The sequence below is a fragment of the Pinus tabuliformis genome, chromosome 2_2, assembly GCF_031772625.1.
Source record: "Pinus tabuliformis cultivar Carrire ecotype Pingquan chromosome 2_2, CPIR1, whole genome shotgun sequence".
Taxonomy (NCBI): domain Eukaryota; kingdom Viridiplantae; phylum Streptophyta; class Pinopsida; order Pinales; family Pinaceae; genus Pinus; species Pinus tabuliformis.
Genome location: NC_142300.1, coordinates 890,786,691 through 890,858,779, shown reverse-complemented (window position 1 = coordinate 890,858,779; position 72,089 = coordinate 890,786,691). Strand labels below are relative to the sequence as shown.

The 72,089-nt window shown below is 37.1% G+C and overlaps 3 pseudogenes; all 3 read left to right on the top strand.

Moving 5' to 3' along the window:
- The first annotated feature begins 17,343 nt into the window (after positions 1–17,343).
- On the top strand, positions 17,344–19,542 carry LOC149195892 (subtilisin-like protease SBT1.7 pseudogene; annotated as a pseudogene).
- Positions 19,543–48,157: 28,615 nt separating this feature from the next.
- On the top strand, positions 48,158–50,281 carry LOC149195891 (subtilisin-like protease SBT1.7 pseudogene; annotated as a pseudogene).
- Positions 50,282–62,201: 11,920 nt separating this feature from the next.
- Positions 62,202–64,629, top strand: LOC149195890 (subtilisin-like protease SBT1.7 pseudogene; annotated as a pseudogene).
- Positions 64,630–72,089: the final 7,460 nt, after the last annotated feature.

Genomic DNA, 72,089 nt, shown 5'->3' with positions numbered 1-72,089 from the left:
AACAAGTCTTTTTTATCTCCCCATTGCTTCAAAAACGCATCATATAATGCTTCAATATCTGTTATTGATCTCTGGGGTAATTCTCTAAACCACTTCCTAGCCTCTCCATCAAGGCTCTGAACAAAAACTCTCATCCACACATCATTTTCACTTATATCTAAATTGTCAGCATAACTGTAAAAAGCTTCTAAGTGTTCTTCTGCTGTTACTCCCTCTGTACCAGTGAATTTAGGCATATATTTCTGATATTCTCCCACAGGCATAGGATTTAAAGGCACAGGCAACACCAATGGTCCATATCTAGTAGCTACAATTCTTTCTATCCTCGTAGGTGCTTGTTGTCCTGCCATGATTGGAATATTTGGAAGAATACTAGCAGATGGCGCAGTATGCAGTAATGTGATGGATGGCAGAGATAAAGGGATGTTTTGGACTGAATGGGATGCTTTCTTTGGACTGAGATTCAGAGGGGAATTAACTGTAGAAGGGGCTGAACTAATCTCAGAAGATTTTTCTTTATTAACATTGCTGATTTCTAAATCTTCAATCTGTAAATTTTCAGCAACAACTTTATCTTTCAGAGATACATGAGACTTCTTAGGCTTACCTGATCCTGATGCCCCTTTCTCTGATGCTTTCTTCGATTTAACAGTCCTCCCAGGTTCAGGCAATGATTCAGTTGGAGATTTCTGAGGATTTCTTCGAGTGTGTCTCACAAACTGAGCCAGAACTTCAATGTGGAGTTGCCAAATGATGGTCTTCCTCCAATGGAGTCACCAGACAGATGATTACAACCAGAAACTTTGTTTAAACCTTGTCTATCATCAAAGATTGAAGCTGTGTCATTCTCCCAGGGAAGTTGAGCTTCGATTCTCCTCTCCCCAGCAACGGCGCCAATTAATGTTATCACCCCAAGAAACTCTCCTAGGTTGTATATCAGAGATGCTCGGGAACATTACAAACTTAACAAAAAGTTGGATAAATTGGTGGATGAATGAAACAAATGCTGCATATTCAAGCTAGATAACCACTCCTACTATGCTTAACCCCAGACATGGGTGAACACCCCCAGACTACAAGGCTTTCAACCACCAATTACTCACAGTTTAAAAGATAATGTGATGATGGAGAATACTAATCACACCAGCAGATGCATAGGACCTTGTGATGGCTAGCTGCAACTAGTTGAAGGTCTGTAAATCTGTTTTCTAATACATAGACAGGATGACAGCTCTCTGGCATTAAAATAACAAAAACCTGCAAACAAATTCAATGATACATGCTAAATCCTAACACAGAGGTGGGATGACATCACCTCTAATGCTAAACATTAATAGCACATGAATAACTGCAAAACATGCACAACTTGGAATAAGAAGAAGAAGTGGAAAGTGAGCAATCAACAACAATATAAGCTTGTATTAGCTGGAAATGAATACCAGAGGCTGCAAGTCTCATAATAGTTACAATCTCCAGAAGTTGAAGTTTACACCAGAATTACATTCATCCAACACTCATCAACCTCATTGCCATCCTTTTTCTATGTATATATAGAGATTGGTTACAAAAATGGCTCTGCTAGGCTATGCGTGGAGGTGTCTTAATTGACCACCAACCACATTTACAATTAGATATGGTCCTCTGTTACTAATCTGAATTTTTTAATGGATAGAATGACATTTACTGGTACTTTGATGTCCTTTCTGAGCATATGGGATGTAATGCTCCATGGCTGATTTATATCTTGATCTGCTTGAAGCTGTCCTTCTTGTCCTTGACCGTGGTGTCTTTGAATGCAGGTAGCTGAGGAATTAATGTGCACAAGGCCGGATTATCACTCACTTCTTTGCGTGCATGAGTCGAGACAAAAACACTAAAAAATGCCTTGAAAATGGTCACAGAGCCGAGAATGAATGATGGTGGTTAGATGGTTAAGACAGATAGCCGAGATTGGACTGCATAGGCCATCGGAAGACATATGCAGATGAAAGAGTTTGGGCCGCTGGATCAAGCGAATTAACGGTGGAGATTTGATTTGCGAAGGCTATTGGGAGGCATGTGAACAGATGAATGATGGTCATTGGATCACGGCAGGAATGATCTAGCGGCTGACGGAAGACAGAGTTGACAATCGGTTAATGGGCGGGGAGCCGGGTATGGTGGCAGGAAGCGGTTTCCCCGCACTGCTTTACGGGGAAGGTGGTTTTCGTATAGAACAATGTGATGCAATCAGATTAAAACACATGGCCGGCGGGAAACCGCTTCCCCGCGGGCTAAAGGACGAGCAGGTTGGCGAAGCGAGGAAAGCGTATGGTGTCGGATCAATAGGCGGGATGATTGGACGGTCATGGTAAAAGGCATGTGCTCCTGGGTTGATATGACAGGTGAGGGGTCCGCCTAGTTATATAATTTAATTATATGTGTGCGGTGTTAAAAGGATTAAGACTTTAGAGACAAGGTTAAAGTGAAAAATAGGTTAAAGTGGGGTTTTATAATATTAAAACAAAAAACGCCCGGGAGCTCAAAAAGGGCTTAAGCGGGGTTTCGTGTAAAACAAAGGAATGGGGTTTATAAAGGTTATTGGGGTCTAACAACATTATAAACAAAATATGCTCCGAGGCAAGTTAAAAATGGGTTTAGGCGGGCTTTTAGGAAAAAATAGGGATAAAGGGGAATAAGGGAATTTAAGCCGAAGGATGAAACAAAGGTGTGGGAGTTATAAGGAGAAAAGGAAAAATAAAGGAGAAAAGCATGAAAGATTGCTACCAGCCTTATAGAACCAAACCAACACTTCTCAATACCTACTTTGATCCATCAACTGTTGCAAACTGAAGCAAAGCTAACAAGCATAGTAAAGATAAAGGATCTAGACAACACCTCTTAGCACTGTTTACACAGCTGCACAGAAGTAGTTGCACAAGCTACGAGGGACAGAAGGCTACGCAGAGCAGTGTAGGCATGCAAGTTCAGTTCGAAAACTTCCTAGATTTCATCAAGACATCCCTAGGGTGCGAACACCTGGTTCTAGCACCCTCCCATACTACCTAGGGTGAGACTTTAGTCTACGGACCGTGGATTGTTGCCGAAAGGTCCAGTAGTTTCGGGATTTGTTTGGCTAAATCACTTCTGAACCTAGGTCAGGCCCCAACAAACCAACAAATGGTTCCGTTGCCAGGACATGGATTTGCCTAAGGGATGTCTAATGTCGTGCCACTAGAACCCAACAAAGAAGGAAATTGAAGAGTGGTTGGACAAGAAGATTCACGAATTCGCGACACAGGAAAATAGAATTCCACAGGTATCCGAGAAAAGGTGGCTGGATCGCTATGTGTATACAGAAATCCATGAGATCTTCTTCGCGTCCTTTCCTTCTGAACTGTATGAGTGGATCGTGAGGTTAGCCGACAACCAAGGAAGGTGTAAGCTCGACCAATTGATAGTGTGGACTCTGGAATTAGTGCATAGACTAGAGGCATCAGAAGATAAGATCACGTGAGATGTGGACCATTGGCTCGACCGGATAATAGGGGGATTTATCACTGAATTTGCAATAGACATGACCGTGAGCTACAGTGAAGCAGAACGACACTTTATCAAGGGACTACGAGGTAAGTACATGAAATCCTTGAATACCTAAATTAATATGTTGTTATGTGAAAAGTGGGTTATGCAAATACATTAATGTTTGGAACGACGTGGAGTGAAAAGATCTACAAAGGTAGCAAAGAATTAGGAAACAATCCCTTAATTTCACCTTCGTGAGAGAGCAAGGAAGAGCTCGCTCGAATCTCTATGAGAAGTGTGATCAGTTTGATAATGCAACGCATTCTACAGTTACCACCTCCACCCACGCCACCACCCACTTCACCTCCTTCACCTCCATCTCCACCCACTCCACCTCCACCAACCTCACAATTCGACATGGCGAGCACAATCAAGCTACTTATATTCAGAGGAATAGGCAATGAGGAACTGGACTAATTCTGGTTCATGGTAAGAGCAGTGTGAGAAGCGCAAGGGGTCACAGATGACAACATTAAGAAGGCTACATTGGTGAGCGCTCTGCAGGATTATGCGTTCACATGGTATATCAAGCACTCTAATGATCACCTAAATTCAGGAATAGCAGAGATCTAGAATGCACTGAACATAGAATTTAGCTAGCCGAAATCAGAGACATAATCAATCATCGGGTTTAAAGAGATCGCGATGATTCCAGGCGAGAACCCCTGGGATTTGGATCAGTGACTGAAGAGTACGATCTGCGAGGCTAATATGACACTCACAAATGCACAACATTGTGCATGGTTTGTGGCCTCTCTGATACCACACCTGAGGATGGAGCTATCCCAACAGAAACTTTATACCCAGGCTAAAGCATTGGAAATGGCGATGAGATTGCATGAGACATCGATACAAGATCTAGGCTGGGAGTTCAACAAATCCATGCACAACTATAGAATATCTGCCTAGAGATGCAGAGCTTGAAGCAGGATAGGGTACCGCGGCCAGAGGCGCATGTGGAAGTATGGTGTGTAAAATGCAAAGGCCAAGGCCATGACAAAGACCATTGTCCAGTATTCGCGAACTTCTTGGCAGGAGGGGGGCTAATGCCGTTGAGACTGAAGGCACAAGCAGGGCCAAGTGCGACACCCACATTATGGTGCACGATCTATCATATAGGAGGAGAACACATGATGGATAATTGTCATTTGTTATAGAAGTATACATAGACTCCCCAACAATTATTTTGTAATTTCTACAGGTCAGTAGGCCACGACAAGTGTACTTGTCGCAGCTACGAGTTAATGATGGATCAGACCCTAGCCTATAGAATGTAGACATAAGCACGATGCCTCGACCCAACTGTGGGGATGGCACATGCTGGATTTCAGGGGCAAGGTCGAGGATGAGGAGGAATGGGACTAGGAAGGGGCTGCAGACAGTTAATTTGTTACAATTGCGGAGGACCAGGGCACTATGCCCACGATTGTACCAACCCAACGAGAATACCCTGTTCATACTATGCTCAGTTCGATCATGAAGTAGTAGATTGTCCTACGTTGATTGCACAGATGCATGAGAAAGGGGTACTCCATCCTCCTTTCACTCATAATATCCAAATGATGAGGTCTGAACCACGCGAAGAAGACCCAAATGTGAACATGATGCTCAAAAGTAGTGCGACCACAGGGGAGGATAAGGGGAAGCAACCCGAGGAAGATACATGGGTTCACAAGGCTCCTAGAACGCACAAAGGAGACGTTCATCGAAGCTAAGAAGAGCTTCGTGGAGGCCTCTACTTCAGGTAGTAAGGATCAACCAGAGTGAGGGATGGATCCTTCTATGCTTACTACATTTCTGGAGACATGCATGAAGCTGCTACGCGATAATAAGGCAGTTAAGGGACAACAGGAATTGATCACTAGGTGTGTAGGGTAAGGAGAACCATGCGTAGTCTGGAAATTGGGGAAGCATACATTGCGCACTAGAAGGGAGATGAGGTTGACTACACAGATTGGTGAGTATGAAATGGATTAGGTCATCCTAGATCTGGGATCAGACGCGAATGTGTTACTGAAGCAAACATGGGAACGCATGGGCAGGCCCACGTTGTAGTGGTCCCATATTCAATTATGAATGGTGAACCAACAAAAGATTTTGCCCATGGGGAGGTTGCAAGGGGTAACAGTCGATATCGAGGGCGCGAGCACACAGACAAACTTTGAAGTGATAGAGATTGTCGATGACAACAATCCTTATCTCACGTTGCTAGGAATAGACTAGGCCACTGATATGAATGGAGTCATTAACCTAAAGAAGCGGAAGATGATATTCGAGGAAAAGTCCTTACGTGTAGTCATTCTGCTAGATCTAGCTGAGGGAGCGCGTTACACCGAACCTGTGTGCGACGATGGAAGTGACAATGAGCTGGATTGTATCTATAAGATAACTGTGTGAGATCAGGATTGGGTGAATCTGACTGCAAATGGAAGGATCTTGTGGGAGCATGCAAGTTCCTACACCTTAGATTCAGATGAAGAAGATGAATGTTGGCACAATCGGTTGAACGAAGTGATAACACTAAATTGCAACATGATGACTAGATCAATGCATTGTGTAACAACCCAGGCCCGAGATCTGCCAACATATGATGGATTGACAGTGGTAGATGAATTCTTGGGAAAGTTTGAAAGTGCAGTACTGGAACAACAGTGGCTCGATGCGTTGAAGTGGGCGTTGCGCGTGACACCTGCACGCTGGTGGGGAACACGTCAAGGAAATTTTGAAAACTGGGGTGGATGTAGAAGGATGATGCACCTACAATTTGGGAAACCGCAACTATGGACAGAAGATAAATACGATGGATGAGATGACCCACGCATGCACCTCACAAAATGGACCAAGGCCTATGGGGAAGAACCTCAGCCTGAATGGGTACACTTATTCTACCATACCCTGGATGTCATACCCATGAATTAGTATACTGAGACAGAACTCTGACATGGTATGGGTGAATGGGATGTCTTGCGCGAGGGATTTTTGTTAACATTCACATTTGAAGACCGATGTTTGGATATTGTTGACGACGCACTACAAGTCGTAAAAGCCGCCATCTTCAAAATACCACAGGAACCACAAAAAGTAGTTCAACCAGCATGGGAAACCCAGTTAAGCAGTGCCCTAGAATGTTATAACATGCAAGTAGATGAGGATGATGATGACCCTCAAAATATTAATATTCCAGAAACTGAAGGGTGTCGCCATATTCGAGGACCATCGATTGAGGATCCAAACATCACTGCACCGCTAAAAACAAAGTAGGTAAACATTGGCATAGATGCAGAGCCAAAGTACGCGATGCTTGGGGACTATTGGGATGATGCTACAGTAGATAAGGTCGCCGAGTTACTCCACGAATATCAATATTTGTTCCCGACCAAAAACACGGACTTAAAGGGGATCATTGGTGACTTAGGGATGATGAAGATCACTCTGAAATCGGATGCGAAGACAATTAAACAATGAACTTACTGGTTGAATCCAAAGTATAAAGAAAAGGTCCGCGATGAATTAGACAAAATGCTTGCAGCCGAAATTATTGAACCAGTGCAAGAATCTGACTAGGTGAGTCCCATGGTAGTACAAGAGAAAAAATAGAAGAGCAAAATTAGAATATGCGTGGACCTCAGGAAGCTTAACGACGCCTGTGTTCACGATCCATTTCTGACACCGTTTACAGATGAAGTATTAGAGAATGTTGGTGGTCAGGAAGCTTACTCATTCATGGATGGCTTCTTAGGGTACCATTAGATCAAGATCGTGCTGGAAGATAGTAGCTAGACAACCTTTGCAACTGAATGGGGTTGTTTTCAATACACTGTTATGCCCTTTGGACTGAAGAATGTGTCAATAATATTTTCACGTGTAGTGGTGGCCGCATTCAAGGAATACATCCACAAGTTCTTAGAGGTCTATCTAGACGATTGGACTATATTTGGGTTAGTTAAACACCATATAGCAAACTTACGTTTGATGCTGGATACTTTTCGACGACACCAGTTTGCGCTGAATCTTAAAAGGTACATCTTCCTCGTCCCCTTTGGAAACTTGCTCGACCATGTGGCCTGCAAACAAGGCCTGATGGTGGATCCTACGAAGATTTTTGTTATTCTCAATCTGGAAGCGTCGCGAAGTGTTAAACAACTATGTGCTATGTTGGAGCACACTAGTTACTATATAAATTTTATCAAGAGCTATGCACAAATAACAGCGCCAATGGAAAAGCTATTGAAAAAGGACGCTACATATTGTTGGAATGATGATTGTAGGAAAAGTTTGGATGTTCTTAAGGAGAAAATTGCATCTGCTCCCATCCTGGTCTTCCCAAAATGGGACGTAGAATTTCATGTACATGTTGATGCGTTGTGTATTGCGTTGGGAGTTGTACTTACGCAGGAAGGCGCAGAAGGTTTGGATCACCCAATCGCGTTTGTGATCTGATGGTTGTCCAAAGCCGAAAAGAACTACTCTAATATTGAGCACGAAGCATTGACAATGGTATACGTGCTCCAGAAATACCAACACTATTTACTTGGCGGACACTTCAAGATGTACACCGATAATTCTACGTTGAAATACCTGGTGAACAAGCCTGTGTTGGGGGGGAACATATGCCAATGGCTATCACTCTTTCAAGAATATGACTTTGAGGCCATCATAAAGCCGGGACGCCTAAATGCAGGACCAGATTACTTATCACGAATTGAGATCGGGGAGGAGCCAAAAAATTTGGAAGAAGTATTGCCTGATGCACAACTCTTTGCAGTGTGCATCACGGATGACCACTTTGAAGATATAATCCATTTTTTAACCACAGGGACTGCAATGAAGGAGTATTCAGTCCAGCAGAAGAAGGAATTGGTGGTGCGTGTGACAGAATTTTTTGTCATCGTGGGGCACCTCTACAAAATGGGAAACGATGAGATATTGCGAAGATATGTACCTGAATTTGAACGAGGATAGATCCTCGTGAAAGCACATGGCGGGGCTACAAGAGGACACTATGCAGTATGCACGACGGCACAAAATATTCTTCACGCTGGGCTATGGTGGCCAACCCTACATCAATATTCAAAAGCACACTGTCGGGCCTGTGACATATGTCAAAGGACTGGGAAACCATCACGAAAGGATGAGATGCCACTCAATCCACAAAAGATGTTGCAACCATTAGAAAAACGGGCAAACAACTTTGTGGGACCAATCAAACCTCAGGGGAAGACGGGTGCGCGCTACATCATCACCGCGACAGAATACCTAACTTGATGGGCGGAAGCACAACCGGTTAAGGACTGCACGACTGCTATAGCTGTGAAATTTTTGTTTGACAACGTGTTGACATGGTTTGGTTGCCCAAAAATTTTAATGAGTGACCGTCGAACACACTTCCTAAATGAAACCATCAGTGCACTCACCAAGGAATTCCAGGTGTATCATCAGCAAAGTACACCGTACCATCCGCAAGCTAATGGGACAGTAGAAGCATTCAACAAAATTCTGGAGATTGCACTGACCAAAGTATGTAATGCACAATGAAATGACTGGGACCTACGCATACCTGCCATATTATGGGCATACAAAACCACGTGCAAAAAATTGATGGGTCAGACACCTTTTAGGTTAGTCTATGGCATGGAAGTAGTCATGCCAATGGAATACATCGTCCCCAATTTACGGATAGCAGCAATTATAGGCATGTTGGATCGCGAAGCCTTGGAAGAGAGACTTGCGTAATTAGAAGAACTTGAGGAAGAACAGTTTCTGGCGGGATTGCATCAGCGAGTACAGAAACAACACGAGAAAGCCTGGCAAGATAACCATATCAAGTTGTGCACATTCAAGGTAAATGATTTAGTGTTGCTGTATGATAGCAAGTTTGGAAAATTTCCTGGGAAATTCAGAATGCATTAGTTAGGACCATATGTGGTAAAAGAAGTCATAGACAGAGGTGCGGTCCAGCTAGTCAAACTTAATGGAGAACCCTTCCTAGGAAGAGTAAATGGAAGTCGCCTGAAGCCCTACATGGGTGGGCCGGTTGTTTGACTAACCAACCAAAGCACAATCTTCGTGACTCGACAAGCCAGACAAAGGTGCGGGACTATAAACAGAGGTACTAGAAACTGACATCAAAGTAGAGAATCAAGTCAGATGCAGATGATCCAGAAGCAAAAATGGAGCAGATCCAGATGACGACAGCATAGTGCGTTACGGACCTCTGCGTCGCACAAGCATAGTTGGATGGACTTCACGCAAAGATCACCGCAGGACGAGTCACGATGATTGTGTTGGGCGCTTGTTGGGTATCGAATCCCCCCATAGCATGTTTTTGGGGCTTGAAGCCTGAATTTTGGTCAAGTGTAATGTAAAGACCCTGCGAAATGTGGGTTGAAGCGCAACAATCTAGGGTTGTCCGCCCTAAGATAATGTAATTTAATGTAAAGTGTGTCAGCCTACCCATGGTCAGCGGACCATGGGATTGTATAAATAGAGTGAGGCTCTAAGTGTAAAAGAAGTCTTAGTTTTTGACAAGTAATAGAGAGTTCCGAAGGCATGATTAGAAGCTAGAAGTGGATATGAAGGTATTGGGTCGTAGTGATAGGTAGAGGCTCCGCAGCTGAGTGCGCGGAGGCCTAGTAGAGTCTGCAGCTGAGTGCGCGGAGGCCTAGTAGAGTCCACAGCTGTGTGCGCGGACCCCTGCATCTGAGTGCACAGGGCCGAGTTGGGATTGTACTTGGACAGAGAATGAATAAAAGATAAGTTGATTCTAAAATATTGTGTGTCTATGCTTCGGTTATATTTATGCATCTCTTTATAGTTTTATGATTGCACGCACTTGTTATGAATGTTGAATGATTAAAGAGAATATTGGGCCCACAAAATTAAGTTAAGATCTATAATAATAGCACAATAAGGATAAAGTATCTAGACAACAACTCTTAGCGTTCTTTACACAACTGTGCGGAAGCAGTTGCACAAGCTACGAAGGACAGAAGGTTGCACGGAGCAGCGCAAGCGCACAGGTTCGGTTCGCGAACTTCCTAGATTTCATCAAGACATCCCTAGGGTGCAGAAACATGGTTCCAACACCCTCCCATACTACCTCGGGTGAGACCTCAGTCCGTGCACCACGGACTATTGCCAAAAGGGCCGGTAGTTTCAGGATTTGTTTGGCTAAATCACTTCTGAACCTGGGTCAGGCCCCAACAAGCCAATGTTTCCCTTGTTGTGAAATAATAAAAAGGCCATTGAGCCTCATTGTAACACAGTTCAGAGGCATGTAGCCCCTACATCTCTTCTCAGAGATAAGCTACTATCACTCGAGCTCGTTTATTTCCATTTATATATGTAAGCATATTTCAATTCTTTTATATTAATGAAATTAAGTTTTATTTCTGCTACATGTTTGTGTTTATGTGTATAACTATATTTTTTTGCGTTCCTACATAAGTTTAGATCATTATCATATATGACTACAAAATGGGTACCTTCATCAATAGACAATAAATCATAGCTCCTTTTCAATCTTCATATAGGTCTTAAACCATCTAGCTTTAAACCCATGCTCGAACAACTATAAACATGTAAGCAAAGGATCATCAAAATTATAAATGAATACCAACCACTAACAAGACTTGAGGGCCATCACTTTTAGTATTCATTCTACCTTAGGGTCAAAGGACAACAAATCAAATTGATCAATGCAGGTTGGAGTGATCGGAAACCAAATCCTCCAAATCATTTTTCCTTGGCATCATATAAGAATCCTCCATGCAGTGCTAATATTCTCAGGTCTTTTTGTTGAAACCTTCATATTTAGCTGCTCTTACATGCAAGAGATCTGATAACCCTACAAGTACGAAAAATGAGAAATCTGGACTTCACAATCCTGGATGAACCTGCATACTAGTTTCCTTATCATGAATGGCATTTCACGTTTTATTTTTCAAAGGAATTTGTCTTCTTTTGAATTTTAGTTCTGCCATAAAAGTAGGGAGTTGAGGCCCTCAAAAAAAATTATTCCAAAACATTATCTATATTTAACATATATGGTGTTTCAAATCATTATCTATACATAAGATGTGTTATCCTATGAGAAAAATCGCCAGTCATCACAGACTTTCCTCTACTAGAAATGCCTTTACAAGTCAATGAATCTAGGAGGGAGATATTCCTTTTCTACACCCCTGCTAACTTTGTTGAGTAATGAACCTAGATCCCTAGAACAAGCTTGCTTGGACAACTGATCAACTTCATGGTTAAATTTTCTAAAAATGTGATCGTTGTAAAATCTTTTGTTAACTTTACCAAATGAAAATTATCATAAGAGATTGAACCCTGTATCTAAGATTTGACCAGCGTAGGATCTTTGTATGCTATCCATTCCAAAGTGTAAGGCACTTAAGGGTAAATAATTATGGCAATGGAGTGGAAATCTAGGTCAATATTACCTATAGAAACATGGACAGAGCCTTAGTTTCAAAGAGGAAAGGACACATCGACTTCACCAATTGAGGCAATGTAATGACACTCAAAGATACAAATGTGCGTTTAATCTGGTGTTTAATCCTTGTGAAAAATACATGAAAATTATTTGAGTGGGTTTGAATGTTTTATTGGAGTGTGATGTATCTGTGTGTCGATCTTTTAGTAGGTGCAGGTCCAAGAAGAATGCTTTACATTCTACGGAAATCTTAATTTGACACATTTGAATGATTAAACGATGGCTATTCTTTACTGTTGAAAATATGGTTTCTTCTTGATAACATTCCTTGACAATTCCTTTTGAATATTGTATTATTTTTCAAGACTATTTTTATGCTTTGGGGCATAAATTTGAAAATGCGGTAATATTAAACCATAATTATCTTAAATTTTCAATCCAAATTACTACTTTTTCCCATAATGACATGAAACTTGGACATGCATTTGAAAATGCACTAAAATCCAAACTTAATTATCTTAATTTTTCCTTCAACACTACTTTTCCCCACCATGGAAAGATATTTGTACAAGCTCCTGAGTATCATAATTTTTATCTGGGATTTTCATAATGACATTTAAATAGCGCTTAGGCTATGGTATTATATATATCATGGTTTTATCAAAGAACTTTGAAATGGTCTCAAGGAACAAATGTCCTAAGAATTTAGGAACGGGTCAACTTGCTAAGAAGATATAATTATAATAAGTTCCTATTAAACTATGCCTTAATGCATTAAATATTTTAATGATACATGCTCAAATTAGCAATAATGACATATCCAATCCTGTAGATTCTGCTTTCAGTTAGCCCTTACTCATAGACTATGCCTTGATGCATGAAATATTTCAACGATACATGATCAAATTAGCAGTAATGACATATCCAACCTTGAAGATTATGTTAACAGTTAGTCCTTACGCATAGAATATGGAGGCCTCTATGAGACATAGTTTACCTATGGGTCAAAATTTTCAGTGAGTAAAATGTTGGATGCTTTGATATCTCTATGACTAATACATCTTTGACAACCCTCATGAAGGTAAAGAAGACCTTGAGTGTGCCCATAGCAACTTCATACCAAATGTTCCAATCTAGTAGATGGGACTTTTTGTCTAGACAAAACAATACAAAACTCATGGATACATAAATATAAAACACAATTCAGGCGAGTAATGAATTATTTTAAGATTTTTTCTCTTTAGATGCCCCTAGCTTGAGAAATTGCAACCCAGGGACATCTAAGTCATCAAAATCAACCCATGGGCATCTAAATCATCAAAATCACCAGGAGATTGCATCTAACATGTGCCACTCATCCTTAACATGCTTGGATTTTTTGCCACGGACTTTTGAACCGGTAACCTTCACATCACACGGTGCCTTAAGAGTACATCCCATCAACTCTCTATTCTATACTCCATGGGCAACATGGATTCAAATTTTAAACTAAATAAAATACCAAAATTATTTTGAAAAACAAGAACAATATTGAAAATATCATTTCCATTCTTTTTTTAATAGAAATGACCATCTTATCCTTTCATATATATATATATATATATATATATATATATATATATATATATATATATAATTTTATAATATTTTTATTTTACTATTTTATTTAATATTTTGGTAATAATATAATATATCTTTACACTTAATTAATTATGTGAAAGTAAAGTACATATTTTTAAATACTTATTCATTAATATTCAATAAAAAAATATTTTAAATAAATTGTGATTTTTAATAATGGTTGGGAAACTATAATTAGAAAATCTCAGATACCATATTACATAATATCAAAATTCTTTTGAGCTAGTAAGATATCAGATTACATAATATCAAAATGTGTTTGGGTTAGTTAGATATCAAATAATATAATATCAAAAATCTTTTTGGGTCAGTTTTCTTATGTAATCAAAATCTCTTTGGGTTAGTTAGATATCAAATAATATAATATCAAAAATCTTTTTGGGTCAGTTTTCTTATGTAATCAAAATCTCTTTGGGTTAGTTAGATATCAATAAATATAATATCAAAAATCTTTTTGGGTCAGTTTTCTTTTTGGATTAATTTGTCAGATTAGAAACCACACCTCCTAGAAAAGTTAATATCATTATGTCATTGGTAAATTCCAAATAAAGTAAAAAAAGTTAACAAAAATGATGAAGAAGATGACATGAAAATATCAATAATGACCGGAATGGTTGGATTGATAGAAGGCACATGATTGGGTTTGATGCAAAGATGTTGATAAATGCTATCTAATCCTTGGTGTTCCTCCACCCAACAAAATTTCAATTCATGGAATATTAAACCAATCAAATATTTATTTATTTTTTAAATATAAAATTCCAAACAATAATTTTCATTCATAATAATTTGAATTTGAATAGTTTATATATATATCTTATAAAAATTATATACTGAATATAATATATATAATAAATATTGATATTAATATTATTTAAAAACTATAAAAATGAAATAAGGAATATAATTGATATAATAAATTTTTTTGTTTTTCTATTTTATTTTTATAAGCTTGGTAGCTCTTTCCATTTTCATTAAAATATAAACAAGTTACATCCACATATGAATAGTTAGGTGGCCTTAACTTGTCCAAAAGAAAACCAAGTCTCTTGGCCACCTCACAGCATGATAAGTCATCCAGTAAGCAAAAAATAATTAGTCTTTCTACCCAACCTATATTAGTTTGTATGTCTTTCCCTTGCACAAATTCTATTTTCCTATGAACATAAAAAACAACATTCTGGAAATTAGAAGCTATCCACATATATAATAATAAAAACTGAAACCATCTAGCACACTACTCCTCTCCCTGGACACACACAAACTCTACTAGCGTTGGATCCTTAACATTGGAACCGACAACACTGTCTATGAGAGAAGGCAGGGGAGGTGATCCTCGATTCAACGAAGGTGTCCATCTTGTTTTTGTAGCGGAAACTATAGTTTCTGGAAGTTTTGCTTGTAGTTGGGGCAGTCCTTCACCGTCGTTTCCATATTCACAAAGATCTGCTCCAGGGAATTTCCTAGGATACTTTTCATGGACCAGTATAGGTACAATGTCTATTTAAACTGGGTAACGCGACAACGGGCGTGCCTAAGATCTGGGACCATAGCCCACCAATCCTCCACCTCAATGTCCATCAAGCCGTCATGTCGGTCCAAATCAGCGTCCCACTCCCCAATTAATTGCTTAATTTCTTCTCTTGTCCCTTCATGGTATGTTGTGGCCGCATCGTTTATGATGTTGGCCGCTAGTTTGCGGCCTCTAGTTTTCTTCCCAAAAGAGTTGGATTGCTCAGACGCAACCAAGGCCATTTCCACGAACTCACAATGCACAATGAAAAGGTAGGTATGATGAATTGCTTGTACAAGTGGTGCCCCTAGCCCAAAATATTTTCACTTCTAGGTGACCGTGCTGCCTTGCACACCTACCATGAGAGAATCATGAAACGGTAATTTCCATGACAAAATTCGATAAACTTTGTCCAGTGTTTTCCCATGCACCTCATCCTTACCTTCCAATCACGAAAGGATGATGAAGTGGTTGCGTAGAGGTCTTTCATGGAGTTGTTTCTTTGGGTCCCTTAATGATTCCTTTCCTTTCCTTTCTAAGTTTGTTGTTTCAAAAGAGTAAGTGTATGTGAAATCAAGAACCAGAAAATCTCTGTTTGAAGCCACAAATTTGTTTAATATCTCGGACCCATGAAGTAACAATAAATGATTTGTTTAATATCGTTTTATCGTCACGTTTCAATAAATGATTTGTTTAATATCGTTTTATCGTCACGTTTCAATAAATGATTTGTTTAATATCTCGGACCCATGAAGTAACAATCACGACTTACCATCTGTGTATAAAGATTCATCACTGCCCTCCACTCTTCATGCCTGCCCACGCACCTCTTTCTCTTTCCGTGAAGCCGAGTACCATCTCCACTTATTTCTCCGCTCCGGTCACTACAACCCTTCAAAAGGTACTATTCAGGCGAGACATGACGTTTCAGTGGTTTATCAATATTCTGAGTGTTTATCAATAGTTGTCAAGAAAGAAATTTACTATGATTAGCCATTTTCAATTTCTAAGCAAAATTTTGGAACCAGTACAATGTGTATGTTTACAGTGAACTATGGTGTAAGATTTTATTAGCTAGTTTCATTTTCTATGGATTATTATAAAAATGGTTAATTTGTCCATTGCAACCTTATTATTTTTAAATACATTTAAATCTAATAATTAGATAGATGGTTTTAATATTAGTAGATGGCCTTAATATTATTTAAAATAATAATTCTTTTTGTTATATAATATAATGGGGAATTTATTTTTTTAATTTTGATTTTGAATTTATTAAATTTTAGTTTTGAATTTTTGTTATTAATATTATTAATTTTCTTTTGACATTTTCTCATTTTATAATATTAATCAGCTTAAATTTATTTCAAGAATGGATTTAATATAAGTTGAGAGTGAAAGAATGGATATAACATAAATTGAGAAAGATCAAATTTATTTAACTGCAAACTTTAAATAAATTGTTTAAATAACTTGTTAAAATATACATCTTGTTTACATATATTTTTTACTTATAATTATTTTACATGAAATTATATTAAGTTATATGACTTTTACCTTAAATTATATTAAGTTATATGGGTAACTAATTAAATATACATAGTATATTCTTTTTTTTCTAATATAATTGATATTTTTCTATTTAGACAAGTGTCAATTCTCCAAAAACATACTTATTCATAACTTTAACAAAATTAAAGAAATACATACTTACTCATGGCTTTAACCAGATTTAAAAAAAAAAAAACAACAACAACAACAACATATTAAACTGTAAAATAAGCTCTCAACTCAATAGATTTGATACATTATATTTTCATTATTTTTTAACTATTTTAAACAAAAAAAATGTTTAAAGAATTCATAATTTTATTTTTTTTAAATATTTTTTCATTATTTTTTAACTATTTTAAAAAAAGAATTCCTATATCAATGTTGAAGAATTCATCATTTTATTTTTTATTTTTTTTTAAATATATAAGATGACCTGGGATTTTTTTCACATTAAATTTTAAAGAATTTTCAATTCGAATCCAAATTCGAAAACGAAATTGTTAACTGTGGTTGAAATTTGCGGCATGATAACTTTCCACAGTTGATGGTATGGATATCGTCGTTAGAAACTAATAAAATACTTTCTTGCCAGATTTGATCACCGATATTCAAAAACTACGCGTAAAAAATAATGAAGGACACGGGAAGGATCCTGGTCTTCGTAGCCTTCATCGTTGCAACAGCGAGAAACGTTAGTGCAATTTATCCCAAAGAAATGGCCGGACAACACCAGGCGTTCATAGTTCACATGAACCCGACGAAGGTTCGAATCGCCGATTCTATAAATCCCGCAACCTGGTATGCATCTTTCATTCCTGACGCAGTTGTGAAAGCCTGAGCAATAAATGACGAAGAATTGGCAGAATCGAGTATACTGTACACATACAATACTGTTCTCACTGGATTCGCAGCTAAATTGAGCGAAAATCAGGTGACCGCAATCAAAGCCATGGAGAGCTGCATGGGAGCTTATCCAGACAAACTTCTGAAGCTCCACACAACGTATACTCCCCATTTCCTGGCCTTGAAAAGAGGGCAAGGCCTCTGGTCTGAGTCCACGGGCTACGCTACGAATGTAATAGTAGGCGTTCTCGACACCGGAGTGTGGCCTGAGCACCCCAGCTTTGCGGATCATAAAACCCAGTCGCCGGTGCCGTCCAAGTGGAAGGTGCATTACGAGGTTGGTAAAGCATTCAACGCTTCCAACTGCTACAAGAAACTCATCGGGGCACGCTTCTTCTACAAAGGGTACGAGTCCGACACCGGTCCTATAAATGAAACGGTGGAATATAAATCCCCTCGGGACTCGAATGGGCATGGGACCCACACTGTGTCCACAGCGGCAGGCAACGTAATACCGGGCGCCGACGTTCTGGGTTACGCTAAAGGCACGGCCACGGGCATGGCACCGGGAGCGCGAGTGGCGGTGTATAAGGTATGCTGGTCTCATGGTTGCTCCAACTCCGACATCTTGGCCGCAATGGACACAGCCGTGTCGGATGGAGTGGACGTCTTATCTATATCCCTTGGAGGAGGCTCGCACGGCCTTCCGTTTATGCAGACAGCGTAGCGGTAGGCGCATTCGGTGCGGTGGCCAAGGGGGTTTCGTTTCTTGCTCTGCGGGGAATACGGGGCCTATTTCATCATCGTTGTCCAACGAGGCGCCGTGGATAATGACGGTGGGGGCAAGTTCCGTGAACCGAAGTTTTCCCGCGATTGTCGTGTTGGGAAACGGTCGCGCCTACCGTGGCGCATCTCTGTACACAGGAAAGCCTCTCGGAACCAAACCCCAATTTGCCGCTCGTGTACGGAGATTTCTGTTCGGATGGCTCTCTGGAACCCGAGATGGTCCGACGGAAAATCGTGGTCTCCGAACAAGGAATCACAGATAGAACCGAAAAGGGACAAGTGGTGGCCATGGCCGGAGGAATTGGCATGATACTACTCACTCCCGACGGAGGCGGAGAAGAACTCATAGCCGACGCGCACGTTTTGCCCGCTACGTATGTCGGTAACAAGGCCGCCAAGGCAATCAGAGATTACTTGAATTCAAACACCACTTACCACAGAGAAGAGGCGCCAATTCTGAGCTCCTTTACGTCCCGTGGTCCGAATTCCGTAAGCCCAGACATTCTGAAGCCCGATGTAATCGCCCCGGGGCTCAACATTGTAGCAGCTTGGCCCCTCAACATGAACCCCTCACGGCTGCCCTCTGATAAACGAAGAACAAAATTCAATCGACTCTGGCACTTCCATGTCCTGTCCCCATGTCAGTGGATTGGCTGCTCTGCTCAAAGCCGCGCATCCAGATTGGAGCCCGGCTGCTCTCAAGTCTGCCCTCATTACCACGGCTTATGTTACCAATAACAAGGGGAACCCTACAGCGGACGCCTCGTTACCAGGCTCCCCCGCCACTCCTTTGGACATGGGTGCGGGCCACGTAAATCCTGGGAAAGCACGAGAACCGGGGCTTGTCTACGATATCGGCACTGAAGATTACGTGAACTATCTTTGCAGCTTGAACTATTCGTCTTCCGAGATTGGTGTGCTGACAAAGACACGGGATTCCTGTCCAAAACAAATTCCAAAGCCGGGCGACCTCAATTATCCTTCCTTTTCGGTGCTGTTTTATTCCTGTCGCAAAGCGTCTGCCACTTTCACTAGAAAGGTCACCAATGTGGGGCCTCATAATTCAACTTACTCTGTACAAGTTGTGGAGCCGTTGGGAGTGAAGGTGACTCTGAAGCCCAAAACGTTGGTTTTCACGAAGAAGAATCAAAGACATCTGTATACTGTAAGCTTTGGTGTTGAGAAGTCCTCTGCCTCTTGAGGTTATGGTTCAATCACTTGGTCGTCCGGCGTCTATACGGTTCGGGAGCCCAGTCGCTGTTATATGGGTGGATCGATCATTAAGCTTCCGGGATGATGACAGCCTGGTCGCTTAGATATTTAGATATTGTTGTTTATCTACCTCTCTCATGGCGACCTACCTGTAATAAGTACTGCATCATATGGAAAATAACCTAATAAAAAACACTTATTGGACGATCTATATGGGTTATAACAGCATGAATATATTCATTAGACGATGTTAATGTAGGTAACACATAATATATTAGTATATTTTAATAAACTTGTAATAGTATTTGTACTTAATGTTGCAAAGGAAATGTTGTAAGGCATATAGTGTGGAAGAATAGCGACATGTGAATGGGCATTGTTGAAAGCAAGGGTGGATGATAATGAGTTTCAATTGAAATTGTTAGGTTTTATTGTAAATAAAATTAGTGTGTGCAAGAATAGTGACTTGTGAATGGACATTGTTGAAAGCAAGGGGTGGATCAATTTGAGCTACGATTGAAAGTATTAGTTATGTGTGTTTTTGAATATGGATATTTTGTAAGTAACAGTGGTGTTTGGAAGAATAGCAACATTTGAATGGAAATTCTTGAAAGCAATGGTGGATGATAATGAGTTATAGTTAATGTCATGCAGAGGTTATCCATTATCAATGAAGTAGTTGTTTATGTGAATATCTTTTCGTTCAATATTGTAATTTTTTTTTGTTTTTTTTTTTCGGAGATTATGTTTTTCCATATGTTACATATATATGGCGTTATTAAAAAAAACAAGTGGATTTTAATGAAAGAGTTGGAAAAAACGATACTATGATACGTGATTGTGAACAACCTAATGGTTGTCATTTTATAGTTGAAATTTTATTTTGTCAATGTGTCGTAGAAGTAATATTAATATTTTGGAAAATGTAAATTTATTGTTATATAGTTGTGCTATTTCTGAGTCCATATGTCCTATTGCAAAAGAAAGAAAATGTTAGAATCAAATGTACATAAAATATTATGAAATTGTAATATTTGCAAACATGATTAATAATGATTAAATTTGATTGTTGTTGAAAGATATGAAAGATATGCTATGAAATAGATTGAGTTTGATAAATAAAACAAACCTTTTGGTGATGTTAACATATGGATTGGAGCAGATTGTCTGGAGGTGGCATTGAACGAAGAATTTCTTCTGCGTGTTTTCTACGAGCAATATATTTGTTGTCCTTCATTTTATTGTAATGACCAAAACTGAATGCAGGGCAGATCCAGAGATCTTGTAGAGAAGGTACTCTTGAAATTGCTATGAATGTGAGACCTTGGCATTCAGTTTTCCCAATGTCAATTGTTGCTTTTGGCAGTGTCATACCTTGAGATTTATGTATGGTTAATGCCCAAGCCATCTTTAGTGGAATTTGCGTACGTCTATTTTTTTTTATTGCTCGAACACGCAAGTGAGTGGGATTTCTTTCATCCCAAGGAGGCCCAATGTATTTGGGAAAAGCTATGACAACAAATGTTGTAAGTTGTGGAGGTGCAGTTGATTCTTTGTAAAATATGGTTACAATTTCTCCGAGGGAACCATTAACAAGTCCGACTGAAACCCAAAGATTGGAAGTTAACATTACTTTTTGGCCATTGCATAGTAACACTATTCGCTCAAGTTGCTCGTGTTTAGAGGAAATGTTGGAATATGTGTTGTCATCTTCAGCAATGGATCTTGCGACCGGACTATTTAGAGATTTTATCATTTGCTTATTATGGACCGTTGTTTGAGCATTTGTTGGAAATAGATGCATGGAATCATGGAAGGAATGTATTTCATCTTCTGATAAAAAGGAATCTGTGCGCAACATGAGTATGTTGTAGTTGTCAATTGTTGGATTAGCATTTCTAATGTTCTGGAGGATGTTCCTGAAAGTAACCTGGGCGATGTTGTCACCTTGTTGATGAAATATTGTATCTAATGTGATCACTATGTTGAAGGTGTTCCACAGTGCACTTTCGTGGCTCATGCCTGCATATAGAGGTATGTATTTGACGGGTGGTAACTGACTGAGATCACCAACCAATATAATGGAACAGTCACCGAAAGGAGTGTTTCTTTGCAGTGGAAATGCCTCTCGAAGAAGTTCATCAATATCGCTGAGAAGCTTTGGTCCAATGAAGCTCATTTCATCGATTAGTATGTACCTTATATGCTTGAGTTCTTCTTGGAATTTCATAAGAGCATTGCCTTCTAAGGGTGTAAGATCCTTTATAGGAAAGTGGAGAGCGGAATGGATTGTCGATGCTTGTATGTGGAAGGCAACAACGCTTATAGGGGTGAGGAGCATGATCGGTGAAGGTTATGGGCTTGCAAGGGTTATGAGAATATCTTTGATGCAACTGATTAGGAGGGATTTTCCTATACCAGCAGTGCCCTGTATTATCATTCTGAGAGTAGCTAAACTATCATTCTTAGCAAAATGATTAGAAATAATATTTAGATCTTTTCTTTGCATTGGAGATAATGTAGTAAATGTCGTCAAGATATGTTGATGTGTTTGAATAATGTGTTCAATGGAGCAACTATTCTCAATGAATTGTATGTAATCATTTTGTAGATCTAATGGGATAGTGGTATGATTCTAGTTATGGTTGTCATCAAAGGCACGAAGGCCAAGCATGTCAAGGTCATTTATGAGGAGCTCATTTGTAAGGTATAATTGGGAGAGTAATTCCCATTCATTTATTTCCATGGTGTCTAGAGGATTTGTTTCATGAATAGTTGAGTTATCATTTGCGACAGATTCAATATTAGATAGTGTGCGGTGTTGACGCCAAGGTTTGTAGAATAGACAAAATGTTTTCCAACTTGTGATGAATTCTGCAGCCGAATCTCCTATATCTTGTACGATATGGCGAAAGGGTTTGTATAGCGTAAGTTCAACTCTGCAAAAGTCAACATAGTAAGGTTCGGTTGTGGATGGTATGGAGGAGTAGCGTGGTATGACCCGAATAATTGCTTTTGTAGGTCTAAGTTTCCATTTGTTTGTTTTGCAATGAGGATCATATGACCAGGATCTTGCTACTTCTATAAGTGATGTGGATTCTAGGGTAGAAGAGCGTTGGATATATGTATCCATGATGTGTGGGGATGTAGAGGAGGTGGTTTTAGTTTGTGGAAGGCACATATAATTTTTTTGGCTTACGTTTAGAGAAAAGAATGTTTGACTACACAATGTTAATGGTAACTTTTGCAACATATGGCAGGTTTCTTGTGCTCCAATGTCACGATCAACAAGGGTTTCTGCAAGGAATTTTCGAAATGCAGATGTTGTTGGGTCAGCAATGGGTGAAGCGAGGACAATTCTACATAGCATGTGGTGGAAGTTTTCAGATTTTTTTTTATGCTTTGGATGCATATTTTGCGATATATTTTTGTACAGCATGTATGGAGAGTACTAGTTGGCAGTCAACATTTGCATGCCAAATAGATAGGATTGTAGGGCTATGGGTATTGAGTCGATCATCGTTGCGAGCAGGGGTGTATGTTTTTTTGCCATTGGAGTCAATGAATAAGGATGATTTTGGATGTAATTCCCATGGTGCTTTATAGCGACATTCGAATGAAGATCCTTTTTTTCTTAGGCATGTGCTTTCGGTGCATTTTGTGTGACGTTCAACACAATTGATGAGTTGTTCATAATCATTGAAAGGATTGGTTGGTTTGTAATCAAAGGAATACGAGGGTTCCAAGCTGAAATATATTTGTCGAAGAACTGCCTAGTAATATCGGCTGCTTCTGTGTCTTCCCAGTTGAGGCTTTCCATATCAGGTGCATTTTCTATCCAAAGGAAACCATCGATGTGTGCAAATCCTCTATGTTGCCCTTCATACCTGTCAAGTATGCATTTTTGTAAAATAATTTTGTAGTAGATGAGGTATTATGTTTAGAGAGTTACAAAAGAAATGCGGTAGAATGTGTACATGTACCAGTAGCCTGTTGCAAGTGTTTCTCTAAGATAACTTCATGAAATGTTGTGAATCTATGGTGCATATAAAGTGATGTTATATTTGGGTTAGAGCTAAAGTTATCATTTCTCCATTTTATTTGGTTTGTAATATCAGAAGGTTGACATCCGGGCATGACTACATGAAGATCAAGCCATTTTGTATCAACTGCACTTAATGTGAAGAAGAACGTCGGGCAACCGAGCTATGATATCATGTCCGTCAGTTCATTTTTAGATTTGTGCCAAAAAGATCTTGTTCCACATAAAGAGCAACCAAATCACATGACTTGCTCTACCAATTGCTCGTCTGGAAATTGTTCTAATCGAATGTTCAGACCTTGAATAGATGTTGGAAATTTATTTGCGATGTTCTTTTTCACAAAAACGAGGCTGTTGCTTAACTGCAATGTCGCATCATGAGATTATATATGTAATAACGAAAGTGTGGGTGCTTGCCGAATCTGTTATCATAGTAATGTATGAGATGAAGAGCATATTCATGTAACTACACTACTTTCATTCTTGGTTGATTGGGCATTGCAGCTCCTGTGGGGAAAAGGGTGGGGAAAGCCAGAGAGAGTAAACCTTCTGTATTGTATTCATTGATTTGGGATAAGACAATTGGTGGCCATTCAATTGGGTGGGGAAAGCCAGAGAGAGTAGACCTTCTGTATTGTATTCATTGATTTGGGATAAGACAATTGGTGGCCATTCAATTGTAGTATCAGAATGGTGGTTGTAAGAATGTAAATAATGGCAGATTTCTTGGATTTTTGTATTTGTATTAGGAATAATGGGTATGAATGATGATGTTTGGTGTAGGGATGGGTTTGTGGAATCTTCAATGGGCTCAAGTGGTGGTTCAGGTGAAAGGTGGACAATTGTTTCTGTAGTATTGGAATGGTGAAGGGAGGAGGAGACATCGGTGGGGATTGCTGGTAAGGATGCTAGTGCATTGTTATCAATACGAGCATTCTTATAATATGGGTCATTTTCCAATTTGTATTCTAATGCAGTGAGAATGTGATGGTTACTGACAATGCAATCATAAGCATGATGGTCGTTACTATGACGGGTGACAATTAGAATGTCCAAGTGTTCAACACATCGTGGCAACACGCTTGCGATTTTTGTAATGTCTTGTGGAAAACAAATTGTGTGGCCACTGTATTTATATTGGCCACCACATGCATGTGTTACCTGTAGTATATGGTTAACCCTAGCAATGAGCATTTCTTCTATTTGTGAAAGAGGCGTAAGGACAGCTGGCTGAGCACAAGGGTCCATGTTGTTTGATAATGAGAAGAGATGACCCTTTTTTTCAGAGATGCATCTAGAACAACAATACATTTGGTTCGAATTGCGGATATGTATTCCAGGATACGATTCAAGACAAATGGAGCATGGGCATTTAGGTGCAATTTTATCAATCTTTGTATGGAATTCTCGATGTGCTTCATTAGTACAAACATTGTTGAAAGCATGTGCGAAGGAGGGGTGAGGGCAATGAGGTATGGATGTATTTGTTTGAGAGGTTTGCTAAAAAGATAGAGTTTGATAATTGAAAAAAAGGATTGTTTTCGGGGTAGGAATTGCAAAATAAGGAGAGGTTTGATGGCAAATGTGAATGTTCACCATACGTTTTAGATGATGAATGTTGGTTTTCCTTCTATTTTTTGTTTTTTTGACATTCTGTAATGCTTTTTTTGCCTGTTAAAGCTCACGGAGTCATGCTTTTATTCGTTCTTTATTTGCTACATAGTATCTTCGGGCATGTTCATCATTACAAGAAGAAGACATTTTAAAAAGCTATGGTACCTATAGGCAAGAGAGGGGAAAACATGAATGTTTTTTGGAGAGAACAACCATGCTATTGCATAAAAGTGAAATTGGAGAAAGAAATTGAAGTTTTGAATAGTTTTATGTGAATTTTTTATTTGAATAATGTGTTTGAAAGAACATTTTAGTAATTTTCATTTATACATGTAGATAGTTTCATGCGTAATGCAGCAAGTTACCTCATTTGTTAAAATAAAGAAGATGAAAAAAAATGTGAATAAGTTGTACATACACAATGTTAGATACAATGGAGGACGAATATTTATTTCAATACTATATAAGAGAATTTGTCAAGAAGGCATGCAATAGTATATGGTGCAAAATTGTACTTATAAAATAAGATAATAGAAACTATTAGAAAACGAGGAATACATTTTGCAGTATATATCTATAATATCGAGATGTTATCAATTGCTCGAAGAATGTCGTTGCATTCTGTTGTGAAATGCAAGCTTTCTTCTTTCATCATAACACATTTCAATCGTGGTATTCCTTTGAAAGTTTCTATCTTCACTGATAGTGTGAAGATATGATCTGTCCATAGTGATTTGGAGACGATTCCCTTGATTAAATATGGATCTAAGGATAACAAATAGAAGTCTTTGGTATTATTTCCAAGAATTGTAGATCTCACGTCTTTGAAAGAAATAGTTGAATCTAATTCACTAGTGTGATCTTGTATGTCGATCTACAGTAAGTATCTATAATCACAGTCAGTTACTTCAGTGTTGCATTTTGGGCAGAACCACATCCCTGTATTTTGTGGAATAAGTTTTTTCATGCATTTTTTCCCATCAACGATGGACGGGAAAGAAATGTAGTAAAAACTATCCATCCCAATTTTTGTTATTATGCCCTTCAATTGGAAGAATGCTAGTTTCTCTGAGGAATCCATACTGTAAATATCAGCAATTGTTAATTTTTTTTTGTTGATGGCCAAAAGGAGATCTTGTTGTCAAGGATGTAGAAGGTGCAGTTGAACCTTCTTTTTTAAACCATGACTTTAGCGTGTGGGCCTCTTCAATGTCAGGATCTACAAGAATAATGGATCTCATTGTAGTGCTGACATTTTTTCCATTAAATTCTCCAACACGGGCAGACTTGATTGCAATGATGGGATCATTTCCTGCAGCAGACAGGGAGGATATTTCTTGTGATAAGACATCAAAATTTCCTCCCCAAAAGATTGCATCCATGTTATACCCAGACATGTCTTGAAGTTGTAGTGCTTGTTTAGTAACTTTAGAGCCGTCTTTTCTACGTATAGTGGACACAATGGAAATGTCAGTGACAATACCAAGAATATCAACAATGGAGTTGACGTTTGTTGTTCTAATCTCATTGATTGATTATATTGAATTGCACCGTTGGTTTATATATTTTTTCACTGGAAACATGCTCTATGGTAGATGTTGCATTTAACAAAATTTCCCAGTCATTGTTTAAGTGATTGTATTGCTTATTATCCTTTTTCACATTCCCTTTAGAGACAATGTAGACATCTCCATGTTGGATTTTGTCAAAAAAATAATCGGTGACATTGTTGAAACAAGTAATATGTATTTCTCCACCTTCTGTATCGAATAGGTCAAAGCCAAACACTTTACCGGGTCTGTATTGATTCTGAAATTGTCGAAGAGTTTTTTCCTTTGAATGTATCCTTTTATGCACCAATTTGAATGGTAATGGTTTAGTGATTTGATGGGAATTTGGACTAGGATGACAGACAGGGTTGGAGTAGTTGGAAGAGAGCGGTGCCTTTTTTATGAAGAATCTTGGTTCGATGATGGGGGAACATCTTCTTTAGATGTGATGCGGATACTCATATTTTTTGGATTACCAATTAAGGGTGTAGAAGAAGTATAAATCTCGAAGTATATTATCTTTATAGACCTACACGACAAATGAGAGTCATAGGAATAATTGTTAGAGTCAGAAGTGTTATAGATAAAAATGTTAAAGTTGAAATAAGAAATGTATAAGAAACTTACATTGATGAACCAATAGCTGAAGTAGTCCAACTTTTAACATTTATAACAAAACCCTTTTGTAGCAAGCCTGTTGCTACGAGGTCATTGTTGCTACGAGGTCATTGAAATCTGTTGGAAGCATAAGGCGTTTCTTATGTGTGCCATCAGAGATGGTAGTGCGATATTGTGGAGTTGAATTTTTCATTGATTGTATGGGTTCAAGTTCAATAATTTGTAGGTATGGTTGAATATGAGTTGATGTAGATAGCATTGAGAAAATAGCATTCTTAGTAAGGTTTGTTGTCATTATATGAAAGTAGAGATAACAAAATAAGTACTATACAAAAGAAAACTCAAAAATGTGGTTTTCTTTACAAAAGATGTTTAACATTCATTACATTCCTATAACACTACATGAAAATTTATGAACTAAAGGGCAGGAAGCATGTTCAATTTGTTTGTAATTGAATGGTTATCTAGGCTTGTAAACATAAAAATGAAGAGATTTATGACAACAACTTCTATATGATCATTCTTTTCCAAACATAGTTAAAACTATAAATTAACAATTTCAGAAACCTATGCATGTTAGAAACAATCAGACAGGTGTAACATACTTGATACTATAAATTGTAAATTTCATAAACCTACGCATGTTAGAAACATTTCGTATGAAAAATTCCTATTAAGGTTGAAACCTAAGCTGCGAAATATGTTCTAAATGATATAGTCTCCACGAAATGAAAAGAGGAGAATTTTCATTCAATGCATACCAACATATCCTTTTCAGTAGAAGTAAGATTCGTGCCAAATGCATGGTGTTTCAAATTTTTGTACTCTACAATCTAATTATTAAGCTATCCAAGACAATTTGCCAATTATTATGTAGCAGACAAAGATGTTGCGTGGACGAAATATCATTGAATGTTTTAACAGAAAAATGTGTACAAATATTTAAAGGCACACTCCTTATACCTCAAGTTTTTTGGTTTCAGCTTCAGCTTTTGAAGTCTGTAGATTTATCCAAGCTTCAATTCTCACTTCTTCTCGTTGATATCTGAAATTTATAGACAAAGAATAATTATGAAGAATAAGAGGAGACTGATAGTTTAGCAATAATATAATCATATTATATTGTAAATTATTGATGAAACCATGCTCAAATCAGTACAAATATTAGCCCATAGGTCCTCATTGCCTTTGATCCTTAGTTAAACATTCCCATATTAGTTGTGTATGTTCATTTTTCATGCAACTGCCATTTACAATCACAGTACAAGGTTTCAAGCATATGGTCATGTCTACTACCATATCCTAATTTTTATATCTCTAGCTATTTACAACATAACACTATTTCCATTTTGTGTTACTATTTTACTTTGCAGCAAAACCGTGGTTGAAATAACCCTGGATTGTTATAAATTAGACATTGTGTACTATGCATTCATTTTATTATATTGACTCCCTTGATCAAATTAAATGACAAAATCATCATTGCATTGTTCTTATGTGATAGGGTCTATCTTGGCTGAAAAAGATGTAATCATATTATATTGTAAATTATTGATGAAACCATGCTCAAATCAGTACAAATATTAGCCCATAGGTCCTCACTGCCTTTGATCCTTAGTTAAGCATTCCCATATTAGTTGTGTATGTTAAGTTTTCATGCAACTGCCATTCACAATCATAGTACAAGGTTTCAAGCATATGGTCATGTCTACTGCCATATCCTAATTTTTATATCTCTAGTTGTTTACAATAGAACACTATTTCCATTTTGTGCTACTATTTTACTTTGTAGAAAAACCGTGGTTGAAATAATCTTGAAGTGTTATAAATTAGACATGGTGTATCATGCATTCATGGTGTATGATGCATAAATTAGACAGAAAGGAATAAGGAGCCTGCAATAGTAGCAATAGGTCAAGCTTTGGCTTCATAGTCCATGCTTGATTTTACTCTCATTTCATGCATGACAAGCACATTAATGGGAATCCTGTGGTATGTAGATAGTGGTTCCTTGTTCCACATGATGAGGAATAGAGATTTCTTCAATGACTTGGAGGAGAAAGACCTCAAGAATAACATTGAGTTTGGAGATGACAGAAGGTATAACGTGATCGATATTGGTACAACTAATTTTCAGAAGGAGTCAGGCTCCCCTCTCGAAATCAAGGATGTGATGTTTGTTCTGAGTCTAAAGAAGTATCTTGTTTACATCGTGGTGTTGGAAAATCATGGCTACGATGTGATATTTAGCAAAGGAAAGGCATTCCTGAGACATATCGACATGTGACAAGTGAAGAAAATTTGTGTGCGAGTTAAGAACCTATATGCACTTGAGGTAGAAGATGCATGTAAAGCCTTGAGGAGAAATGAAAAGGTTAGAGAGCTGGTGGTTGAGAGGGAGCATTATTTACCTCTCAAAATGAAGCCTTAGAAGCAACCTCGGCAAGTTGTGGAGCAACCACAAGTGGAGAAGCAAAGAGGAGATAGAGTTGAAAAATCCACTCAAGAAAGGACCCCTAGTAAGGTGATATTTCGAGCTAAGTGGGCAGAGGGAGAACATGTAGCCATACCTCCAGGTGTGAGGTGGGGAAATGTGAAGCAATAGTCCCAGAAGTGCAGAAATTTGGGTAGGGTCTATTGAGGTATTTTTTTGTCTCATGGATCATTACCTTGCTATGGGGGCCCACATCATTAAGTAGCAAGAGGATCATTGTCAGTCAGATAGTGAGGAGTGCATATGAGTGTTGAAAATAGAGAAGGAGGCTCAATAGTAGAGTCAAAAACAATAAAGTTTTCCTTGTAGACAATTGCAAACACAGTTGATTCAGTTTATTTCTTTTGGATTCTTTTCAGTTGCAGTGGCAATAACAATAGTGAGAAGCGTTGCATGCAGTACATTCCAAAGGTGATGGATCGGGGAGATGTGAATCCCTTTCTTACTGAGAGGGTGTGTTTAAAATGCAACAAGAAATTTATAATTTAATTGTGTCCTTAATTAAATTTGGATAAAATCGAAATTCCACATCAGCAGACAACTTGAATGAGTTAAGCGAGTTATCATCACTCAATTAGCTTAGTTAATTTGAGTTGGAGGGAGAAATTGAGTTGTGTGCAGTGATTCCTAAATTTTAGGAGCCTAGGTTGATTTAATTTCAGTTGTATCAATTTAATTTAGTTAAATTGAGTTATGGTGAGTTAAACTAGTTCTAACTGTTCGAGGAACTAGTTGGAGGTCTAGCAGTGGGGTGAAACTTCAGTGTTTAACCATTTAACTGATCAATCAACCTAAATTAACTCATGCATGAACAATATTTGAGTTACCCAATTGAGATTGGAGTTCAAGGGTAGTGTACTATTAGTTGTAGAATATTCCAAATTGTACAGGTCATGCATGCAGTGAAAGGAATGCCTAAAGGTATTGCACAATTCTCATTAAGGAAATTCCTATTTAATAGGGGCTAATTTCCTAGAGGAAAAGTGCAAGGAAATAGGCACTTGGAGGCTTGAAAAACTCGCTAAGTATTCATCCATATTCTTTGACTAATGTAATACAAATAGTAATGGGTTTTGAGTAGTTGCTTTCCCCTAGATAAAATTTTGGGTATGTGTGTTGAATCTTGTTTCATGTTTATGTTGTGATTTTATGATCAATTAATTGCTTTCGGCTGATGAGTAGAATAGATTCAAGTCTTTTGTTTTAGAAAATTACATAAGTAGCTTGAATCTATAAGGAATTTCTACACTCCTTGGACTACTTTGGAAGTTACAATTGTCCCATTTGATGTCCTAGTACCAGGAGCACCTCTTCATAGTCTCGAGTTTGATATTATTGTTGAATTTCTAAATAAATGGTTTCTTTGAGCAAAGAGAAGTCGTGGACCACCTTCCCTCATATTGCATACATTGGAATTTTATGGGTATGCCCCATTTCTATTCAATGTTCCTTTTAAGGGATAAAACCAAGTCTATGGTTTTTGGCCATACAATAATAGATTTACCCCTGATGTTCTTCATGAAAATGTGAAAGTTTATTGTCTTTTCTTCTCTAGTTTGGTGTGAGGTTGTAGCATTTGAAATGTTCAGAGTAAAGGGGATTCCCTGGTGCAGAAAATACCAAGACTACACAAAATCATGGGGAGCTAGAATTTCAAATGAAGGTATTTCATAGGGGTTGGTCAACCCCAACAATGGCATGGGCCTCATATCGCCAAGGAAAAAAAATGCTATACATTCCAAATGATACAATTACATATAATAAGAAAAATGGCAGAACAAGGGAGCATATCCAAGGAATCAAAACTTTTACTAGCCCGTACCCAAAATGAAATTTACAAACCTCCTTCTGTGTCGGTGACAAGGCACCTGGATTCATATTGAGAAAAAAATTCACCCACAATAGAGACCCCTCACAATAGGCTACCTCAAACCTGAAACCTCTTCTCATTTCATCATGCCTATGCACTTTTTCATCCTCAATAAACAAATAACTAAAGTCACACATTAAATCACACGTTTTAGTGGAAAAATGCCTTTGATTGTAGCATCCCATGTGAAAGAGGCTACCAGTCCATGGAACAAACTTAGGATGACAAGTTAAACCTAGAATCGTAGTAGCAACGTGGGAAGGAAGACAAGAACAAGGAGGAAACCTAGACACCATCCTCTATATCCCCTTTTCATATACATGTTGTATATATATATTTATTGTAATTTTGACATTGGTGAGGCTACATCATGGTCATGTCCAAAAATAACACCCGAATAGGGAGAGGAATTGAACTAGTGACTTAACATCTAGGAGTTCCTTAACAATGCACCTGATCACTATCTATCTAAGACCTCGTGGATGGTCTATTGTATAAATATTATTTGAAAGAAATGTTACATATTCAACGTAATACCCTAATTTTGACACATAAATTATATTATGAAATAATTACGTATTAAGTATATGATGTGGTTTTTCATATAGAATTCAAGTTATTTGGGTTGATTTGTAATGGTCTCATTTACATTGTACACATTCCTAATGTGGAGCTCAAGGCAAAGCCTAACTAGTGAATGCATATGGGTACAAGTGGAAGGCTATGCTTATAATGTGATGGGAATATTTTCCATGATATGCTCATGATTTTTGTATAAGCATACACGAAGAGTAAAAAATACATAATAATATAATATTATCCAAAATGCTTTCTTATGGAAGTAACAAGTGCACTATGATACCATAAGAGGTGAAGAGAAAATGGGGTTTCTAGGTGATTTGAGCTTGTCCTTCCTTTAAAAGTAAAAACCTTTCTTTCCCACAATTTCTTATAATTTTTCCCATAGATATTTGATTTGTGGGTCTCATTTAAAAATAATTTTCATACTTATCATATCCTTTGGAGGGACATCGGTTTTATGTAGATAAAGGTCTTACTTTATTTTTTTCGATATAGATTCTAGATATCATGATTTGAATGGGTATATAATGGGTTAGGTACAAGATGTAGTGGTATCATAACTTTGAGTTTCAATATTGGAGCTATTATAGTTATTGGTTTCAAGACAAAAATTGTTATGTGCATAAAGTTTGAGTGCTCGGGAAGAAATGTTGCATGTCAACTATTTGGAAAAATCTATAATGAATTTTATGTTAATTATGTTATTTTAAACCCTAATAATGATGATATAATGGTTAATATTCATAATATAGGAAAACACTAAGCTTGTGGGATTACCCATGAAGTGAAGATTCTCATACAATCATGAGATGTTAGTGGTTGAATCCATGGAAAAGGTGAATATGTATTTTCATGTAGCTTACTCCTGATATTTAAAAATTAAAATCTATTAGTTGTGTTATACTCCTATACCAATAGGTGTCATATTTCATGATTGACTTGATGAGCTCCGTAATATGTTGATCCCTTTCCTTGTTGCAAAGGGTTTCCATATTATCAAAAATCAAAACATGTAAAAAATGTAAAGAGGGTATGCCCTAAAAGAAAAATCAAAGGTTAAAAGGAATAAGATGGTCAAAAAAGTGAAAGAAATGAACCCCAAATAAAGAAAGACCAAGAAAGTGTGCAAGTCCAAAATGCCACTACTTTTTCATTTCCTATAAATAAAGCATTGTGTGCAGCGTGTTAATTTATGCCATAATTGATGAATGGCCAAACAACTTAATCTTGGCTAGTTCATATTTGAATTTCCTGTTTTAGAGATAGAGAATCAAATCTAACCAAATTGTTTAATCTTGGCAGATAAGTAGATAGGTAGAGTAAATAAAAAGGAGCTCAACAGTTAAATCTGAGCCCTTGGAAGTAATAAGTGCAGACTTAGGTAGGCTTACCATGCAAAGAAAAGAAAAGTTGATGAGGGTTTGCTAGTCCAAGTGCACCCAAGTAAAGAGAAGAAAAAATGCTAGGCCAAAGTAGGCAGGGTAGGTAGATTGGTGTTGCAGAATGATACCTGTGATGGATTATGTTTCTGAAAATGGGTTAACTTTCACTTCTATCACAAGTGCAATGGCAGACATTATACTTGAAGTACTCAAGCGAGGCAAGGTTTCATAACTAATTCCCCTTCATATTTTTCCCTAAATCATTTTCTAATTTCCCCCCTAAGTATTAAGGATTTGTTCTTAATATCACCAAAAAGCCATTCATTTCATTTCATAAAATCATTTCCCTAAGTAAAAACCCCATTTTACTTAGGAAAATGCACAAATATCACATATACCCTTTTTCCACTTCAAAGCCTAAGTTTAACTATAAAAGTCAATTGTTTTTAACTTAGCCCTTATCATCATTTCATAAGCCACATTAACGATTAACATGTATTATATATAAATCCCTATAATTTTTTCCCATCCCGTATTATGTAAATATATATAAAAACCCCAATATTATTTAACCCCACCCTGGTTGAATACGACAGTAAAGCATATTTTTAAACATGAATTAATAAGTTTATTTGAAAATTATTAAGAACCCTTCCCATGCGCAATGATGGGTTAATTAGCCATTTGGGTTAATTAATAACATCTCCCCCGACCAATCAAAATAGCCCTGATACATTTAAAACATGGTTTAATACATCAGGCCTACAGGTGCTTAACCCTCCACCAAGTTCAAAGCCCATCCACCATCTGATCTATGCCTGACCATCCGACGGTCGACGATCATTTGGCGACCACCATAACCACCGAGCGTTAACTCGTGGGGGCTAGTGGTTTCCTGCCCGTATCAAAGCCACGCATCGCGCTCTCAGCTTGCTTGCTCGCCCTCTGTCCGAAACCACTCAGCCCCAAAAGAAGTGCAGGGAAAAACGGCTTACCACCCCCCACTGACATCATTTGCTGACGTCATCTGTCCTTTTGCTGACATCACCCACCACATCATCCACCACGTCATCTGACCTCATACTCCCGCTGACGTCATCTGTACTGCTTACGTCATCCTCCTGATCAAATCAAAAACTCCCGCTAAAACTTCATTTTGTTGAATAAAAAGGGTAAAATCGTCATTTTTGCTACATTTTTCTGGATACAGTGCTCCAGGCATTTAAAACTTCCAAGTTCACAGTTCCAATTTTCAACTATCGTTTGACCAGAAAAGCTACAACGCAAGCTCCGCAGCTTGCCATTCAACCTGCATAGTGTTGTCTTCCTCTTTAATACAGTTCGAAACAACACCGAGGGACTTCCCAACTCGCACAGAAAAAGAAATAAAAGGATATACAGGGATACTATCCCTAACCAGTGGACCTTCAGAGACATGAATTTCTAGAGAAAAGTAATGAGAAGACACGTTTGCAGTTTTGTTTTACCAGAACACGATGGACAGCAATAAGCAGGAGTCAAAACACAATTAAAGAGTATCAGTTCATCATTAAAGTGTATCAGATCGACGATAATGATGTCAGAGTAGAATTATAGAAAGCAGATCAGAATTAAAGAGCACAGTTAAGATAGGCAGCCGGCACAGAGTTACTACAGAAGACAACTGCCAGCCGAGTTAAAGAGCCTGCCTCCAACATGACACCAGTTTACCCTTTTCCTATCATAGAGACTAGCTGTTTCTATTTTTGTAAACTCTTTTTAGTTAAACCTAGATATTATCTCATAGCTGTTATGAGATATTTGTTGTACATATTTTGTTGTATAAATGCCCCCTCCATCAGATTATTGAGGGGTGGATTGTGGATTTACTAGACTGCTGTAATATTAAAATTTTGGAATAAAGATCTGTTGGAATCAACTGGTGTATGGCCTACTAGATGAAGAATTGAAGCAGAGGACTTGTCACAGATTTCTTGAATCAACCATTGGATCAATAAGTCCTCTATACCTTGTGTTTTACAATTTTCTTGTTTATTATATCATCTGTGTTTCATAATCTAAATGATAAAGAAAAGGTTAATTTCAGAATATGCTTGATTGCAGTATGTTTTCGGCCTTTATTGTTCTCTGTGTTTTCTTCAGAATTAAAATAAGCAGTGAAATCTTAATTTCTCCTGTTTCCTCATTCTCTCACATTGATTATTTGTTAAAGAATACTTCACTGCTCCTTATCAGTAATCATCCAATTTCCCTCTTTAAATAGGTTGAAGGATTCTTAACTGCCCTTCACCCAATTTGAGCCCATTCCATCTATTTCCAGTCTCTATTTGTTCCCTGTTTGACTACCTTGCTCTGTGAAGCCACCCTCTGTTAAGAAACCAAATCCAGAAAGCCATCTTCTTTGACTCCATTAGCCCAATGGACTGAACTATTCTGTCTTACCTCTCTTTTCTATTGAATCTCACCACCCAAGCTCAAACAAAACTCTTGAACTTCATAACTAGCCTAATGCCTTTAAAAAAAAAAGCTAAATCATAAAGAGAGAGCCCTCTCTAGATACAGATTGGTTAGATTATGTATCTAAAATATTGGTCTGTGGTTACCTCGGCCTCCTTCCCCTTCTTACAACTTCTCGGAAAACCTGAGTGATAACATCATTGGCGACTCCATTGGGGACCTGAATAATTGTTTGTTACTATTGTTTATTTCATAAGCTACAAACGGAGCCTGAAGTTAGCCAGGTAACCTTTGAAATGATTTTGCTTTGCAATTGCAGAAGTAAATGAATGCTAGTTCAGTCTATCTCTGGTCTAGCTTATAGATTGGACAGTTGGTTCCAAATACTTGATCAGTTCGTCTTGTCAAATAAAGTCTTTAAGAAAGTTTAAATCTCATATCTAAAGCCTCTTAAAGAAAATCATAGAAGTTGTTTTGAAAATTCATAAAAAACAAAATAATCATAAAATACTTAAAAATTTGGTCTCCTGGAGAACTAAACCTTTTTCTTCAGAAATGTTTTATAGGTTTAGATCTGATCTATGATGGTGGATAGGGATCAGACACACAAAGGTTAAAAATCATCCACCTGGCGACTCCACATCAATTTCACACCTAAGACTCCACTATTAAAAAAAAAATCCAGAGTTTTTGAGAACCTATGGTGACCCAATTTTAGCATTAAGTGTCCTCAAGATGAATTTAACAAATCAACGCAAGTATGCTCCTTTGGACAGGTCAAAGATTACAGGTTTTCCAAACCCTTTGCCCAAATTGAATTGGTCAAGAAATCTTCCATTGTTTAAAGATGAAATAGGAGATGATGCTGCTTTACATTTATTAAAATTTTATATGCACATTCGAAAGCTTAAAGTCTAATTCCATGAAGATTGTCTTATGAAAATATTTATGTTAACTTTAGAAGAAAAAGCTAGATCTTGGTATGAAAATTTACCAGCCTCTAGCATATGTTCTTTAAATCAGTTTCATGCTACATTTCATGACAAATACAAAGAAAGGTATTCATCTCTATTGCTAGTTCAAGAATGATGTGACAATTTTGAAAGTTTTATTCAATATCTTGGAAATTACTATGAGGATGATGATAATCAGTTCATGGATCATGAAATATTAGAGGTCTTAGAAGAGAAGCCTTCTCAAAAAGTGGAAGCCTTGCTTGAATTATCTTCCCCCCTAAAAGAAAAAGATGATGTATGTTGTTCAGAAACCCATGAAGTTTCCCCACAGGAAAAAATTCTTACAGCACTACAAACTAATCAGAATAAAGAAGAAATGAAGTTCCCTGAAATTGCTCAAATAGAAGATAGCAATGAAAAGCAACAACAGTCCAAAGATCTGGAGGTAGAGGCAATAGAGTTTAAAAATATTGAACCACAAGATCATCTTCAACAAGTAGTGGTTCCTTCAGAGATTAAAGAACAGTCAAAATTATTTGATGAAAACCATGTCACAAATTTTCTTTCCTTGCATGTAAATGAAATGAGACAACATACTTTGATTGATCATGATCTTTCATCTAAAATTAATGAGAGTTTGCAACTCCCTTGCAAGATTCTATATGACAAAGATAATGGTGAGGATTTTCGTGTTGTATGTGATAAGGTTGTTATATTTGATGAAGATGAAGAGTATTTAGAGCACTTGGATACAATAGAGAATAAGGGGGAGACACGATTGACCAATCACTTAAATCAAGAAGAAGTTTGGAAAGAGGTTTGTTTTCCTAATACCGATCATCCAGAAGATCTTATATGGTAGGATTACCATTACCCTTTGGTCAATATGTTGTAGCCATTAGCGCAAGAAGAGATTAAGGATCGTGAACAAATTTCTGCTAATCCAACTACCATAGATTAGAATATAGCTTTATAAAGAAATATGTGGAGGAGAAAGCTCCTGATCTAATGTGTGTGTTTGATGACATTGCTTCTTTTGATGATTTGCCCAAATATGATCAGTATGATGATAATTATGTTCTTCAAATCCCAACTAACTTTACAGAGAAATCAAAAGCTATTTTGGGGAATAAGGAAGTTCAGGTTCAACAACTTAAAATAATGATCAGCTTGTTCACTTCAGCTATGAAAGTAAGGAAGAAAATGTAGAAAATTTGGAAATAAGTGAAACTTCTTTACCTCTCTATTTTGAATCATGTGAAATTTTTAAATAAAAGGAGGAGCAACTTGTAGAGATCTACGAAGTTCCATTTGAAACTATATGTAACAAGTTGCAACAATCCTTCCAAGTTCTTTATGATCCAATAGTTGACAGGTGGGATGATGAAAGTAATCATAATTTTTCTCCATTAACTGACTATGAGGGTCAAAATCAAGATGATAATGGTTTTATAAGACAGACATTACAATCAGTAGAAATATCATCACAAAGAGAAAATTGAAAACGTGCAGGGTGATAAAGACAAAAGTGATTTTTCAATTCCATGGCAAGTAGGCTATCCAGAACATTTACATAGTTGTTTGGGTCGGCTCAAGAATAGTGTATATATTTTACAAGATCCTTTTGTACAGTTTCTAGATTCAGCAAAGGAGATTAGGAATTTCCTTAGCTTATCCAAGGTTAACAAAGCTATATTTGTTTGCAAGATCTCAATTTTAAACACCAACAAGCACAAGCAACAAAGATCACTAATGTATATAATTCTTGAGTGGTTGCATTGGTTGTTTCATTTTACCTAACCAGCAGTCAGAAAACTGATTAGAGTAAGTAGGTAGGATTTTAGTTTGATTTAATTCAGTTTCAGTAGATTATGAAATAAATCCTAAAATATTTGAATCCAATCAAAGGGCCCTAAAATCTTGATGATTTACTAAATTGGTTTGAAATTTGCAGCACCTTTTTGGTTTCAGGTCAGATCTCAAGTTGTGCAGGAGAAGGTTGAGAAGATTTTGATAAAAGGACCAAGGCTAAAAGTTCCTACCCAAGAGATAAGGTGCTCAAGAAGGATTCGAGGAAGAATAAATGTTTAAGTGTTGATTGGATAGTAACTTCTTGGAATTGAAGCCCGAAAAGAAGGCCCTAAGCCTCACAAGTGTGCTGTCATATATACAATAAAGCAACCAGCAAAGGGAGACTTCAGAACACAGTAAAAGTTACTCATAAGGCCATCTGAACTACTGTTCTTGACTTTCCACCAGGGAAAGCCATCCCCAAGTGGAGCCACTGTTATACTCCTATAGCAATAGGTGTCATATTTCATGATTGACTTGATGAGATCCGTAATATGTTCATCCCTTTCCTCGTTGCAAAGGGTTTCCATATTATCAAAAAATCAAAAAATGTAAAAAATGTAAATAGGGTATGCCCTAAAAGAAAAATCAAAGGGTAAAAAGAATAAGATGGTCAAAAAAGTGAAAGAAATGAACCCCAAATAAAGAAAGACCAGGAAAGTGTGCAGGTCCAAAATGCCACTACTTTTTCATTTTCTTTAAATAAAGCATTGTGTGCAGCTTGTTAATTTATGCCATAATTGATGAATTGCCAAACAACTTAATCTTGGCTAGTTCATATCTGAATTTCCTGTTTTAGAGATAGAGAATAAAATCTGACCAAACTGTTTAATCTTGGCAGATAAGTAGATAGGTAGAGTAAATAAAAAGGAGCTCAACAGTTAAATCTGAGCCCTTGGAAGTAATAAGTGTAGACTTAGGTAGGCTTACCATGCAAAGAAAAGAAAAGTTGATGAGGGTTTGCTAGTCCAACTGCACCCAAGTAAAGAGAAGAAAAATTGCTAGGCCAAAGTGGACAAGGTAGGTAGATTGGTGTTGTAGAATGATACTTGTGATGGATTATGTTTCTAAAAATGGGTTAACTTTCACTTCTATCACAAGTGCAATGGCGGACATTATACTTGAAGTAGCTCAAGCGAGGCAAGGTTTCATAACTAACTCCCCTTCATATTTTTCCCTAAATCATTTTCTAATTTCCGCCCTAAGTATTAAGGATTTGTTCTTAATATCACCAAAAAACCATTCATTTCATTTCATAAAATCATTTCCCTAAGTAAAAACCCCATTTTACTTAGCAAAATGCACAAATATCACATAAACCCCTTTTCCACTTCAAAGCCTAAGTTAACTACAAAAGTCAATTGTTTTTAACTTAGCACTTATCATCATTTCATAAGCCATATTAATGATTAACATGTATTATATATAAATACCTATCATTTTTACCCATCTCGTATTATGTAAATATATATAAAAACCCCAATATTATTTAACCCCGCCCCGGTCAAATACGACAGTAAAACATAGTTTTAAAGAGGAATTAATAAGTTTATTTGAAACTTATTAAGAACCCTTCCTGCGCGCAATGATGGGTTAATTTACCATTTGGGTAAATTAATAAAATCTCGCCCGACCAATCAAAACAACCCTGATACATTTAAAACATGGTTTAATACATCGGGCCCGCAACTGCCTAACCCTCTGCCAAGTTCAAAGCCTGTCCATCATCTGATCTGTGCCTGACCATCCGACAGTCAACGATCATTTCGCAACCACCATAACCGTCGAGCATTAACTCGCGGGGGCCGACGGTTTCCCTCCATACCAAAGCCACGCATCCCGCTCTCAGCCTACTCACTCACCCTTCGTCCGAAACCACTCAGCCCCAAAAACGGTGCGGGGCAAAATCACTTACCACCCCCCGCTGACATCATCTACTAACGTCATCTCTCCTTTTGCTGACGTCACCCGCCACATCACTTGCCCCCGTACTCCCGCTGATGTCATTCGTATTGCTTACGTCATCCTCCCAATCAAATCAAAAAATCCCACCAAAACTTCATTTTGTCGAATAAAAAGGGTAAATCACATAATCAATCGTTTGTCGACGCGTTTCGAACCAACCAGTGTGGTTCATCGTCAGGACAAGTTGAAGAACTGATCTGGTTTAGCTTGATTAAATAGAGTGTGCAGAGACTCCAACGGCTATATTGTAACGGCTAATTTTGACCTGAGGATCAAAGTCAAACCCCAGATTTTACTAAAAATAGAAGCATATAATATTATTATTTAATTGAATAATAAATATTTTTATTGTCATAATGGTCATTATATCTTCATCTTTATTGCTTAACCTATATTTATTATCCCTAAATTATTTAAATACAAATAAATAGTATTAAAATATTATTATTCTTAGAATTTAGTTACAATAGGTAACTATGTATTCATTTAATAATAATTGTTTAATCAAAAGGTCCAATGGTAAATTAGATAAATGGTCATTAATAAATTATGGTAAACTGAATAATGGTAATCTATAACTATTATTATTCCCAAAATTATATAGTTACAATAGGTCACTGTGAATTTATTAAAAATAACTATTAAAATTAAGGGTCCAATAAATCATTTTTATTAATTATTTTAATGTAATGGCCCATTCGAAATTAAATTATTATTTCATACAATAATTTATGTTTACTAAATGATCTATATTTACCTAATAATATATAATTCTGATATTAAAATCGTATTCTAGTTAAAACATTATTATGTAAATACCAAAATCAAAGTACATGCTTATCTAATTTAGAAATTTATATCTATATGTATTACTAAATTTTTATAAAAATTTAACTATGTTATTACTTATCAATATATAGGAAAACATTTAACGGAAATAACTAGGTTAAAAAACCATGTAAAGAATCTAATCCAATTTTAAAAAATTACCCCCTGGGATAAGGTTAATGCCAAATATAGCTCGAAAAAACTTAAAAACCTATTACTAACTCCTATACTCCATGACAAACCCACCAAAAACAAAACAAGAGGGGGGGGAAGACAGAAACCCTAAGACCTAACAGAAGGGGAAAGAGGAGGCTAGGAAGACAAGGCTGGGATCCAGCAACTGCTAATCTTCCAGCCATCATCCCTATTAAGATTGTTCGGCCTTTTCTCAATCTCCAGGGCCTCTCTGAATTTACAATGGTGAAACTGCGCAACTTTGGCAATGACTTGAGCGTCTTGCTTGTAGTTGGGGAAGTCCTGCACCACTGTTGCCATATTCACAAATATATTCTCCAAGGCCTTCCCAGGATACTTTTCATGGACTAGTACAGGTATAAATTGTGTTTAAACTAGGTAACATGACCACGAGTGTGCCTAGGATCCAGCACCATAGCCCACCAATCCTCCACCTCAATGTCCGTCGACCTTGCCTGTCAGTTCAAATCAACTTCCCACTCCTCATTTAATTGCCTAATTTATTCTCTTGTCCCTTCACGGTATGTTGTGGCGCATCGTTTATGATGCTAGCAGTTGGTTTGTGGCCTCTCGTTTTCCCCCAGGGGAGTTGGGTTGCTCTTCCTTCGCAATTACCCGGGTTCTCCTACCACGACCTCTAAGAGATGTAGCCCATGTCATTGCCACGAACTCATAGTGCGCAGTGAAAAGGTGGGTATGGTGAATTGCTTGTACAAGTGGTGGCCCTAGCCCAAATGCTTTTCACTTCCAGGTCACCCTACTACCCCGCACACCTAGCATGAGAGCACAAAACGATAATTTCCATGACAAAATTCGATGAAATTCCTTCGGTCTTTTATCATGCACCCATCCTTGCCTTCCGACCCAAACAGAGACTCAACTTCCACAACCTAGAGCCAATTATCATAGTAATCAGAAGAAGAATTTAAGAGACCAATGAAACTTACACCATAAGTGCAGTCCCCATACCTACACTGTCGTAGACCCTTGTATCTAACCCCGTGAGGACTTCCACAAAGGCAGAGGGCATGAGAATTGGAAGGATAAACAGAGAAAATTATAGTTTTGGGGCCAACAGGCATGCAAGGAGAAAAACTTCAACCCATCCCCAAGAATACAGTAAAACTAAGCCCAAAGACAGAGTTGTTGACAACCCGTCCCCGAGTCTTGGGATTATCAAACCAAACCAGAAGAAGAAAGTCCCAGGGGTCAATCGTAGAGGTACAAATCCCATATAACCCCATCCGAGAAAGAAGAATTTTGAACCGAACAGAAACAGAGACCATGTCAGTCAACATGACATACTACATCAAGGATACAAGCATTGATAGCTTCCTGAAACCTTGCTTGCTCACAATCTCAGCCAAGTCGACCCCATTTAGACCCAATTCCCATAACCAGATAAGTTGATGCATGGTGGAGGGAGATAAGAAATAGGTCACATATTAGTTTACCCTCGCCTAGAGTAGATTAGCCCACCACCTTGCCTGAAGCCACACCCTTCCTTTGTACTCGGCATCACGCTTCCAAACTTCTTTACCCTCGACAAAAAACCTACCATTAACTCTTGTAGAGCACTTGACACAATGCTAGACCCAAGACACAATGTCGTTGCCACCTCCTGCAGGAGTATTAACCTCTTGCATGCATGGAGCCACCGTGCCTATCGCCTCGAGCGTGTGATGGGTTTTGGGTTGGAGCCCCAAGGCCCTTTTCATTTAACTACCTTGATGGGAGTCTTGTCTAGCTCACACACCAATCGGGGGTCTGGTCAGATGTTGGAGACTCTCAGAGTTGTGCCTCTTGTCTTGTTCCACGATCACTTCCAAGGAGTTGAACCTACCATCCATGGATTGAGGTGGCCAAGTCAACTCAAGAGGGTCATTTTGATGTGTGAACAACCCTAATTTGGTAGGAAATTCACTGCTCTATTTCCATCTCGTCTAACATGGTTGTTGATAATATAATCATAATTTTGAAGAAGATCGCCCATCTCTTGCACTAATCTTGCAATTCTCTAGCCATGGCTAAGCTTATCGTATTTAGCCCTGTGGCTCAATTTTTTAACTGTGTTGATTACAAGCTTGGAGTCTCCTTCCACCATAATGTTCCTGTACCCCAATTTGTTAGCCTTGAGAAGGCCTTGTCAAACAACTGCAAATTTCGCTTCATTGTTACTCGCACAGCCACATTGGTCAGCATATATTAGACGAGCCTTCGCCCTAGAATCTTGAAAGAGCCATCCTAGTTTTGTTGAACCCGGGTTACCTTTCGAGGCTCCGTCAAAACTAAACTTGATGAATCCCTCTGGGGGTTGCAGTGAAGTGTTGTGGTGAATCCACTCCCCTTATGACCAGTTTCTAAGAATTCGGGGCAATCATCAAAGGTGAGAGGTTCAGGCAGTGGAGGATTTTAGCTTCATGAATGGCACCTTGCCAGTCATCCAAGTGCCATTTCTCTGCCAAGATTTTTTCCTGGATTTTCTGGATGATCCCTTCCCAAACACCTCCCTCTAGTAGACGGTTATTCTTAAAAATTCTGCAGTTCCTTTCTTTTCATATAGCCCAGAGCATTGCACCTAGGACAAGCCCCCAAGCTTTGTTGAGGACTAGGTTGGAGAAGAGGCTTGTTTGCCAAAGAAGAATGGTTTCACTAATAATTTGATGGTCTCTATCCATTCTTTCAAAAATATCTTCCACCTAGCGCCATTTTTTATTTGCAAAAGGAAAAGAATTTAACAGATGTTCCAGATCCTCATTATGATGGCTACAGAGGATACAATATGAGGGTCCATGGGTACCCTGTTTTTGTAGTTAGTCTCAGGTGAGAATTCTACCCGTGCATAATAGCCAAAGAAAGTAGGCAACTTTCGCCCACCATCCTCCTTTCCAGATCTTCTTCCAAATGGGATTGTGTTGCCCCTGGTCCCATCCTGCCTTGAGGCCATATGCCTCCTTAATGGTGAAAGTTCCCTTTATAGTATATCCCCATCGAAGGATGTCTAGTCCATTTAGGACAAAGAGCTTCTTGGATTCTAACTCTCTATCCAGTTGTTTCCGTTGTTCCATTCTTGGGGCTGAGGCCAGTCAGGGTGCTCCTTCCATTTCCTCCATCCATCATTAGTCAAGCCTTGTTTCCAATATTGATCCACCGTATGGAAGTTCCTGCCAGTTGTGTACAGAAAGAGGTTGCTCAGATCGTGTCTCCCAAATAGTTTTCCTCTTTGTTGCCATGAGTCCTGCCAGAACAGAGTTGTTTTCCCATTTCTAATCTCTGAGAAGACATGTTGGTGGATGAGGTCTATGTTCTAGACTACCGTGTTCCATATTGTTGATCCTTTGGGAGGGTCGTGATATCTGAGGATATCTTCAGTCTAAGTTGGCATGTCGTATTTTACAAGTCCAAATGTGTTTCCAAAGGTGAGATCCTCCTGTTATCCAGCCACCAAAGTTTGGCTCCCATTATTTGATTCAGAGTATAAGGGTCACGGATACCTAGTCCTCCTTCCATCTTAAGCTTTGACGAAATTTTTGTATTTGTAAGATAATTATGATTAGTTTAAATTATTTTTTTAAATATTGTAATTTTTTAAATAGTAAAATAAGAAATTTTAGTTCTCACAATTTTAATGGTTTTAAATTTTTATTTTATATATATATATATATATATTCCAAACTATGTTTTGAATATATAAATAAATTCAAAACATTATAATTAATTTACATAACTTTCCATTACAACCATTTTTAAAAGGTTTACAAGTAAAAAAAACTAAATAAATATATCTCGTCTCTGGAAAAAGAACAAAAAAAAAAAAAAATATTGAATCTTTATAAATATTGAAATAAATAAATAAATAATAGCGAATGAATCTTGACCCATATTTTGGATTTGGAAATGTTTCCACTCGTTACAGAGGCAGTCTACCAGAGAAGTGAAGATTGCATTTGAAATGACATCATCAGGATGATGAAGTGGTTGCGTAGAGGTCTTTCATGGAGTTGTTTCTTTGGGTCCCTTAACGATTCCTTTGTAAGTTTGTTGTTTCAAAAGAGTAAGTGTATGTCAAATCAAGAACCAGGAAATCTCTGTTTGAAGCCACATATTTATTTAATAGGCAAGGCAGACCAGGTTTTATAGTCACGTTCAATAAACGATTTGTTTAACATCTCGGACCCATGAAGTAACAATCACGACTTACCACAGGGAATTTACGCCGATTTTACCAGCCATTCATCACTGCCCTCGACTCTTCATGCCTGCCCACGCAACGTCTTTCTCTTTCCGTGGAGCCGAGTACCATCTCCACTTATTTCAAAAGGTACTATTCCACACAAATTTATTTTCAGGCGACACATATAACGTTTCAGTAGTTTATCAATATTCTGACTGTTTATCAATAGTGTTCAAGAAAGAAATAAAAAACTAGCGTATATTTATCTTAGATATAGTCCAAAGGAATCAAATCCTCAACACACCGAAAAAACTTAGAAAAAAAAAGAGTACAGATTTCATTTATACTTGATATTTGATAGATATGAGGAAAGAAATATCTAGGAATAACTTAGGGGAATTGCTTATTATTGTTTACCCAGATTGAAGGACAATTTCTTCCATATCCACATTGCTTATTATTATTGGCCAGATTGAATGACAATTTCTTCCCTGCCGAGTTGTATCGAGCAGCTCTTTGCAAATCACTCGCAGGTATTTTGTTTGTAAAAACATTTTTTGGGTTGGGTTGGGTTGGGTGGCGTGCGGTGGGTTGGGAAGATAGCGATTACCACACTGTTGTTTACTATGAAAGGGTGCGAAACAGTGAACATGGTGTAGGATTTGACTAACCAGTTCCATTTTCAATGGAAAATAATAAACAAAATTTTGGAACCATTACAAGGTGTGTGTCTGTTTACAGTGAACCTTAATATTATGGCCTTAGTAAATAGCCTTAATATTATGTAAATTTATATAAATGGCTTGTTATATGAATATCATTTGAAACTTAGTTGTGATATCCATAAATTTTATTTTCCAGTTTCAAATTCTTTACTTTAAATTCCAGGTTTGAATTTTTTTATTAATGTTATTAAATTTTTTTTCATATTTTTTATTTTATAATAAAATAATATTTTTATTTTTTAAATTTTTTATTATTATTTTTTATCATTACATTTACTAATTAAAAAAGTGAATGATTATAATAATTAATTAATAATTAATTTAACTAATATATATTACTCAATGTCTTTATTTTTATTTCTTTAATAATTAGACTAAAAATCTGTTTGATTTTTTCTTAATCTTTTGCCTTTTTTAATTATTGCTTTATTTTTATTTTTAAATTTAACTTGAATTATTTCCATATTTATATCTAAATAATTTATTTTATATGATTATATATAATATTTTATTTTAAATAATTTAGTTTTTAATCTAAATAACTAGCTTAATATCTAAATACGACTTATTAATAAATTCAATTATAATATAATTTAACATAAATAATTTATTTTATATGATTATATATAATATTTTATTTTAAATAATTTAGTTTTTAATCTAAATAATTAGCTTAATATCTAAATATAACTTATTAATAAATTCAATTATAATATAATTTAACATAAATGTTTGATTATATAAAATAAAATATTATTAGTTTGATTTTATTCTTATTTATTTATATTTTAATATAAATATTAACTTACTATTCATTTAAATATTTAGTTTTTTAAAATTTGACTTAAGTTGATTTCAACAATCTAAAAATCTTTTTTCAAACTAGCTGTAGCTGTTAAATCTAAGTTTAAAAAAAATATTAAGAGTCTTTAATCTAGTGCCACGATTTGATTGAAATAAGGATAACTTTTATCTAATATGATTTTCCCAAAAAAAAAAAAATTTAACCCATAAAATATGAATCACAAAAACGTAAATATTTTTTCATTGTTTTTTAACTATTTAAATGTCTATATCAATACCTGCAAAATTCATAATTTTTTCAATATACAAAATACTGTAATTTTTTTTTTCAAATTTAACTTTAAAGAATTTAATCGAATCCAAATTCGAATCGAAATTGTTAGCTGTGGGAGGATAACCTTGCACAGTTCATGGTATGTATATCGTCGTTAGAAACTAATAAAATACTTTCTTGCCAGATTTGATCACGGATATTCAAGAACTACGCGTAAAAAATAATGGAAGACACGGGAAGGATCCTGCTCTTCGTAGCTTTCATCATCGCAACAGCGAGCAACGTTAATGCAATTTATCCCAAAGAAGCCGCCGGAGAGCTCCAGACGTACATAGTTCACATGAACCCAAAGAAGGTTCAAATACCCGATTCTATGAATCCTGCAACCTGGTATGCATCGTTCATTCGTGATGCAGTTGTGAAAGCCGGACAATTAAATGAGGAAGAATTGGTAGAATCGAGTATATTGTACACATACGATACTGTTCTCACTGGATTCGCAGCGAAGTTGAGCGGCAATCAGGTGGCCGCAATCAAAGCCATGGAGAGCTGCATGGGAGCTTATCCAGACAGACTTCTGAAGCTCCATACAACGTATACTCCCCAATTCCTGGGCTTGAAAAGAGGGCAAGGCCTCTGGTCTGAGTCCACGGGCTACGCTACGAATGTAATGAAAGGCGTTCTCGACACCGGAGTGTGGCCTGAGCACCACAGTCGCCAGTGCCCTCCAAGTGGAAGGGGCATTGTGAGGCTGGTAAAGCCTTCAACGCCTCCAACTGCAACAACAAACTCATTGGCGCCTGCTTCTTCTACGAAGGATACGAGTCGAACACCGGCCAGATATATGAAACAGTGGAATATAAATCCCCGCGGGACTCGGATGGGCATGGGACCCACACTGCGTCCACAGAGGCAGGCAACGTAATGCCGGGCGTCGACGTTCTGGGTTATGCCAAGGGCACGGCCACGGGTATGGCAACCGGAGCACAAGTGGCGGTGTATAAGGTCTGCTGGTCTCACGGTTGCTCCGACTCCGACATCATGGCGGCAATGGACACAGCGGTGTCGGATGGAGTGGACGCCTTATCTATATCCATTGGAGGAGGCTCGCACGGCACTCCATTTTATGCAGACACGTTGGCAGTAGGGGCATTCGGTGCGGCGGCCAAGGGGGTTTTCGTTTCTTGCTCCGCGGGGAATACGGTGCCTATTGCCTCATCGTTGTCCAACGAGGCGCCATGGATAATGACGGTGGGGGCAAGTTCCGTGGACCGAAGTTTTCCCGCGATTGTCGTCTTGGGAAACGGTCGCGCCTACCGTGGCGCATCTCTATACACAGGAAAGCCTCTCGGAACCAAACCCAATTTGGCACTCGTGTACGGAGCTTTCTGTTTGGATGGCTCTCTGGAACCCGAGATGGTCCGACGGAAAATCGTGGTCTGCGAACGAGGAATCACACATAGAACTGAAAAGGGGCAAGTGGTGGCCATGGCCGGAGGAATTGGCATGATGCTACTCACTCCCGACGGAGGCGGAGAAGAACTCATAGCCGACGCGCACGTTTTGCCCGCTACGTGAATTCCAACACAAGCCTTAGCCCATCGGGAACAATTGTTTTCTATGGCACCACTTACCACAGAGAAGAAGCGCTAATTTTGAGCTCCTTTTCGTCCCGTGGTCCGAATTCCGTAAGCCAAGACATTCTGAAGCCCGATGTAATCGCCCCGGGGCTCAACATTCTAGCAGCTTGGCCCCTCAACATGAGCCCCTCACGGCTGCCCTCTGATAAACGAAGAACAAAATTCAATCTCGACTCTGGCACTTCCATGTCCTGTCCCCATGTCAGTGGACTGGCTGCTCTGCTGAAAGCCGCGCATCCAGATTGGAGCCCGGCTGCGGTCAAGTCTGCTCTCATGACCACGGCTTATGTTACCAATAACAAGGGGAGCCCTATAACGGACGCCTCGTTACCAGGCTCCCCTGCTACTCCTTTCGACATGGGGGTGGGCCACGTAAATCCTGAGAAAGAAGGAGAGCCCGGGCTTGTGTACGATATTGCCACTGAAGATTACGTTGACTACCTTTGCAGCTTGAACTATTCATCTTCTCAGGTTGGTATGCTGACAAAGACACTGGTTTCCTGTCCAAAGCAAATTCCGAAGCCGGGCGACCTCAATTATCCTTCTTTTCTGTGGTGTTTTACTCCTCTGGTAAAGCGTCTGCTACCTTCACAAGAAAGGTCACCAATGTGGGGCCTCATAATTCAACTTACTCTGTACAAGTTGTGGAGCCGTTAGGAGTGAAGGTGAGTGTGAAGCCCAGAACGTTGGTGTTCACGAAGAAGTGAAGGTGAGTGTGAAGCCCAGAACGTTGGTGTTCACGAAGAAGTATCAAAGACATCTATACACTGTAAGCTTTGGTGTTGAGAAGTCCTCTGCCTCATCTTTATGTTGTGATTTCACAATCGATTAATTTATTTCCACTAATGAGTAGAGTAGATTCGAGTATTTTGTTTTAGAAAATTACATAAGTAGTTTGAATCTACAAGGAATTTCTACATGCTATCAAAGTAGGAGTCACAGTAGAGAAGACAATTCGAAATTGTCTTTGTAGGTGGATTGAATTTCCAGGATCAATTCTTTAGAGCTAGTAGGATGTCTTTCTATGAACTGAGACTCAAGTATGCCCTTGAGGGTTGCTTGAATTATGTTTCTTAGAAGGACAGGATGGAGGCTGTGTTGGAAGATAATGGGATGAAGGAATTCATAGATAAAGATATCTTGAAGCCTCCAACATCTAATGCTCAAGATCTAGCAAAATGAAAGAAGTGTGTATCTAAGGCGACGAGGATCATATTGGAGGCAGTTCGAGATCATATTGTCTCAAATCTCCAAGTGAAAGAGAATCCATATGTAATGTGGGAAGCATTGACAGATCTAATCCAAAACATGAGTGACCACACAAAGCTGGAACTCAAGGACAAGCTTCGAAGCATAAATATGCAAAAGAACGACACCATTCTGTAGTGTCTAAGCAAGTTTACACAGTGTTGTGACGAATTTGTCAGGGTCGGTGTTACTGCCCCTGAAGAATATTTGGTAGCTCTAGCTTTGTTTGGTCTTCCCAAGAGCTGGCACAATTATCAATATTTAGTAGATGGTAGAAAGAAACTACCACGATGGGAGTGGTTATGGTCCTATCTAGTGCAGGAAGAAATAAGGTCGAACAACAAAGATGGGACCTCATCCAAAGAAGAATAAGAGGACTTTGTATTAGTCTACAAAGGAATGAAGGCCAAGGGGAAGAAGTCCCAAGGTGAGGTTGATTCCTCACAAGAGGGAAAGAATAAAGACTTGTTGAAAATCAAGTGTTTTCACTGTCATGAATTCAGGCACTATGCCACGAAGTGTCCACTCAAGACGAAAAGGAATAAGGAACTTGCAGTAGCAGGAATAGGTGAAGCCTTGGCTTCATAGTTCGAGCTTGATTTTACTCTCATTGCATGCATGACAAGCACATTAATGGGAATCATGTGGTATCTAGATAGTGGTGCCTCATTCCACATGATGGGGAATAGATATTTCTTTAGTGACTTGGAGGAGAAAGACCTAAATTAACTCATGCATGCACAAAATTCGAGTTACCTAGTTGAGATTGGAGTTCAAGGGTAGTGTACTATCAGTTGTAGAATATTCCAAATTGTACAGGTCATGCATGTAGTCAAATGAATGCCTAAAGGTATTGCACAATTCTCATTGAGGAAATTCCTATTTAATAGGGGCTAATTTCCTAGAGGAACATTGAAAGGATATAATGGCTTGAAGGCTTGAAAATTTGGCTAAGTATTGGCCAAAGGAAGTTAGTCAGGTAGAGGATAGAAAATACTTGTGCAGGTTGAGTTCAAGGTTGAGCAGTGCATATTATATTCATCCATATTCTTTGATTAATGCAATACAGATAGTAAGGGGTTTCGAGTAGTTGCTTTCCCTTACATAAAATTCTGAGTATGTGCGTTGAATCTTGTCTCATGTTTATGTTGTGATTTTATGATCGATTAATTGCTTTCCGCTGATGAGTAGAATAGATTCAAGTCTTTTGCTTTAGAAAAATACATAAGTAGTTTGAATCTATAAGGAATTTCTACACTCCTTGGACTACTTCTTTGAATGTTACATTTGTTCCATTTGATGTCCTGGTACTAGGAGCACCTCCTCATAGTCTCGAGTTCAATATTATTTTTGAATTTCTAAATAAATGGTTTCTTTGAGAAAGGATAAGTCATGGACCACATTCCCCTCATATTGGAGACATTGAAATTTTATGGGTATGCCCCATTTCTCTTCAATGTTCCTTTTAAGGGATAAAACCAAGTCTAGGGGTTTTGGCCATACAATAATAGATTTACCCCCGATGTTCTTGATGAAATGTGAAAGTTTATTTCCTTTTCTTTTTAAGTTGGTAACATTTGAAATGTGTAGAGTAAAGGGAATTCCCTGGTGCAAAAAACACCAAGGCTACACAAAATCATGGGGAGGTAGAACTGCAAATGAAGGTATTTCATAGGGTTTGGTCGACCCCAACAATGACATGGGCCTCATATCACTAAGGATAAAAATGCAGTACATTCCAAATGATACATATTGCATATAATACGAAAAGTGGAGGAACAAGGGAGCATATCTAAGGAATCTAAACTTTGACTAGCCCATACCCAAAATGAAAAATTCAAGCCTCCTTCTGTGTCAGTGACGAGGTACCTGGAGTCATATTTGAGAAAAAAATTCACCCACAATTGAGACCCATCGTAATAGGCTACCTCAAACCCGAAACCTCCTACGATTTCATCATGCCTCTGCATTTTTGCATCCTAAACAAACAAATAACTAAAGTTACACATTAAATCACATGATTTAGAGGAAAAATGCCTAGGATTGTAGCATCCCATGTGAAAGAGGCTACCACTCCATGGCACAACCTTAGGAGGACAACATAAACCCAGAATCGTAGTAGCAATGTGGGAAGGAAGACAAGAACAAGGAAGAAACCTAGACGCCATCCTTGATATCCCCTCTTCATATACACGTTGTATAAATATATATAATTTTTGTAAGTTCAAAATTAATGAGGCTACTACATGGTCATGTCCAAGAATAACACCCGAATAGGGCGAGGAATTGAACCAGTGACTTAACATCTAGGAGTGCCTTAATAATGCACCTTATCACTATTTATCCAATACCTCGTGGATGGTCTATTTTATAAATATTATTTGAAAGCAATTTTACATATTCAACGTAATACCCTAATTTTGACACATAAGTTATAATATGGAATAATTATGTATTAAGTATATGATGTGGTTTGTCAGATAGAAGTCAAGTTATTTGGATTGATTTGTAATGATCTCATTTTACATTGTACACATTCCTAATGTGGAGGTCAAGGCAAAGCCTAACTACTGAATGCATATGGATACAAGTGGAAGGCTATGTTTATAATGTGGTTGGAATGTTTTCCATGATATGCTCATGATTTTTGTATAAGCATACACGCAGAGTAAAAATGCCTAATAATATAATATCCTCCAAATTGCTTTCTTATGGAAGTAACAAGGGCACTATGATACCGTAAGAGGTGAAGAGAAGATGTGGTTGCTAGGTGATTTGAGCTTGCCCTTTGTCCTTTGAAAGTAATAACCTTTTGTTCCCATGATTTCTTACAAGTTTTCCCATAGATATTTGATTTGTGGGTCTCGTAAAATAATAAGTTTCATATTTATCATATCCTTTGGAGGGACATCAGTTTTATGTAGATAAAGGTATTACTTTAGTTTTTTGATATAGATTCTAGATATGATGGTTTGAATGAGTATATAATGGGTTGGGTACAAGATTTAGTGGTATAATAACTTTGTGTTTCAATATTGGAGCTATTGCAGTTATTGGTTTCAAGACAAGAATTGTTATGTGCATAAAGTTTGAGTGCTCAGGAAGAAATGTTGCATGTCAACTATTTGGAAAAATCCCCGATGAATGTTATGTTAATTATGTTATTTTAAACTCTAATAATGATGATCTAATGGTCAATATTCATAATATAGGCCAACACTAAGCTTGTGGGATTACTCATGGAGTGAAAATTCTCATACAATCATGAGATGTCGGTGATCGAATCCATGGAAAAGGAGAATATGTATTTTCATGTATCTTACTCATGATATTTACAAATTAAAATTTATTAGTTATATAATATTTTAGTCATTAAGAATGATTAAATATTAAATGTTCCTATAGTAAGTTGTGAGATCAAAGGATCAATTTTGGGCAAGCAAATCATGATCACAGATATTCAAGAATGTGTAATGTAATTCAATGAAAAATAATGGATGACACGGGAAGAATCAAATCTATAAAATCTTGTAGTACTCAGAGAGATATTTTCAACGAGGTATTTTATGCGCCAAATAGAGATAATATGACCAAGTTACGACCCCGAGAAGTTGGTTGCCCAACTAACCCCAATGGGGCCCACTAACTCTTGGTGTTCCATTTCCTAGGTTTAGGGTTTTGGCTTTTCAGGGTTTTCCCTTGCTGTGAAATAATAAAAAGGCCCTTGAGCCTCATTGTAACACAATTTAGAGGCATGTAGCCCCCACATCTCTTCTTAGAGATACGCTACTATCACTCGAGCTAGTTTATTTCCATTTCTGTATGTAAGCATATTTCAATTATTTTATATTAATGAAATGAAGTTTTATTTCTGCTACATATTTGTGTTATGTGTATAATTGTATTTTTTTGCATTCCTACATAAGTTTGGATCATTATCATATAAGGCTACAAAATGGGTACCTTCATCAATAGACAATAAATCATAGCTCCTTTTGAATCTTCATATAGGTCTTAAACCATCTAGCTTTAAACCCATGCCCGAACAACTATAAACATGTAAGCAAAGGATCATCAAAATTCTAAATGAATACCAACCACTGACTAGACTTGAGGGCCATCACTTTTAGTATTCGTTCTACTTTAGGTTCAAAGGACAACAAATCAAATTGATCAATGCAGGTTGGAGTGATTGGAAACCAAATCCTCCAAATCATTTTTCCTTGGCATCATCTAAGAAATCCTCCATGCAGGGCTAGGATTCTCAGGTCTTTGGTTGAAACCTTCATATTTAGCTGCTCTTACATGCAAGGGATCCGATAACCCTACAAGTACAAAAAATGAGAAATCTAGACTTCACAATCTATGATGAACCTGCATACTAGTTTCCCTATCATGAATGGCATCTCACGTTTTATTTTTCAAAGGAATTTGTCTTCTTTTGAATTTGGTTTTGCCATAAAAGTAGGGAGTTGAGGCCCTCAAAAAAAATATTCCCAATCATTATCTATATTTAACATATATGGTATTTCAAATCATTATCTATACGTAAGATGTGTTATCCTATGAGCAAAATTGCCAGTCATCACAAACTTTCCTCTGCTATAAATGCCTTTACAAGTCAATGAATCTAGGAGGGAGATACTCCTTTTCTACACCCCTGCTAACTATGTTGAGTAATGAACCTAGATCCCCAAAACAAGCTTGCTTGGACAATTGATCAACTTCATGATTAAAATTTCTGAAAATGTGATCGTTGTAAAATATTTTGTTAACTTTACTAGATGAAAATTATCATGAAGAGATTGAACCCTATATCCAATCTTTAACCAACTTAGGATATTTGTCTGCTATCCATTCCAAAGTGTAAGGCACTTAAGAGTAAATAATTAGGGCAATGGAGTGGAAATCTAGGTCAATATTACCTATAGAAACATGGACGAAGCCTTAATTTCAAAGAGGAAAGGATGCATCGACTTCACCAATTGAGGCAATATAATGACACTCAAAGATACAAACGTGGATTTAATCTGGACTTTTTGTGAAAAATACATGAAAATTATTCGAGTGGGTTTGAAAGTTTTATTGGAGTGTGATGTATCTGTGTGTCGGTCTTTTAGTAGGTGCAGGTCCAAGAAGAATTAATGATTCTTATCAAAGCTAGATTTCCTCATGTATGCTTTACATTCTATGGAAATCTTAATTTGACACATTTGAATGGTTAAATGATGGCTATTCTTTACCGTGGTAAACATGGTTTCTTCTCGATAACATTCCTTGACAATTCCTTTTGAATACTGTATTCTTTTTCAAGACTATTTTTATGCTTTGGGGCATAAATTTGAAAATGAAGTAATATCAAACCATAATTATCTTAATTTTTCAATCCAAATTACTACTTTTTTCCCATAATGACACGAAACTTGGACATGCATTTGAAAATGCACTAAAATCCAAACTTGATTATCTTAATTTTTCCTTCAACACTACTTTTCCCCACCATGGAAAGATATTTGTACAAGCTCCTCAGTATCATAATTTTTATCTGGGATTTTCATAACGACATTTAAATAGCGCTTAGACTATGGTATTATATATATCATGGTTTTATCAAAGAACTTTGAAATGGTCTCAATGAACAAATGTCCTAAGAATTTAGGAATGGGTCAACTTACTAAGAAGATATAATTATAATAAGTTCCTATTAAACTATGCCTTAATGCATTAAATATTTCAATGATAAATGCTTAAATTAGCAATAATGACATATCCAATCCCGCAGATTCTGCTTTCAGTTAGCCCTTACTAATAGACTATGCCTTGATGCATAAAACATTTCAATGATACATGATCAAATTAGCGATAATGACATATCAAATCCTGAAGATTAAGTTATCAGTTAGTCCTTACGCATAGAATATAGAGGACTCTATGAGACATAGTTTACCTATGGGTCAAAATTTTCAATGAGTAAAATGTTGGATGCTTTGATATCTCTATGAATAATACATCTTTGACAACCCTCACGAAGGTAAAGAAGACCTTGAGTGTGCCCAGAGCAACTTTGTACCAAATGTTCCAATCTAGTAGATGGGACTTTTTGTCTAGACAAAATAATAAAAAACTCATGGATACATAAATATAAAACACAATTCAGGTGAGTAATGAATTATTTTAAGTGTTTTTGTCTTTAGATGCCCCTGGCTTGAGAAACCACAACCCAGGGGCATCTAAGTCATCAAAATCAACCCATAGGCATCTAAATCGTCAAAATCACCAGGAGATCGCATCTAGCCTATGCCACAGATCCTTAACATGCTTGGATATTTTCCCATGAACTTTTGAATAGGTAACCCTCACATCACATGGTGCCATAAGAGTACATCCCATCAACTCTCTATTCTGTACTCCATGGGCAACATGGATTCAAATTTTAAACTAAACAAAATACCAGAATTATTTTGAAAAACAAGTGAAATATTGGAAATATCATTTCCATTCCTTTTTTAATAGAAATGACCATCTTATCTTTTCATATATATATATATATATATATTATTTTTATTTTTATTTTACTATTTTATTTAATAATTTGGTAATAATATAATATATTTATATACTTAATTAATTATGTGAAAGTAAAGTACATATTTTTAAATATTTTTTTATTAATATTTAATAAAAATATTTTAAATAAATTGTGATTTTCAATAGTTATCGGAAAATTGTAATTAGAAAATGCTAGATACCATATTACATAATATCAAAGTCCTTTTGGGTTAGTTAGATATCAGATAACATAATATCAAAAATCCTTTTGGGTTAGTTTGTCAGATTGAAAACCACACCTCCTACAAAAGTTAATATCATTATGCAATACATTATGTCATTATATTGGTAAATTCCAAATGAAGTAAAAAGAGTTAACAAAAACGATCAAGAAGATGACATGAAAATATCAATAATGACCAAAATAGTTGGATTGATAGGTACAGGATTTGGTTTGATGAAAAGATGTTCATAAATGCTACCTAATCTTTGCGTTCTTCCACCCAACAAAATTTCAATTCATTGAATATTAAACCAATCAATTTATTTATTTATTTTTTAAATATAAAATTCTAAACAATAATTTTCATTCATAATAATTTGAATTTGAATATATATATTTATATATTTATTATAAAAATTATATACTAAATATAATTGATATAATAAATATTGATATTAATATTATTTAAAAATTATGAAAATGACATAAGGAATATAATTGATATAATAAATATTTATCAAATTAGTATATAATAAATATAATTAGAATATGATTTTCTTTTTGTTTTTTTTATTTTATTTTTATAAATTTGGTAGTTCCTTCCATTTTCATTAAAATATAAAGTTACATCCACATATGAATAGTTAGGGGGCCTTAACTTGCCCAAAGGGAAACCAAGTCTCTTGGCCACCTCACAGTATGATAAGTCATCTAGTAACAAAAAATAAATAGTCTTTCTACCCAAGCTATATAAGTTTGTATGCTTTTCCTTGCCCAAATTTTATTTTCCTATGAACATAAAAAACAACATTATGGAAATTAAAAGCTATCCGCATATATAATAATAAAAAACTGAAACCATCTAGTAGACTACTCCTCTCCCTCGACAGACATAGACTCTACTAGAGCTAGATCCTTAACATTGGAACCGACAACACTGTCTGTGAGAGAAGGCAGGGGAGGTGATCCTTGATTCAACAAAGGCATCCATCTTGTTTTTGCAGCTGAAACTGTAGTTTCTGGAAGTTTTGCTTGTAGTTGGGGCAGTCCTGCACCATTGTTGTCATATTCACAAAGATCTGCTCCAGGGCATTTCCCAGGATACTTTTCATGGACCAGTACAGGTACAATGTCTATTTAAACTAGGTAACGCGACAACAGGTGTGCCTAGGATACGGCACCATAGCCCACCAATCCTCCACCTCAATGTCCATCGAGCCATCCTATCTATTCAAATCAACTTCCCACTCCTCAATTAACTGCCTAATTTCTTCTCTTGTCCCTTCATGGTATGTTGTGGCTGCATCGTTTATGATGCTGGCGGTTGGTTTGTGGCCCCTCATTTTCCTCCCAAAAGAGTTGGACTGCTCTTCCTTCATAGTCACCCAGGTTCTCTTGCCACGGACTCTAGCAGACGGAACCCAGGCCATTTCCACGAACTCACGATGTGCAATGAAAAGGTAGGTATGACGAATTGCTTGTACAGATGTTGGCCCTAGCCCAAAATATTTTCGCTTCCAGGTGACCCTACTGCCCCACACACCTACCATGAGAGAAGCATGACATGGTAATTTCCATGACAAAATTCAATGAATTTTCTCTGGTCTCTTCTCATGCACCCCATCCTTGCCTGCCAACCCAAACAGAGACTCAACTTCCTCAACCCAGAGCCAATTATCATAGTATTTAGAAGAAAAATTTAAGAGACCAACGAGACTTACACCATAAGTGCAGTTGCCATACCCAGACTATCGCAAACCCTCGTATCTAACCCCGCAAGGACTTCAATAGAGGCAGAGAGTATGAGAATTGGCAGGATAGACAGAGAAACACTTATGGTTTTGTGGCCAATAAGCATGCAGGGAGAAAAACTTCAACCCATCCCCAGGAAATACATTAAAACTAAGACCAGAGACAAAGTTGCTGACAACCCATTCATGAGTCCGGGGATTATAAAACCAATCTAGAAGAAGAAGGTTCAATGGATTGACCATAGAGGCACAAAATTTTGGCTCCTATTATTTGATTCAAAGTATAAGGGTCATAAAGACTCAATCCTCCTTCCATCTTAGTCCAAATTTCTTTATTTGTAAGATAATTATAATTAAATTTAGATTATTTTTTAATTATTATAATTTTTTTAAATAGTAAAATAAGAAATTCTAGCCCATAATTATCTAAATCATTTTAAAATTTCAATTATTTTAAATTTTTATTTTTTAATTATAATGAATTTACATAATTTCCAATTCCAACCCTTTTTTAAATATTAAAAAAAAAAACTAAATAAATATATCTCCTCTATCTGCCCATAACAAAAAAAAGAAAAATATTGAATCTTTATAAATATTGAAATAAATAAATAATTCCATATTTTGCATTTGGAAATGTTTCCACTCGTTACAGAGGCAGTCTACCAGAGAAGTGAACATTGCATTTGAAATGACATTGTCAGGATGATGAAGTGGTTGCGTAGAGGTCTTTCATGGAGTTGTTTCTTTGGGTCCCTTAACGATTCCTTTGTAAGTTTGTTGTTTCAAAAGAGTAAGTGTATGTCAAATCAAGAACCAGGTAATCTCTGTTTGAAGCCACAAATTTGTTTAATAGGCAAGGCAGAGCAGGACCCAGGTTTTATCGTCACGTTTCAATAGATGATTTGCTTACCATCACAATCACGACTTACCATCTGTGTATAAAGATTCATCACTGCCCTGGACTCTTCATGCCTGCCCACGCACGTCTTTCTCTTTCCGTGGAGCCGAGTACCATCTCCACTTATTTCTCCGCTCCGATCACTACAACCCTTCAAAAGGTACTGTTCCACACAAATTTATTTTCAGTAGTTTATCAATATTCTGAGTGTTTATCAATAGTGTTCAAGAAATATAAAACTAGCGTATATATTCATCTTAGATATAGTCCAAGGAATCAAATCCTCAACACACCAAAAAAACTTAGAAAAAAGAGAGTAGAGATTTCATTTATACTTGATATTTGATAGATATGAAGAAATAAATATCTAGGAATAATTCAGGGGAATTGCTTATTATTGTTTACCCAGAATGACAATTTCCTCCATACCCAGATTGCTTATTATTATTACCCACCCAGATTGAATGACAATTTCTTCCATACCCAGATTGCTTATTATTATTATTACCCTACCGAGTTGTATCGAGCAGCTCTTTGCAAAAGGGTACTATTCTACGAAATTTATTTTCCGGCGACACATAATGTTTCAGTAGTTTATCAATATTCTGAGTGTTTATCAAGAGTTTTCAAGAAAGAAAGAAATAAAAACACTAGCGTATATTCTCTGTTTTTTTTGCAAAAACATTTTTAATGGTGTAGGATTTGATTAGCCACTTTCAATTTTAATGGACGATAATAAACACAATTTTGGAACCAGTACAATGTGTATGTTTACAGTGAACTACCGTGTAAGATTTTATTAGCCAGTTTCATTTTCAATGGATCATTATAAAAAGAGTTAATTTTTCTATTCCAATCTTATTATTGTTAAATACATTTAGATCTAATAACTAGATAGATGGTTTTAATATTAGTAGATGGCCTTAATATTATTTGGGATGAAATAAAAAATTTGTTATATGAATATTATTTGGAATTTATTTTTGATATTCATAAATCTTATTCTTTACATTAAATTTTGATTTTGAATTCTTCACATTAAATTCTAGTTTTGAATTTTTGTTATTAATATTATTACATTTTTTTTTCACATTTTCTTATTCATAATATTAATCAGCGTAGATCTATCTCAAGAATGGATCTAAGATAAGTTGAGAGTGAAAGAATGGATCTGACATAAACTGAGAGAGAAAGAATAGATCTGACATAAACCTAAAGAGATCAAATTTATTTAACTCAAATTTTAAATAATTTATTTAAATAACTTGTTAAAATATACATCTTATTTACATATTCTTTTTACTTATAATTATTTTACATAAAATTATATTAAATTATATGAATTTTAACTTCAGTTATATTAGGTTATATAGATAACTAATTAAATATACCTAATATATTCTTTTTTTTAATATAATTAATATTATTTTCTTATTTAAACCAGTGTCAATTCTCCAAAAACATACTTACTCATAGCTTTAACTAAATTAAAGAAAAGCATACAAAACTGTAAAATGAGTTGTGAATTGATACATTATATTTTTTATTATTTTTTAAATTCCTACATCAATGTTTAAAGAATTTATAATTTTTATTTATTTTTAAATATTTTTTCATTAGTTTTTTAACTATTTTAAACCAAAAAAAATCCTATATCAATGCTCGAAGATATTTGAAGAATTCATCATTTTTGTTTTTGTTTTTTTTAAATATATAAGATGAGCTGGGATTTTTTTTTTTTCACATTAAATTTTAAAGAATTTTTCCGGTGTAAAATCGTACCCGAATCCAATTTTGAATTCGAATCCAAATTCGAATTCGAAATTGTTAACTGTCGTTGAAATTTGCGGCATGATAACTTTCCACAGTTGATGGTATGCATATCGTCGTTAGAAACTAACAAAATACTTTCTTGCCAGGTTTGATCACGGATATTCAAGAACGCGTAAAAAATAATGGAAGACACAGGAAGGATCCTGCTCTTCGTAGCCTTCATCATCGCAACAGCGAGCAACGTTAATGCAATTTATCCCAGAGAAGCCGCCGGAGAGGTCCAGACGTACATAGTTCACATGAACCCAACGAAGGTTCAAATACCCGATTCTATGAATCCTGCGACCTGGTATGCATCGTTCATTCGTGATGCAGTTGTGAAAGCGGGACAATTAAATGACGACGAATGGGTAGATTCGAGTATATTGTACACATACGATACTGTTCTCACTGGATTCGCAGCGAAGTTGAGCGGCAATCAGGTGGCCGCAATCAAAGCCATGGAGAGCTGCATGGGAGCTTATCCAGACAAACTTCTGAAGCTCCACACAACGTATACTCCCCAATTCCTGGGCTTGAAAAGAGGGCAAGGCCTCTGGTCTGAGTCCACGGGCTACGCTACGAATGTAATAATAGGCGTTCTCGACACCGGAGTGTGGCCTGAGCACCCCAGCTTTGCAGATCATAAAAACCAGTCGCCGGTGCCGTCCAAGTGGAAGGGGCATTGCGAGGCTGGTAAAGCATTCAACGCTTCCAACTGCAACAAGAAACTCATCGGCGCGCGCTTCTTCTACAAAGGGTACGAGTCCCACTACGGTCCTATAAATGAAACGCTGGAATATAAATCCCCGCGGGACTCGGAAGGGCATGGGACCCACACTGCATCCACAGCGGCAGGCAACGTTACGCCGGCAGCCGACGTTCTGGGTTATGCCAAGGGCACGGCCACGGGTATGGCACCCGGAGCACGAGTGGCCGTGTATAAGGTCTGCTGGTCTCAAGATTGCTCCGAATCCGACATCATGGCGGCAATGGACACAGCGGTGTCGGATGGAGTGGACGTCTTATCTATATCCCTTGCAGAAAACTTGTACTACACTCCGTTTTATGCACAGAGCATAGCGGTTGGGGCATTCGGTGCGGTGGCCAAAGGGGTTTTCGTTTCTTGCTCTGCGGGGAATGCGGGACCTAGTGCGTCATCGTTGTCCAACGAGGCGCCGTGGATAATGACAGTGGGGGCAAGTTCCGTGGACCGAAGTTTTCCCGCAATTGCCGTGTTGGGAAACGGTCGCGCCTACCGTGGCGCATCTCTCTACAGAGGAAAGCCTCTCGGAACCAAACCCAATTTGGCACTCGTGTACGGAGATTTCTGTTTGGATGACTCTCTGGAACCCGAGATGGTCCGACAGAAAATCGTGATCTGCGAACGAGGAATCACAGCTAGAACCGAAAAGGGGCAAGTGGTGGCCATGGCCGGAGGAATTGGCATGATACTACTCACTCCCGACGGAGGCGGAGAAGAACTCGTAGCCGACGCGCACGTTTTGCCCGCTACGTTTGTCGGTAACAAGGCCGCCAAGGCAATAAGAGATTACTTGAATTCCAACACCAGCCTTAGCCCATCGGGAACAATTGTTTTCTATGGCACCACTTACCACAGAGAAGAGGCGCCAATTTTGAGCTCCTTTTCGTCCCGTGGTCCGAATTCCGTAAGCCCAGACATTCTGAAGCCCGATGTAATCGCCCCGGGGCTCAACATTCTAGCAGCTTGGCCCCTCAACTTGAGCCCCACAGGGCTGACCTCTGATAAACGAAGAACAAAATTCAATCTCATGTCTGGCACTTCCATGTCCTGTCCCCATGTCAGTGGATTGGCTGCTCTGCTGAAAGCCGCGCATCCAGATTGGAGCCCGGCTGCTCTCAAGTCTGCTCTCATGACCACGGCTTATGTTACCAATAACAAGGGGAACCCTATAACGGACGCCTCGCTACCAGGCTCCCCTGCCACTCCTTTGGACATGGGTGCGGGCCACGTAAATCCTGAGAAAGCGCGAGAACCCGGGCTTGTCTACGATATCGGCACTGAAGATTACATTAACTATCTTTGCAGCTTGAACTATTCGTCTTCTGAGATTCGTATGCTGACAAAGAGACGGGTTTCCTGTCCAAAACAAATTCCAAAGCCGGGCGACCTCAATTATCCTTCCTTCTCGGTGCTGTTTTATTCCTCTGGCAAAGCGTCTGCTACTTTCACAAGAAAGGTCACCAATGTGGGGCCTCATAATTCAACTTACTCTGTACATGTTGTGGAGCCGTTGGGAGTGAAGGTGACTGTGAAGCCCAAAACGTTGGTGTTCACGAATAAGAATCAAAGACATCTGTATACTGTAAGCTTTGGTGTTGAGAGGTCCTCTGCCTCTGGAGCTTATGGTTCGATCACTTGGTCGTCTGGCCTCTATACAGTTCGGAGCCCGGTCGCTGTTATATGGGTGGATCGATCATTAAGCTTCCGGGATGATGATGGCCTGGTCGCTTAGATATTTAGATATTGTTGTTTATCTACGCCACTCTCATGGCGACATACCTATAATAAGTAGTGTGCATCATATGGAAAATAACCCAATAAAATACATTTATTAGACGATCAATATGGGTTCTAAAAGCATGAATATTAGATGATGTTAATATATGTAACACATATAATATACTAGTATATCTTAATAAACATATATTATCAAGTGCATTTACTTAAAAATTTGCAAGCCTGGTTCCGGATAAGAAAAATATGATATATAACTAAATATAAACCCTAAATTCCTATAATTTTAATAATCTAAATTGTTTACCATCTATAAATAAATAAATAGATAATTAATTAATTTTAAATATATATTTTTTTTTCACAACTAAGAAATATGATAATTTAGTTGTCAAACTCATCACAGTTATTTAAGGAAAACTATCCCACCTAGAATAACTTGCTAGTAATTCATAAAATGGCAAGCTTTCACTCTTGCCATAAGCCTTTAGGTCCTCAGTTTTCTTACGTCCCAAGAAGACTCATCACCCTTATTCAAGGAAAACCACGCCAAACCATGCTACATAGAATAACCCGCTAGTAATCCATAAAAGGGCAAGCTTTCACTCTTGTCATATGCCTCTAAATTGTTAACCGGTTTCCTTACGTCCTAATAAAACAAACTCTAAACCAAACAAAAACAATTTTAAACCATATTCAAAACCCACTTGATTTAATATTAAAATAAAATTATATAAAATTTATAATATTATATTTAAACTAAAATTATAAAATCTAATTAAATTTAAAATTAATATATATTTTTATAAATTTAGAATTGAAAAACTAATAAAATTATTAAATTAAATTATAATTAATAATTATAATTCTATTATATTATATTATATTATATTATGATTATAATTTTCATAATATAATTATAAATTTTATATTGAATTAAACTCTAGCACTACGTAATGTAATATAGGGAACAATGTTTCATATCCACGAACAAATCATGATATTATAAACTTTTGATTTAGATAGTTTAATTATCTATAAAAATTAAAATTAACAATAAATGTTAAATACAATTCAAATTTGCTTATAATTTTTATTAAATGATTATTATCAGATTTAATATGGTTATATCTTGATAGTTATTGGTAGATATCAACCTCATGGTCTGCCTTAGATGGCAGTAAGATTGAAACTCCTTCCACATTTCCACCTTATAAAGGGATCATCCTTGGAGAAGCTCAGAACTCAGCAAAAGCTATCCCTTTAGTACTAAAAGATGATAGTGCTTTAGGCATTGATGGTAGAATTCAAAAGGCCAGTGAACAATTAAACTGGACTAACATAGCCATCAAAGGATTGGAAATGAGTTCTACAAAATCTTCTGTTGTAAAAGAACAGTTTGATAATCTTCAAGTTTCAATCAACAGTGTAAATAATTGTCTGAATGATGTACAGTTTTCTTCTTCAGTAGTAAAGAGTTATGTTAGAGAATCTTTGAATAAATTGGAAGAAGTAGAAGATAAAATTGTAGATCAAATGCATTCTACAAAAGGACTCATAATAGACTTAGCTGAAAAATTTGATAAAATACATATATCTAAGTCTAAGAAGCCAATTCCTACTTCCTTCCTATATAAAAGGAACATCCAAATCCAAGATCCTGTCAAGCCAGTTGACAGATTTCCTCATCTATTCCTGAAAGAAGTCTCACAATCTTTACCAGAATCTTCTAAAGAAAAGACTGATACTTCTGACCAGATTTCTATTGCCTCCTTATTCAAGGAACCATAGAAAGAACCAAAGTCTCAAATCTTCCCAATATATGAGTTGCTGGAAAGTCAGTTCAACAAATACTCAACTCCTGGTCTTAGTGGTAAAGGAAAGGTTCCAAAGACCCATACCTTTTTTCCAGATTCTCATCAAGAATGGAATATTGATAATCTCAGTGTGGGAAAAATAAGGCAAATGAATGATATGATTTTCACTGAGTATAAGCTTATGTTCCTGAGAGGGAAAGATGAAATAGAACCCTACAAAACTGTCATTCAGTGTTTTACAGGAACTCTCCTACGGTGGTGGGAAACTGAATCATCCCCATCCCTACTAGAAGAAATGGAAAAAGAATTGCTCAAAGATGAAGTTGGAGATATAATTCACAACACTCATGGTACAACTCAAAATAATATGATTGGAGCCCTCACCTCCATGATCCTAGAGAATTGGTGTGGCTTAGAGAGAGAAATTGCAAACAAACATGAAATAATTTTGATGAATCTTAAATGTAATAAGATGTATCAATATGAAGACTTTCATAGAGATTGGATGCAGCGCATCTATGAGGTTAAAGATTCCAAAAATATGCTTTGGAAACAAGTATACCTTGCAGCTCTTCCTTCCAGATTTGTAGATTATATTCGCCTACAGGAAGTCTTCCAGTAACCATTTGAATCTTTTACTTGGGGTAAAATTTATTCTATCATGACTAAATCTTTGTTTGGTCTTTGCACAAGCTCTAATGTAAATAGATCTTTAGAAAAACTCTCAAAATTGCTTGACAGTAAATCCATCTGCAACAAATATGGATTAAATGTTGAAGATCCTCTAGTCAAGAGGAGAAAAGCCAAAAGAAAAGCAAAGAAGGAAAAGAAACAGACAACCAATATTGACAAAGGTAAAAGAAAGTCCCCATGGAAGTCAAAAAGAGGATATTACAAATATATCCTAAAGACCCAATACTACAAGCCATCTGACATCCATCTCCATCCAATTTGGAGAAATGGAATAAATTAGCTTGCTGGTTATGTGGCCAGACAGACCATACTTCAAATAAATGCCCAGTTGGTGAAGAATCTAAAAGAAACAGAGTTAAGAAATCTCAGCCTCTAAATATTCAGAAAAAGGTTGTCAAAATAGAATCTCCAATGTTGTGCATGAAATGCGGGTCTAGAGGTCATAAAACATATTATTGTCCTAATGTTGTAACCCATGAACAAATACAACAACAACAGCTTGAAGACTCATCTGTAAATTCTTTCAGTTCCTCTTCTTATGATTCATCAGCCAAAGAGCTTAATGCTCATATTCAACCATGTTTTTGTTCCGAATCAGATGATTGTCAATGTCATTATTCCTCAGATTATGATTCTGATTCTTCTACTGATCCTTCTAATGATGAATCACCTACAAAACAGCTCAAGGAGAAAGTATTGATGGCTTAGAAAATAGAAGAAGAAGAACTCAAGCTTCTTGCACAAATTCGTGCTATGGAAGAAGGAGACATGAAGAATCAGTGACTTAAAACCTTTCTGGATCAACTTCATTCTTCAAAGCCTTCTAAAAATTCTAAGAAGCTGCTCTTTGTCGATGCCTCCTATGAACGGAATACAAAATCATTTCAAAGACATCAACCTCAAGGAAAATTTTGTTCACTCACTTTGGGGGAGTTAAGTAGAGAAATCCATTGTCTTAAAGCAAAAATATCTGCTTTAAAATCCAAAGTAGAACAGCTAGAGAAAGGAAAACAACCTCAAAATATTTCTGCACATACAAATGCATATACATTGCATACTGCACCATTTTCCAGTGAATCAAATATTGAGATTGGTGAAGGGCAAAGGGATGCCACAACAGGTTTCAGAGAAATGAGAATTCTAACAGTTGAATATCAACAACATCATGTTCTTATAGATATTTGTACCCAAAGTGAAATATTTTCTCTAACTGTGCTAATTGACTCAGGTGCAGATGTGAACATTCTCAATACTAAAGTTATCCCAGCTAAGTATTGGGTTGCAGCCAATAGAAAGGTTATTGTCCTGGGAAACAAAACTCTCAAGTATGAGGTTCCTAAAACCTCCATATGTTTTGATCATCATTGCAAACTCAAATTTGCAGTCGCAGACATTCCTGTTGATTGTATCTTAGGAAATGTCTTCTTAGTAGCTATAGAACCACATGGTTCTCTCAGGTTAAAGGGAAATAAATCTGGACACTTCATTATTATCCCTACCTCACATGGAGGACCCAAGAGAATTGAACTGCGATATGTTTCAAGTCCTAGAGTATCTACTATGGTTCAAGCCATGCAAGAACTGGATAAAGTTATGTCTAAGTTGCTTGAATTCAAAGATTTGAAATCCTCAATTCAGTAGAAGAAAAATTAAAGAATCCTTTGAATCAGAAGAAAATTTCTGAACTTCAGAAAAGGATTGAAACAAAATGTTGTTCAGAAGAACCAAATGCCTTCTGGCACAGAAAACAATATTCTGTCGAATTGCCTTATAAACCAGAGTATGGAGGAAGGCCCTGCAAAAGTAGATCTATTCCTATGAATAAGGAATACAGAGATCTCTGTGAGAAATAAATAAAGCAACTATTGGATAAAATACTGATCAGAGAATCTGACAGTCCTTGGAATTGTTACGGCTTTTATGTTAATAAAAGTTCCGAACAGATTAGAGGAATCCCCAGGTTGGCTATAAATTACAAACCTCTAAATTTTGTTATAGCAGATAATACTTATCCAATTCCACATAAAGGAGATCTCTTAAGTAGAATTATAGGAGCAAAGGTATTCTCAAAGTTTGATCTCAAGTCAGGTTTCTGGTAGGTAGCCATTGCAGAAAAGGATAAATTCAAAACAGCCTTCAATGTGCCTGCTGGACACTACGAATGGAATGTCATGCCATTTGGTCTAAAACATGCCCCATCAAAGTTTCATAAAGTCATGGATTCCTTCTTCAAACCTTATTTTGATTGGTTGTTAGTATACATAGATAATATTCTTATTTTCTCCAAGAAAATTCAGGATCATTTCAAGCATGTACAGATTTTACTCCAAGTAATCAAAAGGAATGGGCTGGTTTTGAGCAAAAAGAAGATTGAATTATTTCAAACTTCTATCAAGTTCCTTGGCCATACAATCCAGAATGGCCAGATATCTCTACAGAAGCATGCCCTCGATTTTGCAGACAAATTTCCAGATACAATTACAGACAAAACACAGCTTCAGAGATTTCTTAGTTGTCTAAATTACGTTAGCAATTTCTATCAAGATTGTGCTAAGGACTGAAATCTATTAAACCAGAGATTGAAGAAAAATCCTACACCCTGGACTGATGCTCATACAAATGTTGTAAGAAACATCAAAGCCAAGGTAAAATCTCTTCCTATTTTATATGTTGTTGATGACAATGCTTTTAAAATTGTTGAATCAGATGCCAGTGACCTTCGATGGGGAGGTATACTCAAACAAAAGAAAGATGGTGAAGAACAGATAATTCAATTTGCTTCGGAACTTGGAATCTTGTTGAAAGAAATTACTCCACAATTGAAAGAGAAGTAAAAGTTGCATGGAATTCTATTGAAAAATTTGAAATCCATTTGGTCAATAAGAATTTCTTATTAAGAACAGATGCTTCTGCCTTAAAGAAAGTCCTAACTAAAGACATCAAGAAGCCTGGTGAAGCAAAATTTGCTAGATGGCAAGCATTATTTGCTAATTTTGATTTTCAAGTTGAACATATCAAAGGATCAATAAATTGTTTGCCTGACTTCCTTAGCAGAGAATATATACAACAACAACATGTCATGATAATAGTCACAGAGTGGGATCAAAATCAGCACCAGGAAGTATTAAGATCCATTCCTGAAGATAAAAGTTGGTCAGAATATAGAGATAATTGGAAACCAACTTGGCAGCTGAGAAACACCAAAGTGTTAAATGCAAATATTCAAGCCCACACAGACATTCTACATTTGGTTCTAAAAAGGAAAGTATACCCAAAAGGGAGCAAATGGATCCATGATATGGTATACTCAAGAAGTATGAATGCAACACATCTAGCAAAAGAATCACTGAGAAGTGATTTTCATGATATCAACATGATTTGGTCAAAAGGAGGTGATAGACACAGGATCTATCACAAATATTTTTGTATAAACCGAACCAGGAATATCCACTTGCCTATCATAACAAACAATGTTGCTCTATGGCTAGGAAATGATCCAAATCTTATATTTCCTGATATTGTTTACAATTTTTCAGGATATAAGTAGCTATGGTGGGATCTCCTAAATGTTGATGGTAAAAATGAAACCCACTATACCAAACTAAAATTTGGGACAACGTGGGCCATGCAAAGAAATCAACAATGTGAATGGTTACAGGCTTAGTGGACAGACTATGGTGTCAATAGAACAGCTATTGACCCTCTCTATTATGAGTCCCACTATAGAATGCAGTGCGATAGATGTTTTGAAAATAATGTTTTTGATTGTTTCCATACTCCTTGTAAGATTGTCAGAGAACTGCAACATCTTTCTGATTGTGAGATACTGAACCAGTACATGACTAGACATCATGAATGGCTAGTTATGACTAAAATAAAACATCAGATTGTACTAAACAAGCCCATGATAGTCAGAAGAATCTATACAAAAGCATGGGATGATTGTCTGTATGACAAATTCCATTTTCCCGGAATCACGGTCTTCAATGACCCTGCCTAAAGCAGTCCTCATGGACCCCACTATGTAATGTCTAGTCACAGACTTAAAGTGACCGGTTTTCTCGTGGGCTTTCTGGTAAAAAGTTTCCACTGTGTATTTACCTTTAATAATGGATTCAGTACAAGATTTGATCTCATCAGGAGACTCAGAGCACTTCTTCGACCATTGGTGGGGTTTGACCCCACATCTACCTGACTAATTGATGGAGGTACACAGATTCCTTTTGTACATAGAGACTCGATCATCAAATGCTTCTCCCCTCTCTTTCCTATATAAGAAGGAGGGTAAGGCTCATTTGAGGGGGAGGCGGGTGTGAGAAGTGTGAGTGTGTGAAGAAGATATTTCTTTCCTTCCTGCTCTGCAACTACAGACATCTGTCTGATTTGCTTGCAACACGAAGAAAGATTGATATTTTAAGAGAGCCTTAGGAGATCTGAGAAGCCTGCGTATCTATGTGCTCGACATAGATAAGAACCTAAAGTGGCTAGATCTATAGAGAAGTCTATGTGTATAGATTATGTGTTCATGGTCTATATATTCGTTGTTTCTGGGGAACACAGTCCATTCTGTAAACCTTTTATGAAATAAATAAAGAGAGTGTTTTCATGTTCCGCATATGAGTACTTGTATTATGCATCAAAAATCTGTTGAGGTAGTATCTGTCTCATTTATTCTTGCTTGAGGTTCGCCAAAAGATAGAAAGGATGCCAAGACCGTAAGAAGGTGAGGGAAGCTGTGAAAAAAGGTCGCTAGAGTGTGAAATACTTGAGTAGATTCATGTATGGGTTTGTGTAAAGAAGGATAAGTGATAAAGACAGAGAAGAGACTCGACAAGGCCAATCAGCCGTGTTGTTGTTGCAAGCTTCATCGAAGCCCCTGCATAAAAATTGGCTTATTTAGAGGAAGGTGAAATAATGTTTATTCAGAGAGCCATGTACTCTTTGTTTTGATTTATTATTTTTTAATAAAATATATATATTGTGTTATTAAAAGTAAATAAATTGATTTTAATGTGATTTTT